This window comes from Caretta caretta, chromosome 18, assembly GCF_965140235.1.
Source record: "Caretta caretta isolate rCarCar2 chromosome 18, rCarCar1.hap1, whole genome shotgun sequence".
Taxonomy (NCBI): domain Eukaryota; kingdom Metazoa; phylum Chordata; order Testudines; family Cheloniidae; genus Caretta; species Caretta caretta.
In genome coordinates, this window is record NC_134223.1 from 3790935 (window position 1) to 3863023 (window position 72089).

General features: G+C 49.6%; 1 long non-coding RNA gene across 1 annotated transcript; it reads right to left on the reverse strand.

Annotated features, from left to right (window-relative positions):
• Positions 1 to 14378: 14378 nt before the first annotated feature.
• LOC142069545 (uncharacterized) lies at positions 14379 to 49235 on the reverse strand. The gene is made up of 3 exons (XR_012665430.1): positions 49121 to 49235; positions 19615 to 19739; positions 14379 to 17952 (listed from the first exon to the last, which is right to left on the reverse strand). It is a non-coding gene; the product is annotated as an uncharacterized LOC142069545 (long non-coding RNA).
• Between the last annotated feature and the right edge of the window lie 22854 nt (positions 49236 to 72089).

Genomic DNA, 72089 nt, shown 5'->3' on the forward strand with positions numbered 1-72089 from the left:
AAATTAAATCACGTGAAAACCGTGAAACTGAAACTTTTTTGCCCATTTTTCATGTGATGGTAGTTTGTGTTTGGCTTTTACACAGATGCACAAAGAGGAGGGGAGGATATAGGGAGCCTCCTCCATCTTTGTGTCCCTTCTGCAACGAGACCAGTCACAATTCCATCCCGTATTCCTCTTCTCCCCACATTCCCCACAATGCACACCAGCTGGTGTAGCTGGAGGAGCTGCACTGTTTAAGAGCACACTCCCTTGTGCGCTGTGGGATCCAGGAGGCATCGTGTCTCCTGGTGTTTGCATTAGGGTGGTGCAGCTCCCTCCATCCACCGATGTGGGCAATGTGAGCAAAATTGAGTGTGGATAAAACTGGCTACTGCAGTGTATGGATGTAGGAACAGGCATCTCCACTAAGGATACACGGTATCAGCTCAGTATACAGCACTGTGGGACCATTACTGTACACTTTGTCCAGTTTTGGTGTCCACACTTTTAAAAGTTGTATGGAATTCAGAAAATTCCGAGCTGCGGGTCTGATCTGAGGCCAGCTCCTTATGTTTCTCCTTGTAAGACCAACAGGCTGTCATGTGTAGCCAGGGCTCTGAACATCTCGGAAATATTCAGACACTGCCCAGCTCCCAGGAAACCCTATTGGCACTCCCCATTCCCTGCCCAGGAGAAGATGGCTCGACTGCCTCTAGACACTAACCTCCAGGAAGAGACAGAGACTAGAGCCGCCTTCTTGAGAGACCCCACGCTCCCCCACAGACTTCCCCTCCCTCCAGCAGACCATTTGCTCTTCCCTCCCACTATTCTGAGGACAGCAGGAATCTGGATGCCTTTTACCCCTCCTGATGTCTTCAGTGGACTGGCACCTGGCCCCCTCTTCCTGCTGGGCTATTCAGGAGCAACCACAGATGCACGCCTCTCATCCCTCACTATTGGGGGCAGCATTGGTCTCTTTCTCTCACTCATCGAGGTGCATGAAGCTGGCTTTCCCCCATGCCCTGCCATAGCTGCAGGAATCGTACACTTCTGATCACACTATAGCCACTGTCTCTAGCCCTGGGCATGAGACACCCAAAGCACCTGGCCACCCAGATATGCTTGGACACTGATGATTGGGAAGGTCCATCCTTGGCTGCAGCTGCCTGCTGCAGAAAGTCCAGGAGGAGCAGACACCATAGGTGGGAGTGGGTGGGCAGTGGAGACAGCCCTAAACTTGCCCAGAGCTCCATGTGTCACTCTCCATTACAGCAGCTACAAGATAAGACTCCCAGACTCTCCTAAATCCTATTAGAGGCACCTTGGTTAGAACAGACACCACCTTGTGACACACACAGGGCCTGGCTCCCAGGGGACGGTGTTACAGTGAAGGCAGAGTGCAATACCAAACAGCTGAGGCCGGAGCAGAGATGAAGGATTGTCATAACTAATAACTCTGTGGAGGTATAAAATTACGGATGGCTTTGGCCAGAGAAGCGGATGATTAATTGCACAGTGCTGCTTATCTGCTCCTGGAGCCCTTACTGCCCTCTTATTAAAAACATCCCCTGATCCAGCATGTAATCAGTGCCGGGGAGATCAATGCACACAGCGGGATGGGGAGAGACTGCCTGGGTGTTTATCACAGGCTGCATGGTGCAGCTTGCCTCTGCTAGGGCCCCAGATCTGGTTCCTGGGTTTGTGGGGAACACAGAGCTGGTTGGTGGCGACTCCACTGGGAATAATCTCAGACAGTTTCATGCTGCAGCCAAAGCAAATATCCCTTAGACAGCTGTACGGCTCCCATTGATTTAAATTGCAAGAACTGAGACACATAGTGGCAGTCTCTGATGCACTCCGTCTAGCGCAGGGAGAGCTCTTCCCCTAGAAGATGCAAGGTGCAGTACCCAATTTACAAGGGAGTCACATGCGGGATACATATATTTAAAATGCAGCCAGGTGAGGCCCAAGCACTTGGGGGGACGGCCTAGATGGAGGTGCTGGGCCGTTCTCTGCTCTGCAAAGCTGCTATATAAACAGGGGTGCCAACCCTCCAGGATTGTTCTGGAGTCTCCAGGAATTAAAGATTAATCTTTAATGAAAGATTATGTCATGTGATGAAACCTCCAGGAATACATCCAACCAAAATTGGCAACTGTATGTATAAATGCCTTTAAGTCTGGATAAACGGCAGACAAAGAGGGCTTGGGTTTTAGTGGACCGGGAGCCAGGCAATGGCCAGAATAAATACAGGCAGCAGTGGGGGGCCTGTAGAAGAGGTGCTTGTCCTGTGTAGTCTTTGTCTGATGGAATTTAAGGAACTTTGAATGCATCTCCTAAGCTGTGCACCAGAGGAGCTCTGTCCTCGGCAAGGGAAAGCTGGCTGGCTGGGGCCAGCACAAGCCAGCTCTGCTCCGGAGTGCTTTAGGGCCTCTGCAGCTGGGGTGTGCCAGACCTGAGGATTTCCTAGGCTCTGTCTAGGGTTGCCAACTTTCTAATTGCACAAAACTGAACACCGTTGTCCTGCCCCCTTCCCCGAGGTCCCTCCCCTGCCCTGCCGTTCTCTGAGGCCTCCCCCACTCACTCCAGCCCCCCTCCCTCCATCACTCGCTTTCCGCCACACTCACTCACTTTCACTGGGCTGGGGCAGGGGGTTGGGATGTGGGAGGGGATGAGGGCTCCAGCTGGGGGTGCGGGCTCTGGGGCGGGGCAGGGGGTTAGGGTGCGGGAGGGGGTTCTGACCTGGGGCAGGGGGTTCAGGGTGCAGGATCTGGGAGGGAGTTAGGGTGCTGGAGGGGGTTCTGACCTGGGGCAGGGTGTTCGGGGTGTGAGCTCTGGCTGGGCAGCGCTTACCTCAGGCAGCTCCCGGTCAGCGGCACAGCGGGGCTAAGGCAGGCTCCTCTGCCTGCCCTAGCTCCATGCTGCTTCCAGAGGCAGCCGCCATGTCTGGCCCCTAGGTGGAGGTGCAGCCAGACGGCTCTGCGTGGCACACGCTGCCCGTGCCTGCAGGTGCCACCCCCGCAGCTCCTATTGGCCATGGTTCCCAGCCAGTGCTTGGAGCTTTCGTGATCGCTCCTGTGCCTAGGGGCTGCAGGGACATGCCAGCTACTTCCGGGAGCTGCGCAGTTAGCCCTGCTGCGCCGCCAATGGGACTTTTAACGGCCTGGTCAGCAGTGCCGACCGGAGCTGCCAGGGTCCCTTTTTGACTGGGCAGTCTTGCCTGGCAACCTAGCTCTGTCAGAGCAGGGGCTTTGGCTTTTGGGAGCCACACATGCTCCTGAATACTGCCACAAGCCCCTGGAGAAGGCTGGGCACATAGGGCTGGAGCTGCAGTGGGAGTAGCATTACTAGGGCCAGTAGAACATTTTCCATCGACATTATTTTTCGACAGAAAATTGGGTTTTCAGTTAAACATTTTTCATGGACAGTGTCTGATTTCGATGAAAGATGATGACTTTCTGCCTGAAAAGTTTTCAGTTTTTCAATGAAAAGTCAAAAATTTCCCTGGGTAAATGCACATTTTCTGCACAGCTCTAGTGTCTAGACCTACGAATGGGTCCCTCTGAGCGAGTCTGTACCTTGCTGGTGCACAGCTAGTAGGTAGGGGAACACGTCCCTGCTACCCCGAGGGTTCAGGCCAAGAAGCAAGAGGAGGGGAGAGGGTCTGGTCTAGGCTCAGGGAGCTCCCACAGTGTCTGGCTTTCCCTGAGTGGGAGTCTGGGGAAACCGATATTCCCTCAGACGAGACTTACATTTATTTTCAGGGAGATTCAGGGAAAAGCTGACTTTGGCCTTTGGCTGCACCAGCCATTTCAAAGCCCAGAGAGGTGACTCTGTGTAGTTAAGCAGAACTATGGGCTGGACAGTAACCAGGTGTGTTAGAGGGGGCAGCTAGAACCAGCTTTAGGGTTTGGGGGAGATTACATTTTGGGCTCCCACATTTAACTGTTGGGGGGTGGGGGGGGCATTTCCACTGGCCCAGCCCGCTGTAGCTCAATGGCTTGTGTGATTCAGGCCTCGTGGTAGGTACAGCCAGGCACACCTAGTACAGCCCTCGACACCCAGCGCACAGCAAGGCACGCCTACTACACAGCCATTGCACACCTACCACACACAGGGCCACTGCACACCCACCACACACGAAAAACTGCACAGCTAAACCCATGCAAACAGCCAACACACATATCTCCACCACACAGCCATCATACACGCAGCACATGGCCACTGCACACAGCACACACACATGCAGTTGCACACTCAACCCAATGCACCCACCATACCACTACCAGACACCCATCTCCTCTCTCTCTCTTGCTCACACACACACTCACAGATCCCCTTCCTTTCCTCCCAGGGGGTGTGCACGTGTGAGAGAGGAATTCCTCTCCTGAGCTCCTGGCAAGCTCTAAGTGCCTGAAAATTGAAAGGACATGTCCAGAGAGATGCTTCCCGCTGGAGATTAATGCCACTGAAAAATGTAAATACGGGGCGGCTAATGCAGGCCCCTCTGGTGCACATTATGTGAGTGCAGCAAAGCAAGAGGGAGCTCCTGTTCTCAGTTCTGGGGTCCAGCTCTCTGGCTACAGAGACCACAAGCAGGAGGGGCCGGGCTCTAAGCTAGGAGAGTGGGCAGGCCTACCCCCTGTGCAGGAGAGGCTGTGAGCCATGAGCAGGAAAAGGCTGGCAACCTAAGCAGGGGAGCCTAGGAAGGCTGGGTGCCATAAGCCATGGGAGCCCAGCTTAGGCCTAGTGAGGGAGGGAGGCCAGGCGTTGCAGACTAACTGTGTGTGTCTGTTTTGTGGTTCAAACTTCTCGGGGGTGGAGGGCCCTCACTGCTGACCCCTGCTCCTTGCATCTCAGCCACAGGGGAGAGCGTGAGGTCTCTGCTTGGTGCAGGCTGGTGATTGAGCCTGGCTGTTCATAATGCTGTCATGTTCTCATTATGGCCAACATCTAGTGTCCAGAAATTGAGCCAGGCCCAAAAATCATGAGATTGGTTTAAAAAATCTCAAGATTTTTGGAAATAATCAATTGTGGGTTCTTTGCTACCATCTCAAGACTCATGATAAAATTGCAGGAGTCAGTAGCACTGTCAGTTCTGCTGATGGGCAGTTGATTGGTTGATGATGTATGTTGCCCATGCAACCTTGTGCATGTGAATAATTAATTACATGACCACCCAGACTATTTGTGCACAGGCCCCTACAAGGGGACATTCCACAGGCAAACTTAATTCTGATATTTCCAAACTTTGCAATCTTAGTAATGTTCTTTTAAGGTAGTTTGTGTGTGTGTAATAACAACAGTTGACTAAAGGCAGTTCAGCTCCATTTTAAACTGTCTTTAGTTGCTGTTCAAACCCGGCAGGCCTTGTCTATAAAGAACAGCCAAGCTGTGTTTAAGTAATTTGAACTAGTTCCAAGTGAGCGTTAGAAGGTGTTTGGCTAATTCAATTAAAGGCCTAGTGCAGATGGATCTAAGAGAGGGGAAAAGCATGAAAGAAAACAGAGAAAGAGAGATGCAAGTGATCCCAGCTAAGGTGGGGAGCAGTGCTTCTTGGATGCTAAATCCATCACCTAATTGCCCTCTGCTTGGCTGCACTGTGCTTTGAATCAAAGGGACAAAGACTAAGGAGGAGCTGCCCTCTGCCTCCTGCCCCCAGCGCAGCCTTTTGCAGGAGCGGGATTCAGTCGCATCCCCTTGGTGCATGCAGGGAGAGAACTGCTTAACTCGCCTTTGGTCTGAAAGGATTTCCCTCTAATCCGGAGCTCTCCGATCGCAGCTCAGACCACATTGTTGAGAGAGGCTGCGCAGAGGCCTGCTCTAATCCCAGCCCCGCCACCCTCCCCTCAGCAGGGGCACCCGCCCCTTTTCAGGCTCTTCCTTTGGAATTTAAAGGCTTGGAAATGCTTTTAGAGCTCAGTCAAGAGCCACATTCCTCATGGCAGAGCCAGTCCCTAGGGAGCCGGATTTCAACCGACAGGGTGGAATTCTCCTAGAAACACTTCTCCACTGTCACTTGGATACACACCCTGGCACTCACCCCACAGTTCAGTCTGGGGTTGGTCCTGAGGCCATCTGAGAGTTATGCCTCATGTGGGGCCTCAGGCGCCTAAGAAGCTCAAAGCAAGAGACGCTGGTGTGGCCATGCCCACGGCAGGCCCAGGCAGGGTTGTCTCAAGAGGAGGCCCTCTAGAACATGTAGTGTGGTTTCCTTCAAGCAATGTAATGCCCTTGTTCCCTGCATCTGTGCCGGTTGCATGCAGCTTACTTCCAGGATGTACAGGATATTAGAAGTTTTCAGAGTGAAGAGCTCCCCTTTGATTCCATGGGTTGTAAAGTCTTGTTCTTGACAGCCTCTCGCTGGGCTTGCTAGTGATACGGCCAGACCATCTCAGCTCTGCCTTCATGAACAGGAGCTGGGGGTGCAGGCTGAACAGATGGAATTGGCAGGGTTTGATTTCAGGATGGTCAGCTCCAAAGCACAGACCACTTGAGTGATGGATTATCTCCCTTAACTGGCAACAGAAGATCTGTTCTCCTCTGTATGGACTGGCCACTACAGTGGAATGGGGCATGCACTTTCCAGGTGTGTTACACATGCAGTGTCACAACGTGGCACCAACATGTTAATCCAAATTTCACTGCCATCCAGCAGAGAGTACAAAAGCAGACAACAAAGATGGCTGTTGTCTTGTAGCTCCTCATGCCATGAACACCCCACATTCTGCTGCTGAGCAGCCAAATGCCCTGCCAGCCTTTGGATTCAATGGGTCACTTTATGGAGGACTGGCTGGAGAAAACATGGGTTCAAGAAACATCAGCCCCTGTTTCTGCCCCAGGGCTAAGGGCCAGACTATGCCTACCAACTGTCAGCCCTAGCTACCATCACAGACTACGGTCAGGTTAGGTGATAAAACCTCAAACTCTTTTTGGAAAATAAATGTGGAGGTTTTCACAAAGGATCTTGGAACAAGAGGTACAACTCTTTCTGCCTATGCTACTGCCCTGCTTCTGCCACTGCACATCCACCTGGTGCCAGCCCAGCCAACATCCTTGCCAGTGGCTCTCCCACAGCTGCCTGTTCTGCCTCTACCGCTACCCCTGCTAACACTGCTCCTTCCACTCCCCCATGCAATCAGTTGTGATGTTTCCGTGAGTCTAGCTGAGCTCCATTGCCACCAGGTAACAGTCCAGCATGACCAGGGGAGATGGCACCATGCTCCCCTGGGACCAGCTGACTCACTTAGCATTGCAGGCTGGATGGGATGACCGACACGTATACAAATGGCATATCCTATTCTGAAAAAGGGAAAGGGACAGTGATGCGGACAGCTTGGATGATTTCCCGTTGGTTCTACAGTGGCCAGAGGACTTAAAACCTGCAAGATCAGCTTGCAGTGGCCAGTGGGAAAGCCTGCTTCCTCCAGCTGGGTCTATGGCTACGTGAGCACTGTCCAGGTTTCCAGTGCAGGCCCGGCTCATGTGGGTGATAAACTCATGGCCTCCATATTTCCTTGGGATAGTGCTTAGCCACAGAACACACATGCACATCTAATGTTCTGTGACTCCCGTTGTATTGCACAGTGCGTATTCTGTAAGTTCACATGTTTGGGATGTCCCAGTGCAGGGAGGAATCCCACAAGAGATGTGTATTGCACCTTGTAGTGCAGGGGTGGGCAAACTACGGCCCGCGGGCCGGATCTGGCCCCTCAGGACTTTGGATCCAGCCTGCGGGATTGCCCCCTGTGATGCTGCGGGCCCCGCTCCGCTCTCAAAAGCGGCCGGCACCACGTCCCTGGGGCAGTGGGCAGGGGCAGAGGGCTCCGTGCATTGCCCTTGCCTCCAGGCACCCCCCCCCACAGCTCCCATTGGCCGGGAATGGGGAACCGCGGCCAATGGGAGCTTCGGGGAAGATACCAGGAGGCGTGGCAAGGGCAGCGCGGGGAGCCTGCCCTGGCCCCGGTGCGTGCCGCTGCCACCCCGGAGCCGCTTTAGGTAAGCGACGTGGGGCCGGAGCCTGAACCCCTCCTGCACCCTGCCCCCCAACTCCCCGCCCTGAGCCCCCTGTTGCATCCTGCACCCCTCCTGCACCCCAACCCCCTGCCCTGAGCTCCCTCCCACACTCCGCACCCCTCCTGCACCCCAATCCCCTTCCCTGAGCCTTTTCCTGCACACCACACCTCCTCCCACACCCCGCACTCCCTCCCGCACCCCAACCCCCTGCCCCAGCCCTGCATACAATTTCCCCACCCAGATGTGACCCTCGGCCCAAAAAGTTTGCCCACCCCTGTTGTAGTGAATGATGGAGCCACCATTAAACAGCAAAGAGTTCTGGCTAAATCTGGGGCGGGCTCCCTGGCTGCAGGCCAGCAATCCAGATGAGAAGGAATCTGTAGGCTGCTGGCCAGTCTACTTCAGCCCAGGAAGGACCAGTGCCATGCCCAGAGTCTGCTTGGCTCTTCCTTCAGGGCAGTTTTATTCTTCAAACCCAACACTCACAAAATAACAAAGACAAAACGGTTCCCTGGATCAAAGCAGGCCTGCCATAGCTTCTTCCTTCAACTGAGCTCCTCCAGCCCTGTCTTGGAATCACCTCACCCCTTCCCAGCTGCATCTGATCATCACCTCTCCTATCCCAAACACCTGTTTTTTAAAGGGGCTCTGCCTCCCCACTGGCTGGCTAGCTCCAGGCCCTCTGACCTTAAAGGGGCAGACCACCCTGTTACACATCCTTCACAAGCAGAGGAGGCAGATGCAGGCTGAGGCACTCTGAGATTTCCCTCCAAGATCCTGTGGGGTTCTGAGATGGTGCTTCCTGCTGGAGGGAGAGGTGGCTGGGTAATTCATCAGACCCAGGCTTAGAGGCTGCTCTGATTAGAAACCATGAGGAGCTGAGCACAGCTGGCAGACATGCCAATGCAAGAGGACTCTAGGGCGCATCATCTGCATTACTAGAAGCAGGGGCAGGTGAGCAGGGCAGTTGACTCAAATGGTCCAGGGGGCACCATCCTGCTGTGCAGCTTGGCTTTTTCCCCTTTGGCTCCCTACCAGTTGGCTGGCCTTTTTTTTTTTTTTATTTAGTCTTTTTGCTTGGCTGTTCAGAGCACGGAGGAAGAGAGGGGACACTGAAAACACTTTCCACCCTGTCTGGGGAAACGGCTAAGGACCGCCTAGCTGGGAGGCAAACAGTTCCCTTCAGCTGCCCCTGGAGTCTTCAAGTAGCATCTGGTTATATTGAAACACTGGATCGGTTTCCTAGTTCCTTACAATCGGGTTACAATGCCAAGCAATCTCCAAGGCAGTTAACTCCCTCCGTGTGAAACATGAAGGTTGTTTCGCCTTCAAATTTATGAAGGAAAAGGCTCATCCTGTTATGGTTGTTCTTGCCAGAGCAGTGTAATCAGACGTCCTTGCTCCCACGCAGACATGTTTGCTAAACCGGGGAATCTTCCCTGCAGAGTTTGGCATGAATTGTTCTGGTCTGTGAAACAGGAAGTGCAGATCAAAGTCCCACTTGCTCTTCAGCACCTTCTGTCATCTTCTCCTGGTTTATTCCCAAATCTGAGAGCATTCGAAGCACTGGGGAGAGTGCTTTCATTTCTAGGAGACATCTGTCAGTCCCAGCAGCAGTCACACAGATTAAAGACATAGACACCAATACACACACGTACGCCCATAGACGGGTGGCTAAACATTTGCTATAGCTGTGCATGTTAGGAGGAAAACTGCTTCCAGGTCCATTCCTGGTAGTTTGGGCACATGAAAGGCATGGGGAGCCATGGTAAAGAGGGCATTCTCCTTACTGGTCCCTGATGGCTTGAGGGTTTTTTTTGTGTGGTCAGCTTGCAGGTACTCTACAAAGAAGAACCTGCCATGGGATGAAAACAGTGTGTTGCCAACACCACTGCTAGCACTTTGTCTGCCTGCATCTGTGCATGCTCTGGCCACACAGGCATCCTGACCCTGGAGGCTTCTACCCCTGTTTTGGTCTTGACTTGCTGGGAAGGTGGCCTGCATGCCCCTGCTGATGAAAGCTAGGCAGGAGGATTCATCTGGTGTGAGAGGTGCCTGTTGGTGGAGACCTTCAGGAAGTGGGTAAGGGAGCTGCAGGAAGTGGTGGCTCATCTGCACAGCATCCAGGAACACAAGGGCTCATCAACAGGATGCACATTGAGACAAATGGGATGGAGGACGCTAGTCAACTACAGATGACTACAGCAGGACCAGAGGAGAACTGGCTTCTCTATGGGGAGGAGACTAGCTGCTGGCCACTTTGGGCAGTAGATGGTGCTCCTCGTCCCATCTAGAGCCCCCGTCCATTGAGGTAAAGAACTGGTATGCTGTACTGGCAGGAGGAGGTGGGAAACAGACCCCAATGGGAAGAGGATCCACCTGCCACCAAAGCTGGGAGGCTCCTGGTCACCAACCCCAAGAGGAGAGGATGTAGGGTTCTGGTGGCTGGGGACTCCCTTCTGAGAAGGCATCTGTCTGCTGACCTCCATCCCAGGAGGTGCGCAGCCTGCCTTGAGCCCATGTCCAAAACATTATGAAAAGCTTCCCAAGGTTCATCTCTCCCTCTGACCACTACCCCATGTGGGCTCTAGTGGTACTGCCAGGTATGACCCCAAGCAGATTGGCAGTGACTACTGGCTCTGGGGGCAGAGGGGAAGGAGGCCCCCTGTAAGACCAGGAGGGGGGGCGCTGTTGCCGAGGCTTCCGTTGCACCCCCTGATGAGGCCCAGCCACCAAAGCTGGCTGGGGAAGTTGTGGCAGCAGCAAGGGGCAGTACCGCCCCCCCTTCTGGAGCCTCCCCCGTGGGGTCCTAGGATGGAGCCCCCCCACCCTCTTGTCATCTGTGCCCCCTGTTGGCACCCAGGCGAGTGTTACCTTGGTCGCTGGTGGGGATGACTCCAGGATAGCAGGTGGGGATTTCTGCTCCATCTTTGAGGAGATGGAGGCCCTGGGTCTGACCCCGGTCACCTGGGGTGAGGACAACCCCCTGCCAGCAGGCCTCGATCTGGGTGGTGGTTACTTCACACCGCTCCCTCCTCCCCCTCTCCCCTTCCTTTGCCCACTGCCCCCATTCTGACTCCTGGGGTGCCCCCGGCCTCATCCACCTGCCCGGCTGTGGATGGCACCTTGCTCATGGCTGCCAAGCCCACTGCACCGGCCGGGCCCTAAGCCACTGGGAGCGCCCCCTATTGATGCGGGGCAGCTGTCTCTCTGTCCGTTTGGGGGCCCTACTATTGACATCCCGTTCCCTGATGCTGTGACTGCAGTCGCTCAGTCTGTTATGACACCCGAGCCCGGCATCACCGAGGACCCCCTTCTTGTTCCTGTTCTCTTGACCCCGTGCCCGGTCAAGAGGTGCCTCACCCTGGTGGCTTGGCTGCTGGGGCTCCTGGACCCGACCCAGACCCCGGCCCCATCCCCGATTCCAGTTCTGCCCCTGATCCCAGTTCTGTTCCCGTCCCCAACAACACCCCTACTTCATCTCCTCGCACCTTCCATGTTGTTGCCACCCCCGGGGTCATTTAGTTCCCCTGTTCACTAGATGATCCTCGGGAGGCGGCTTTTGTGTTCTCCCATCCTGACCCCTTAGGGGCTGTTATTTTCCCGCCATTGTCCCCTCCCACACCTCTGCGCTGGGGTCTGAGACGGCCTGGGTGGTGCCGGCAGAATGGACGCTGCACTGGGGGTCTGCCCTCTGCCTGCCCATCTCAGAAGGCCACAGGGCTGTCAAGGGGACCCAACTGGGGCATGCCTGGGGCTCTGCGACTCCAACCCCTGATGCGCTGTGAGATGAGCTGTGCCTTTTACTCCTGGACACTTGTAGTTCTAGGAATAAAGTGCAGCTCACTCTCCAGTGCTGGGGGGAACTTCTATAGCATCCTCCTGGTGCCACGAGGGCCATTTTGAGGGAGTGTAAAGGGACTGGGAAGCAGGGCACTGTCGCCTACTAGCAGGCCCACAGCTTCCATGACTCCCTGATGGCTTTTGGGGTCGGTCATGGATTGCTCTGGAGCCCAATGGCAGCTGTTAGCATCCCTGCCCACAAGGATCCTCCCCAGCCCTCATTGTGGCACTGATCACCTTTGCCACACTAAACACCCGGGGCTGTAGGGTGGGTCTCCGCAGGTGCCAGGTGCTCTCCTTCCTTCAGGAGAGGGGTACTCCTTGGTCTTCCTGCAGGAGACCATTAGGGATCCAGCCACTGAAGCTAGCTGGCAGCTGGAGTGGGGGGACAGGGTGTATTTTAGCCACCTCACAGTTAGTATGACTGGGGTGGCCACTCTGTTCTCCCATGACCTATGGCCTGAGGCGCTGGGGGTTGCCAAGGTTGTGCTGGGTCACCTGCTGCACCTCCAGGCCTGCGTGGAAGGACTGATGTTGAACCTTGTCAATGTCTACACCCCAACATCAGGCCCAGAGTGGGTACGTTTCTTTCAGCAGGCGTCGGCCTTCTTCGGCTCCTTGGATCCTCGCGAGTGCCTGGTCCTGGGCGGGGACTTTAACACCACCCTCGAAAAGTGGAACCAAGTGGTTCCCGGCCACCGCAGGCCTCCTCCAGGAGATTGTGGATCATCACTCCCTGATGAATGTCTGGCATGACCACCACCTGGACGATGAGTCCACTTTCACTTCTGTCCGGGTGGAGGTAGATCTCCCACGCCACTTCTGGTTGGATCGCATCTATTTATCTCATCACCGTCTCTCGTGGGCCCACTCCGCCAGCATCCATCCAGCCCTGTTCTCGGACCACCACCTGGTGGCCATGACGGCCTCACTATGGTCAGAGAGGCTGGGGCCAGCCTATTGGCATTTTAACAATAGCCTGCTGGAGGATATGGGCTTCGTGGCTCCTTCTGGGAGTTTTGGCTGGCCTGGCGAGGGCAGAGGGGTGCCTTTCCCTCAGCACAGTGGTGGTGGGATGTGGGGAAAGTGCGCACCCGGCTCTTCTGCCGTGACTACACCTGGGGTTCCAGCCAGCGGAGGGATGCGGTGATAGAGCAGTTGGAATGGGAGGTCTTGGAACTGGTGAGGCATCTGGCTGTCAGCCCTGAAGATCCATCCCTCTGCAGAGTGTGCCGGGAGAAGCGGGAGGAGCTCCAGGCCCTCAAGGATCATAGGGCCCGGGGCATGTTCGTTTGATCCTGCATTCATCTCCTTTGGGAGATGGATTGCAGCTCCCACTCCTTCTATTCCCTGGAGAAAAAGAGGGGGTCTGAGAAGCATGTCACCTGCCTCTTGGCAGAGAACGGTGCCCCCCTCACAGATCTGGAGGAAATGTGTGGAAGGGCCAGGGCTTTCTACGCCAACCTCTTCTCCCCAGATCCGACCAACGCCAATGCTTGCAGGTTGCTCTGGGATGCATTCCCGATGGTCAGTGCAAGCGACCAGGATGGGCTGGAGCTAGCTCTCATGTTGGAGAAGCAGCCATGGGAGGGATTTACACCTTCTTCAGGAACTAACATTCTGGACTTTGTAACCAACCTACAAAACACCCTCCAAACCCTCTTTAGCCCTTGCTAAAGAAAAACTACATGATGCTCAAAAAGAGCAAAAAGCCTGGTATGATAAACATGCCAGAGAGCGTTCCTTCAAAGTAGGAGACCAGGTCATGGTCTTAAAGGCGCTCCAGGCCCATAAAATGGAAGCATCGTGGGAAGGGCCATTCATGGTCCAGGAGCACCTGGGAGCTGTTAATTATCTCATAGCATTCCCCACCTCCAACTGAAAGCTTAAAGTGTACCATATTAATTCTCTAAAGCCCTTTTATTCCAGAGAGTTAAAGGTTCGTCAGTTTACAGCCCAGGGAGGAGAAACCGCTGAGTGGCCTGAAGGTGTCTACTACGAAGGGAAAAGTGCTGGTGGTGTGGAAGAGGTGAACCTCTCCGTGACCCTTGGGCGTATGCAGCGACAACAGATCCAGGAGCTGTGCGCTAGCTACGCGCCGACGTTCTCAGCCACCCCAGGACTGACTGAATGGGCATACCACTCCATTGACACAGGTAATGCTCACCCAATTAAAGTTCAACCTTACCGGGTGTCTCCTCAAGCTAAAACTGCTATAGAACGGGAGATCCAGGATATGTTACAGATGGGTGTAATCCGCCTCTCTGGAAGTGCATGGGCATCTCCAGTGGTTCTAGTTCCCAAACCAGATGGAGAGATACATTTTTGCTTGGACTACCGTAAGCTAAATGCTGTAACTCGCCCAGACAGCTATCCAATGCCACGCACAGATGAACTATTAGAGAAACTGGGACGGGCCCAGTTCATCTCTACCTTGGACTTAACCAAGGGGTACCGGCAGGTACCGCTAGATGAATCCGCCAAGGAAAGGTCAGCCTTCACCACACATGTCGGGCTGTATGAATTTAATGTACTCCCTTTCGGGCTGCAGAATGCACCCACCACCTTCCAAAGACTTGTAGATGGTCTCCTAGCGGGATTAGGAGAATATGCAGTCGCCTACCTTGACGATGTGGCCATATTTTCGGATTCCTGGGCAGAACATCTGCAAAAAGTCTTTGAGCGCATAAGGGAGGCAGGACTAACTGTTAAGGCTAAGAAGTGTCAAATAGGCCTAAACAGAGTGACTTACCTTGGACACCAGGTGGGTCAAAGAACTATCAACCCCCTACAGGCCAAAGTGGATGCTATCCAAAAGTGGCCTGTCCCAAGGTCAAAGAGACAGGTTCAATCCTTCTTAGGCTTGGCCGGTTATTACAGGTGATTTGTACCTCAATCTAGCCAAATTGCCGCCCCACTTACAGACCTAACCAAAAAGAAACAGCCAAATGCCGTTCAGTGGACCGAAGAGTGTGAGAAGGCTTTTAACCAGCTTAAAGCTACACTCATGTCTGACCCTGTACTAAGGGCCCCAGACTTTGACAAACCGTTCCTAGTAACCACAGATGCGTGCGAGCGTGGTGTGGGAGCAGTTTTAATGCAGGAAGGACCGGATCAAAAATTCCACCCTGTAGTGTTTCTCAGCAAAAACTGTCTGAGAGGGAAAGCAACTGGTCAGTCAGTGAAAAAGAATGTTACCCCATTGTTTACGCTCTGGAAAAGCTAAGCCCATATGTTTGGGGACAGCGTTTCCACCTGCAAATCGACCATGCTGCGCTACGGTGGCTTCATACCGCCACGGGAAATAACAAAAAATTTATTCGGTGGAGTTTAGCTCTCCAAGATTTTGATTTCGACATACAACACATCTCAGGAGCTTCTAACAAAGTGGCTGTTGCACTCTCCCATGAAAGTGTCCCAGAATCAACTGGTTAAAATCGTCCTTGAGATGTGGAAAATATTGTTAGTCTTTATGTACTTGGTAGTATATTTAGAGATGCATGTGTCTTATTAACTCTGTTTTTTCCTAGAGTTCCAGGAAGAAATCCCAGCCAGCGTTTCACCCTAGCTGTGATTTGGGGGGGGCGTGTCATAAATATAAAGGGAAGGGTAAACCCCTTTAAAATCCCTCCTGGCCAGAGGAAAAATCCTTTCACCTGTAAAGGGTTAAGAAGCTAGGATAATCTCGCTGGCACCGGACCAAAATGACCAATGAGAAGACAAGATACTTTCAAAAGCTGGGAGGAGGGAGAAAAACAAAGGGACTGTGTCTGTCTGTGTGATGCTTTTGCCGGGGACACAACAGGAATGGAGTCTTAGAATTTAATAAGTAATCTAGCTAGATATGCGTTAGATTATGATTTCTTTAAATGGTTGAGAAATTAAGCTGTGCTGAATAGAATGGATACTCCTGTCTGTGTGTCTTTTTGTAACTTAAGGTTTTGCCTCGAGGGATTCTCTATGTTTTGAATCTAATTACCCTGTAAGGTATTTACCATCCTGATTTTACAGAGGTGAATCTTTTTTACTTTTTACTTCTATTAAAATCCTTCTTTTCAGAAACTAAATGCTTTTTCATTGTTCTTAAGATCCAAGGGTTTGGGTCACCTATGCAAATTGGTGAGGATTTTTACCAAACCTTCCCCAGGAAGTGAGGTGCAAGGGTTTGGAGGATTTTTGGGGGGAAAGACGTTTCCAAACAACACTTTCCTAATAAATAAACCCAGATAAACGTTTGGTGGTGGCAGTGGAAGTCCAAGGGCAAAGGGTAAAATAGTTTGTACCTTGGGGAAGTTTTAACCTAAGCTGGTAAAAGTAAGCTTAGGAGGTTTTCATGCAGGTCCCCACATCTGTACCCTAGAGTTCAGAGTGGGGAAGGAACCTTGACAAAGGCTAACGGCATTTTGGGCTGTATAAGTAGGAGCATTGCCAGCAGATTGAGGGACGTGATCATTCCTCTCTATTCGGCATTGGTGAGGCCTTACCTGGAGTACTGTGTACAGTTCTGGGCCCTACACTAAAAGAAGGATGTAGAAAAATTGGAAAGAGTCCAGCGAAGGGCAACAAAAATGATTAGGGTGCTGGAGCAAATGATTTATGAGGAGAGGCTGAGGGAACTGGGATTATTTAGTCTGCAGAAGAGAAGAATGAGGGGGGATTTGATAGCTGCTTTCAACTACCTGAAAGGGGGTTCCAAAGAGGATGGATCTAGACTGTTTTCAGTGGTAGCAGATGACAGAATGAGGAATAATGGTCTCAAATTGCAGTGCGGAAGATTTTGGTTGGATTTTAGGAAAAAACTTTTTCACTAGGAGGGTGGTGAAGCACTGGAATGGGTTACCTAGGGCGGTGGTAGAATCTCCTTCCTTTGAGGTTTTTAAGGTCAGCTTGACAAAGCCCTGGCTGGGATGATTTAGTTGGGGATTGGTCCAGCTTTGAGCAGGGGATTAGACTAGATGACCTCCTGAGATCCCTTCCAACCCTGATATTCTATGTTTACAGGCTTTCTAAATCTCAGCGACTAAGCGTGGCACCAACATAACCCACCTATAAATAGATGCAATCTGGGGAAAGGAAAGGTGGTTGTGATTCTTCAGCAGCATGTGCAGACACTCCCATCCCATGAGCCAGGGCCTGCCCCGCTCTCTTCCTTTTTACTTCTGTGTCTGACAAACCGCCTCCCTTGCTGTGACATGTTGAGCTTCTAAATGCAGGAGAAATGCTGCAGGTAACATTCTTCATCCAGTATATTTGTTTAAAGCAGCTGGGAGGGAATAAGTCTCTGACTAATTCAATACGAATAGGTGAATATTCTAAAGAATGCCATTATGGTGAAGAACAAATATTTAAATATCTGAGAGACATGGAGCTAACATTAAAGTACAAGCAGTATTTCCGGGGGCAGCTCAAGGTGACTTGGCCCCACAAGGCCCATTCTGTTTGCACCAGGGGCTCCCTTAGCAAGGCTCCTGAATAAAATCCAGCATTTCTAGTCCAAAAGGGATGACCTTCTCTTCTCTGTAGGTCTTTATACAGTGGTCATCACCATAGTATCTCAGCGCCCTCCAATAATGCATTAAAGAACATGACTACACATGTAATGAGTTTGTTCTCTCATCCTCTCCCCAAGTGGAGAAGTATGTGGAGTGGAGTGTCTTGTTTTGATAGAGTTGATTTTTTTGCTTTCTGTGTGTGTGTTAACTGTACCTATTGCTATGTGTTTATATTAGAGAAGGCAAGGTCAAAGAAATGTGCCTTGCATTTGGAGTGGCAAGTGACGAGGTTTGTGATAGTCCTTAATTCCTGGGGCAATTCATTCCAGTCTCAAACCACCTCTGGAGAAGGTTCTGTCTCCTGCACTGATGAGCTTTATCCCTAGAGTTCCATTGTGCCAGAGGCCCGAAGTTGTCAGTCATGACAGTATTTGTCTCAGAGTTTTAAATGGTCTTGTAAGTATCCTGGCCCAGGCACTGGAATGCTTTGCAGATAAGGACGGGGCTTCCTGGTTGGACTACATCTCCCATGATGAACCGTGGGCAGGGACTCCCATGATGCAGCCTCTTCCCCTTTCCAGGAGGGGAGATCATGGGAGATGTTGACTGGGAGCCCAACCTGTACAGGAGAATGAGAACATGAGGCACCAGAACTACAACTCCCATAATGCATTTCCAAACCAAAATACAACCACGCTGCATAAATCATGTGTCATTTTTGGGCTGAACGTTTCCAGTTTTCAGCCAATATATTTCAGCATTCAAATTTTCACAGTAAAAATGAAATTTTCCACGGGGGGGGGGGAATATTCTGACCTGCTCTAATAACCTGTCTCAGTCAGGTCCTCAGTGATATTCATAGCGTGGGTTAGCAAAGTAAACAGAGTTGCTCTATGAACTCCTGCATGGTGTATTGTGGGAGAACTTATGGGCACTGTACTTTCTGAGCACATGGACTGAAGTGGTATTAGTCCAGCAACTGTAAATTAAAATGAAATTAAAATTAGCCAGGGTCAAATGTTACACACCCCTGTGTGGAGAATGGGAGGTATGTGTATTATTTTTACAAACATTACATGTTCCTCTGTTATCTGATTGTTATTACACTGTTTGTTACATAGTTCAAAAGGTTAACTCCTACAAGAACTCACTGCAAGTCTCCAGGAAGACAGACATTGCTTTAGATAACTTTAGATAACTGGTACATAACTGACAATACAGGTAGAATCATAGAATATCAGGGTTGGAAGGGACCTCAGGAGGTCATCTAGCCAACCTCCTGCTCAAAAGCAGGACCCATCCCCAATTAAATCATCCCAGCCAGGGCTTTGTCAAGCTGACCTTAAAAACTTTTAAGGAAGGAGATTCCACCACCTCCCTAGGCAACACATTCCAGTGTTTCATCACCCTCCTAGTGAAAAAGTTTTTCCTAATATCCAACCTAAACCTCCCACACTGCAACCTGAGACCATTACTCCTTGTCCTGTCCTCTTCCACCACTGAGAATAGTCTAGAACCATCCTCTCTGGAACCACCTCTCAGGTAGTTGAAAGCAGCTATCAAATCCCCCCTCATTCTTCTCTTCTGTAGACTAAACAATCCCAGTTCCCTCAGCCTCTCCTCATAAGTCATGTGTTCCAGACCCCTAATCATTTTTGTTGCCCTTCGCTTGACTCTTTCCAATTTATCCACATCCTTCTTGTAGTGTGGGGCCCAAAACTGGACACAGTACTCCAGATGAGGCCTCACCAATGTCGAATAGAGGGGGACGATCACGTCCCTCGATCTGCTCGCTATGCCCCTACTTATACATCCCAAAATGCCATTGGCCTTCTTGGCAACAAGGGCACACTGCTGACTCATACCCAGCTTCTCGTCCACTGTCACCCCTAGGTCCTTTTCCGCAGAACTGCTGCCTAGCCATTCGGTCCCTAGTCTGTAGCTGTGCATTGGGTTCTTCCGTCCTAAGTGCAGGACCCTGCACTTATCCTTATTGAATCTCATCAGATTTCTTTTGGCCCAATCCTCCAATTTGTCTAGGTCCCTCTGTATCCTATCCCTGCCCTCCAGCGTATCTACCACTCCTCCCAGTTTAGTATCATCCGCAAATTTGCTGAGAGTGCAATCCACACCATCCTCCAGATCATTTATGAAGATATTGAACAAAACCGGCCCCAGGACCGACCCCTGGGGCACTCCACTTGACACCGGCTGCCAACTAGACATGGAGCCATTGATCACTACCCGTTGAGCCCGACAATCTAGCCAACTTTCTACCCACCTTATAGTGCATTCATCCAGCCCGTACTTCTTTGAGTGGAAGGTGCCAATCTCTGTCTATTTCTGACGATGCTGTGCCTAACATCCCTGGGGTGGAATAGGAGAGAGGTTCTGCAGGGAGGAAACCTGAAAAAAAGAACTCTAGGATAAATAAAAATCTGAGCCGTGAGCTCAGCAGGGGACAGGGTGTGTTTTTAAGTCACTGACATACACGGCTAGACCTTGTGGAATGGGTCTTAAACAGCTGAGCCTGCCTAGGTTTTGAGGGAAATGCTATGCTTTAGATAAGCCATATGTGTGTAGACCTTTTGTTGTTTTAACTCTTCTCTCTGATTGTGATGTCCTTATGGATAAATAAATAACATTTTGTTTTGAAGAAGCTATTTTGAGTGAGTCACTGCATTTACCTACTGGTCACAACTCTCAAAGGGAAGTCTCTTTCAGGTGCCAGACCCAGTTGGACCTGCTGTGGAAATATGGGGGTAAACAGGGTGCTGTATCCTGGGAACCCAACCCATGAGTGGGAGAATCACAGGATTTCACCCTGACAGGAGTGAAGGTGCAGGAGCTGCCATGTGAAAGGCTGCACTTGAGAGAGACAAAAGAGGGCTCAAAAGAGGGGCAGTTAATCCTGGGACTGTGACACCAGATGACTCTCATTTTGGAAAGAGGAGGCTGTTGCAGGGCACGAGATGTGGTGGCAGGCATTTGGGCAGCAGCTAGTTGTTATGAGAAAGCAACAGCATTCATGCAGAAGTGGAGGAGTGGAAGGAGCTGCGGAATTGTGGGAAGGCTTTGGAGAATTAGAATCACTTGAGTGGTGCTAGCCTGCATCTACACTGCAGAGTGGCCATGTTAGCAGCAGACAAGTTGTGCTCACTTCTGTTTTAGCTAAAATCCCTCTTGGGTCAACCAACCTAAGTTGAGAGCACCACTGTGAATCAGAGTGAGGGTTTTTTTGTGTGTGCACAGGACTTGTGTTAGGGGCAACATTTGAGTTATAACTTGAGTTAACTTTGTAGTGAAGAAAACCACTGAGAGTGGAGAGAGGTGTCCCTAGCCTCTGTTTGCCAGAAGCTGGGAATGGGTGACAGAGGATGGATCACTTGATGATCACCTGTTCTGTTCATTCCCTCTGAAGCACTTGGCATTGGCCACTGTCAGAAGACAGGATACTGGGCTGGATGGACCTTTGGTCTGACCCAGTAGGGCCGTTCTAATGTTCTTATGATAATGGGATGCCCCAGGAGGCCAAACTGCAGCAGGAAAGATTTAATATTAATAACTGTGAGGGGAGTGGGAGAGGGAGCTGGTGATGTCTGCTGTGACCCTGGGCTCCAACCCATACAACTGTAGAGAACTGGGAGAAACTCCAGCTGATTGGAGGGTGGGGGAGACTGTGCAGGGCACAGGAGTGTCCAGTTGTGCATGTTGGCAAATACAGCCTGAGCTCCCCATTAGCGCTGTTGGGCTTGCAGCTCCTGGGATCTTCTTAGGAAAAGGCATGGGAGTGGTGGGTGTGAGTCATCTGTCTGGTGCCCAGCAGCAGCTAAGCGAACCAAGAGATGGTTTGGGGACATTAGAAACAGCAGAGAGAGGAATAAATTTATTGTAGCACTGTGAAATCACACAGCTGGTGCTGCCATTGGGTGCCTTGTGCCCAGGTTTGGGCACCTCACGCTACAAAAGACCTAGTGGAGAGAGTTGTCATGAGAATGGTAGCAAAGAATCAGGGATCTGAGCAGAGCTGAGGGTTATTTGGCCACCAGACAAGGAGGATGACAGGACATGATTTAAACAAGGCAGTTGAGATTCTGAACAGTCCAGCAAGCCCAGATGAGTCTCCCAGGCTAGTACTGTTCCTGGGTATGAGAACAAGAGGTCCTACCAGGTTCTTGGAGGGCAGTGAAAGAAGGAAATGCTGCTGCCCACAGCACAATGGTAGCCTGTGGCATCTGTTGCTGCTGGGAGCCATTGAGTTAAATGCAATGGCCAGATTAAAAAGCCCTGTATGATTTGCTGAGACCACTGAAGACAAGTCACTGGTGAACCATGAGTAAGAGGATGATACTTTCACACTCCTAAGCCATCTCTCCCCTGCAGTGCAGTCCACAGCAGAGACATCCTCGACCAAGAGGCCTCCATATCAGAGAGCGGAGCATTTACCACACACCCTGATTCTGTCACATCCTGTAAACGGCTGGGGCAGTACGTAGATGAGGGCCCTGCGGTGTGCTGCAGGTGTTTCTGATACTGGTGGTTTGAGAGGTGGTGCTCTCCCCTGGGAGTCAGTCCTGAACCAGGGCCCCATCAGCTGCCCCCGAAGAAGGGTAAGCAAGTACTGGGCTCAGGTCTTGGCCATTTTTACTGTAGACAATTACATTTGCCCTGTAATGTCCACCTGCACTTTCTGTAGGCTGCCTGTAGAATTCATTGTCCTGTCCTGCTCTAGAGGATGAGGGCTGCTGGGGTCAGGTGTTGGCAGTGATGTGGGGTTCAATAACAGAGCCCTACATACGGAGTTGCTAGAAGCAGTGTGATTCTTCTGATGCCAGCTACACATTACTCCAAGAGAGCAGACCAGTAGTTAGAGACCCTGGGATTTTGGACCTGCTCCACACGGGCACAGTCAGCCGCAGATGGTTACAGGAGCTTTAAGCTGCCGAACAGATAACTGGTCCTGCAGAAATTCCAGGAAGCCTGATCCTCCTGGAACATAGATCCTATTCACATCGTCTGTAACCTGAGAGCAGCTCTCCGGAGCTGGGATTAGCAAAAGTATTTGGCTTCACCTGCCCTGCTCATACAGAGCTGGTGGGCCAGTGCTTAACCCAACTGCCTCTGCCAGTGCCCAGCACAGCGCAGGAAATGTGCTTCAATGCAATAGCTGTCTGCAGGCTCAGCTACGGGCACGTACTAGGGGGCAGGCTCTGCTCCTGTTCCTGAGGCTAACTCCCACTGAAGGCAAGAGAGGGTTTACCAGGAATCAACCCATTGTTTATAACCATGGTATAAAATCTTCCTTCCTCTCTCATCATGGAACATACACATGCTCTTGCAAAGACACACGTGTGCATTCCCACACAGGCCTGCATGCACACATGCCTGCACATACACTCTCTCTCACTTCACTCCCTCACCACGGCCCATCTCCTCCAAAATGCCAACGCAATGACCTGTTCACTTGCTCATCACTGGGGCTCTGCCCAGCCCCTCTGAATGCACCTCACACCCACACCTGCCTCACCTCAGCTTTGGCTCTCTGGACCACAGCAGATGTTGCTGGCTTTTGGAGAGAGGCTTCCTGCCCCTGCTCCAGCTCCCCAGACTCCCCTTAGGGTCTTTGGCTGGCTGCTGTGGTGCACACAGCCAATAGCTGAGACCTCTTAGCAAATCACCCCCACAGAAAACAGCCTGTTTGTGCAGCTCCTTTGCTCATTTCTCCTGCTGCTCACTGGATTCTCCGATTTGAGTCTCACTGGAGTCTCTGCATAATTAACTTGGCTCATCTGATTTGCTCAGTTTGTTGCTCTCGCAGCAGCTTAACCGCCACATATCTAATCTGCTGCGAGGTAATTAACTGTTTATCTCCTAGCTAGTCACTTATTCTCCATCTGATCATCTGCAGTCCTCACTGGCTGATTATCTGCCCTAGTCACCTAAAGAACGATCATTTGCTTAACTAGGTAATTCATTGCTTCCTCACCACCCTATCTGAGCCCATCATCACGCTCCTCAGCTGCCTTGCTCCTGTCCCATATTCACTTCCCATTTGCTTCTTTCCTTACCTCTCCCCTCCACGCCTTTCACTGCCTCATAGAATCATAGAATATCAGGGTTGGAAGGGACCTCAGGAGGTCATCTAGTCCAACCCCCTGCTCAAAGCAGGACCAAGCCCCAACTAAATCATCCCAGCCAGGGCTTTGTCAAGCCTGACCTTAAAAACTTCTAAGGAAGGAGATTCCACCACCTCCCTAGGGAACCCATTCCAGTGCTGCATCACTCTCCTAGTGAAATAGTGTTTCCTAATATCCAATCTAGACCTCCCCCACTGCAACTTGAGACCATTGCACTTTGTTCTGTTATCTGCTACCACTGAGAACAGTCTAGATCCATCCTCTTTGGAACCCCGCTCAGGAAGTTGAAGGCTGCTATCAAATCCCCTCTCACTCTTCTCTTCTGCAGACTAAATAACCCCAGTTCCCTCAGCCTCTCCTTGTAAGTCCTTCTCACCCCCTCCCTCATGCCACCTCAGCCTGTCCATACCTGGCTCTGCATTGTCCTCTGCATTCTCATTTCAGCTGGTAGCATTTCCTTCAACCGTGGCCCTCCCTGTGGCATGTCAAAGCCAATCACACCCTTCCCCCCTCCCATCACATCCCTGGGACCCCACAATTTTCTGCCTCAACCCATTCCCCACCCCTTCTATTGCTCCCTGTGGAACGTTCACTCCACACCATTCAGACCCTTTGCACCTCTCTCCTTGCACTCACTGAAACCAGGACCGCTGCCCCACACTGCCTCTTCACCTGCTCTTCCTTAGGCATTCTGTCCTTGCACACACCCTGCCTTGAGATATCCCCACAGGACCATTGGGGAGGTGTGGGACTTCTCCTGTCCTGGTGCTTCCAGTCTCCATTCCTTCTCCTCCTTTGAGCACCACACCATCCAAAACTTCTCTTCTCTGCCTCCACACAGCCATCAGCACTGTCCCCTGGACTCACCCATCTCTGAAGACCTAAGATCATAGAAACATAGGAACTGCCAGACTGGATCAGACCCAAGGTCCATCTAGTCCAGGACCCTGGCTCTGATATTGGCCAGCACCAGATGCTTCAGAGGAAGGTGCAAGAACTTTATGGTTAGTCGATCCCCCAGGGATAGTTTCCTCCTGACCCCATTAGCCAGAGGTCAGCTCACACCCTAAAGCAGGAGGGTTTAGATCCCTGCCAAAACTCTTGGTTATTTTAAATATTTATTAATATAAATCTGGATATTCATAAAATCATAGAAATGTAGGATTGGAAAGACCTCGATAGGTCGTCTATTCCAGTCCCCTGCCCTGAGTCAGGACTAAATATTATCTAAACCATCCCAAGAATAGGTTTGCCTAACCTATTCTTAAAAACCTTCAATACCAGAGATTCCATTTGTTCCAGTGCTTAACTACCCTACTAGTTCAGAAATGTTTCCTAATATCTAACCTAAATCTCCCTTGCTGCAATTTAAGACCATTATTACTTGTCCCATCCTTATTGGTTAAAGAGAACAGTTTATCACCCTCCTCTTTATAACAATTTTTTGTCAAACAAAGGGAACCGGACGGGGACACTGAGCAGAGAACCTCGGACAGGGCCCACCGCTCCTCAAAAGCATCAAGGGAGTCGGTGGATGCCACCCAGAGGAACTCCGCCTAGATACGTGAACGGACCGAGGATCGGAAAATGGCCCCACAGTCACAGGAAACTCTATCGGCCAACCTCCTCTCTCTGGTTTTATCAGCAGGATAGTGTTAGAAGGGAGCCTTATTTCCTGTAGAGGGAAGAAAGTTTGCTATAGATTAATTAGAGCACCTGAAGCCAGTCACCTGATAAAACCCCCCTGCTTCAATCAGACAAGGAGATGAGTTGCAGCAGAGTGGATTGGTGTTGGAGCAAAGAGCAGTTTGGAGGGAAGCCGAGAAGAGTTTGAAGAAGTGCTGTGGTGGGCTAAGAAGACCAAGACCCTAGGTAAAGGGACACCTGGTTTGTGCGGGGGGGCAGGAAGCCCCACAAGCTGAAGGGCAGGAGAGGGAAGTAGCCCAGGGGAAGGAACTGCTCGTTCAAACGGTTTACTGCTATCCCTAGGGCCCCTGGGCTGGGACCTGGAGTAGAGGGTGGGCCCGGGCCCCCCTCTACTCCCCTCCTCTAGGACACTAGTGGGGCAGTTAAGACCCCAGTTCAGGGGTGAGAAACGGTGCCCTGAACCATCCCCAAGAAGACAAAGCGCGAGACCCATCAAAGTAGTGCCGACAATTTGCCATGGTACCCAAAAATACTCTTCCCCTTCCTTGACAGGTGGACCTCATCTCTGCTCAGCAGTTCTTCTTGGAATAGCATCCCATGGTTGAGGAAGCCCAAAGCCCTTCCTGTGACACCATCCACACAGCCATGTATTTACCTCCAGGATGCCTCTGGGCCACTACCCTTGATCGGAAGGATCGATGAGAACACCACTCCCTAAGCCCTATAGTCACTTCTGATCTGCTCAAGGTCATACCTTGCAGTATCATTTTGCCCACATGGATGAGCAGCATGGGGTAGTTGTCAGAGGACATGGTGATCCTAGGCAATCCTTCTATAAATGTCCCAGATATGGGCCCTTGGCAGGCAGCACATCTCCTGGTGTGCCAGGCTAGGCCAGGACAGAAAATGGATGCCTCTATCCCCCTTAAAATGGAGTCACTGGCTACTAACAACCTTTGTTTCCTTTTGGGAGTGGTGGCCATAATCCTCCCAGCCTTGGGGGTATATGGCTTCTGCTCCTCCACCTTTTGGAGAGATTCTTCATCCCTTATTACCAGGGCAGCAGATTAGTTTTTTTTTATTTCTATGGATGCTGGGTTGGGAGCAGAGATGGATCACTATCTGCTGCCAAGAGTAACCAGCAGTCAGCTTCCTCCCTGTGCAGGAACGGTTTACTCCTCCCCTGGTGGTGCTACTCCCATGCGCTCAAGCTGGATTACTTCCTCAGCCTTGGAGGTCTCCATATGCAGGTTTTCAGTGAATTCCTTGTGTGCACAGAGGCTCCTCAGATCCACCTCCTCCCCTGCTTCCTGAGAGAATCTACCAGCAGGCACCTCTTACACTGGCTTTCTATGATGGGGAAATGCAGGCCACAGTCTCTGCAAATCCACACCAGGACCTGGGTAGAGGCATCCATGGTCTGGTTCTCTGTCTGGACACAGGTGCAAGCGGAGGAGCCAGAACAGTGTTGGCATTAGCAATGAGGCCTGTCTGAACCATGATGATTTTATTCTTTCTCCCTCCTACAAACTCCATCTCAAACTCCCCTGTTTGCGGCCACCTGCTTGCTACCTCCCCTTGGTTGCTTAACGTTTGGCTTTTAAGCCTTTCTGTCCTATGTCAGCCCTGCCTTCTCAACACACAGGGGAAGGGTGATTACAAGGATGATTAAGGGTGATCAAAAATCAAGGGATCAAAGGACAGGAGGTTAGAGCCTTGATAGTACACTCTCAAGTAGCAGGCCTCTGGCCCCCACTCTCACATAGTCCCTAAACACACAGTCCCCAACAGACCAGACTGTAAACTTTCAGCAAGGCAAAAGGAAAAAAACAAAACCAAAAAACCACAAACAAGCATGCTCACTCACCCCAAGAATTTGTGCTCACTCCAAGAATTTGTGCTCACTCCTTCTTCACCCTAGAGACTAACAAATGTATTAGAGCATAAGCTTTCGTGGGCCACAGCCCACTTCATTGGATGCAGAGAATGGAACATATAGTAAGAAGATATATCTATATATATACATGTAAGCAGAGTCAGGATGAGCTCCACCCTGACATCTGGTGGTGAGGTGTGGCAAGTTGTGGAAAAGAACTTCAGGGGCTGACCTCATTTGCATAGGCACACCCACCCTGCCTAGAATGAGGCCATAGCTGCCCAAATGGTCACTTTGGCTGCTGTGGGATCCCCAGTGTCTTTATTATTGGGGCAGGAAGAATAAATTGTTATTAGCCTGATTATGGGAATCAAGGACAGTGGAACTGCACTTGGCCTTTTGTTATGATGGAGGGACTCGCCATCAACTAAGTAGCACTCGCTAGGCAAGGGACATGCTTTCCAAAACGCTGTGAACAGGTATTAATACTTGGTGGTATGGGCCCCCTGGTGAGGGCCTTACATGCTAATTGTACTGCCTCCTCTCTCCAGTGTGGTATATCAGAGCTAATTTTGATTCTATTAGGAGTCTAGTTACAGGTTGCTGAGCTGGATTCACTTTAGGCTAATGGTGCACCAGCACTGAGGCTCCCTTACTACAAGCTGAAATCATAAAAGAGCTGAAATCACTGAGTGTTGTGTTAAGTAGTGGGGGAGCCTGAAGCTATATGGTAGAGCAGTTTGCGGGGTGGCGAGCAGAGTGGCTGGTGGAGCGGAGCCCCATGGAGAGGTGGGGCCATCAGTGTTAGACCATGTAAGATGCCCCTTAACCCCCCCCCCCCTCAATCTCCGCCCAGGTTGGGAGGTAAAACTCTGCAGATAAACTTTTGAACTCTGGGGCTGCCCTGACCAAGGACAGAGACTTTTGGGTCATAGGACTTTTGGGACTTTGGGTGATTTTGGGTTGCTGGACTCAAGAACCAAAGGGAAAGGATGTGCCCCAAATTTGCTTGGGGTGAGTTTTGCTCATGGGTTGTGTTATGAATCCTGTTGGTGGTGTTTCCCCAACATAATGCCACATTGTTTCTCTCTGTTATTAAAAGGCTTTTTGCTACACTCAGACTAGGTGCTTGCGAGAGGGGAAGTATTGCCTCTGGGAGGTGCCCAGCGGGGGTGGTATATATTTGTCCCAGGTCACTGGGTGGGGGCTCGAGCCGGTTTGCATTGTGTTATTGGAATGGATCCCCTAGATACTGAACCTGGCCCTTGTTGCTGCCAACTCAGAAGGGTTACATACATACAGAGAAGGTGGAAGTTGCCATACAAACTGTGAGAGGCTAATTAATGAAGATGAGCTATAGCTATAGGGATGTAGCTATATATGTATATAGCTATAGCTCATCTTCATTAATTAGCCTCTCACAGTTTGTATGGCAACTTCCACCTTCTCTGTATGTGTGTGTGTATATATGTGTGTGTGTGTATATATCTATATCTCTATATAGATATATCTTCTTACAATATGTTCCATTCTGTGCATCTGATGAAGGGAGCTGTAGTCCACGAAAGCTTAAGCTCTAATACATTTGTTAGTCTCTAGGGTGCCACAAGTCCTCCTGCTCTTTTTTCAACCTTTAGTTACTGTTGTAACTATTCATGCCATTTCTGCTCCCAATTTCTGCTCTCAAGTGGCTTGAGGGGAGAAGCTGGCACATGCCCCTGGCTTTATCCTTGCCCCACCCAGCTATTAGTAACATGCAGGGAGCTGGCACATTCACCCTCGAGCCTGCTTGGATCCCTTCATCTAGTTGCAGATGTTTTTGCTGCACAGAATTTCCCTATCACTCTGACTTCTCCTCCGTGCGTCAAAATTGAGGGTCTTGTCACTGCCTTCAAAGTACAGCATGTCTCCGTCCCTGCAGTTCACCAGCCCTTGTCTCATTTCACATCATCCCTTCTGCTCCACCAACTACACCAGCCTTGTCTAAACACTTTTCAGCTTGTCACACAGATGGTTCCATGCCTTCTCCTATGCTGCCCCCAATGAATGGGATTTTCCTCTCTGAGCTCATCTGTAAGACCACTGCCTTCTCCATGCCAAAGACCCTCCTTTCTTGGAGACTCATCTCTGTAGAATGCTGATGCGGGACCGGTTTCAGAGGAACAGCCGTGTTAGTCTGTATTCGCAAAAAGAAAAGGAGTACTTGTGGCACCTTAGAGACTAACCAATTTATTTGAGCATGAGCTTTCGTGAGCTACATCCCTATGCACACCCTTCTGTCTGTCTGTCTATCTACCCAACACATTGTGGGCACTACTGGAAATAAACAACAATCCCCATTTTATATATAGCCATACATCTACTTACATGGAGAAGAGAGTTCTTATAGCAGAGGTTCCTTAATCTAGCAGACAAAGGCAGAACAAGATCCAGTGGCTAGAATATGAAGTGTAACAAATTCTAATGAGAAATCAGGGGTCCATTTTTAGCAGAGAGGGTGATTAACCACTGGAACAATTTATGTAGGGACGTGGTAGATAATCCATCACTTGGAATCTTTAAATCAAGACTGGATGTCTCTTTCTAAAAGATCTGCTCCAGCTCAATCAGAAGTTACAGGCTGATGCAGGAATCCCTGGGTGAAATTCTCTGGCCTGTATTAAGCAGGAGGCCAGAGTAGATTACCACAATGATCCTTTCTGGCCTTAAAATTGATGACTCTGTATAAATACATGTACACAAGCAAATACACAGAGAGAATCCAAGATGGTGTGGTACAAAGGTTGCATAAGCAAAATCTTTATCCCACCACTACATAACTTCTGAAAATGCCACAATTCCAGAGAAAGTAGTTTTAGAATTGCTTTCCAGTTTAAAAACAATGGCATTGGGACGTTTTCCTGTCCCTCTGTCTGCAAAGCTGGGCTCCCTTTGCTACATAGAGGCCACAGAAAGAGAGAGCAATAAAACAATTAACATTTTAGAAACCTCTGAAAGAGAATGCAAGTAGCTTTGTCATGCAGAATAATGCTGTCATTTTAAGAGCCACTATCCTGGGAGCTTCTTGCTCTAGAGACAAATGCTGGGTGATCCCCCAGCAGGTAAGCTGGGAATCTCCCTTCCCATTGGTACAAAGTCCCTGTTTCTAACCCTAAAGGATAATGAGATCTGACCTCTGACCTTAAATCTGTCAGAAGTCCAGACTGGGTCTTGCCCATCCTGGGCTTGAGGCCAGTGATATTCTGGGGAGAAATGACTTTGCACACATCCAAGGAGCTTGGAGGAAATTTTGTTACAAGTCCTAATAGTCTTTGACCTGATCTAATAGCTCTAGCTGTGGGCATCTGCTATATTGCTTTTACCTTCTCAGGGTCAGGTCACGGCCCTTGGGAGGTCAGCCAGTGTCCCAGATGTGGTGCTGCAGTCATCTGCAATTTTATCTTTTAGATTTACTTCCCTGGTTCTTTCTAGCTGACAGATGAGGCTGTGGTCATGATCTTCCCTGACTTTTGCCATGCTGTCCCCGTGTCTGTACACCAGAATGTCACCAGTTGTGACACTGATTTCTGTGAGTCCGGTTTGTACATCTTGCTGTGGCTGCTGGTATTCTTCTGCAGCAGGTTTGGTCCCAAAGGGCATCTTCAGCCATCTGTATCTACCTGCTGATATCCTAAATGTGGCGAGGTGGCAGCTTTACTTATCCAGTAGCACCTTCCAATTATCATCTTTGGCATCAAATGCTGGGAATGTTTGTGTTTTTGCCAAATCAGATCATATTTCTTCAATTGTAGGAATTTGGTTGTGGGCTCTTTTAAGTGGTTTGTTTAAGTTGCTTGGGTCTATGCAAATTCTCAGTGGCTGCCTCGCTGCTCATCCAACTTATGGGCTCTGTGAATTTAGCAATGAGGCCTAGTTTTTCCATTGGCTTTATTGCCCCCATTAGTTTTTGTCTTAATGCAATGGGTATTTCTGCAATGCTTGTGCGGTCCTGGCTGAATCGTTTTATCTGTTTCCAGGTGTAACATGCCTGGAAGACATCCCAGTCCTTCCAAAACATCCTGGTAATTTTTAGCAACTTTTCTGCAGGGATGTCACAGGATATTGTCTGATAGGGATATGGTTTTGTTTTTGCCTTTTTGTTTATTGTGTGACTCATTTGTCCCAGATTTAGAGTCATTAGGTTCATGAATTTACCTTATGTTTTAGCTGAAAGAGCGGCTTCTCTATTGTCTGTACTACCTGAAATTTCAACCTTTATACTTTCACTTGGTATTCTGCTTGTCATTTACATTGCTTTAGTGGTATCATGATTGTATCATCATATAAGTTTAATTTGGCTTTGCTCGGTTGCAATTTCACTTTCTTCTCTTGCATAATGTTGAGGAAATGTTTGTAGCTTAACATATTCACTGCCTACTTGGAATCCTATTTGTTCTCAGGTGCTGTCTTGTCTTTGCAGGGACTACTTGTCTGAGCTTTACAATTCATTTATTTTTGCTATTTTGCACTGCATTAATCTCATATATGTGCTAGCTTCCTCAGTAGGAAGCATTTGTTATTTTGTTTCTCTTGTCTGGAAGCTTTGGCATAACGATTTATCTTGCCACAGTTATACAGTGACTCCATACACAGGGCATTTTCCATTATCATGTTTTTTCCACCCAGTACCCACAGGCCTTCCTTTGCATTTTGTTTGTTGCCTCTGCTTTATATTTGTGCACTGGCTTTTGCACACACTTTGGTGTATTTTTTCCCTGAATTTTCATGCTTTCTCTGTACTCTGTGGTGTATTATCTCTGTGCCTGCTTCGCTTATGCTCTGCATTTGGATGTGATTTTGTTCACTAGCTTTGGGAGAACATTCTCATTCCAGATCCTGCATCTTTCATCCCTATTACTAATCACAAATTAGTTCATCTTTTAAGTTTTGATAATTGCCCTGAGTCAACCATTTTACGCAGTTTGGCACTAGACTGATCTGTTGATTCTCCAGATTCTTGATCACACTTGTTGAAACAATACTTTTCATATATGACATTTTTGTGGGTTGAAAATGCTTTTGTAGCGCTTCTAGGATTTTACATGGGTCCTCCCAGTTGGCTGCCAACACATCCAGATGCTGTTGGAGCATGTGGAAATCTTTGCCCATTACAGCGAATAGGGTGGCTGCTCTTATTTTGTTTTCCTTTTTATCCTGCCCTGTTGCAATTTTGTAGTTTTCCCAGTGTGATCTAAAGAATGTCCAGTTGCTGAACACATCCCTCTTCACGTCCATCTGCTCAGGAATCTGGTATGCCACCAGGATTAAGATGAGGCTCCTTGTGTGGCTGTTGTTGTTGTGGTTGGTTTTTTGTTGTTGCAATATTCGTAGTTTCTGCGTTCACGCATCTGGAAGAGCCAACTCCCTGCTGACACCACGTTCAATATTCAAGCATGAAAAGAGAGAGCGCAGGCAGTGCAATACCAGGCGGGATCCATCCCTCCACATGTCTTGTCCTCTCTCCTCAAGCACTCTGGAAAGTAGCACTCTCTAAGATCCTGTACTAACCATATAATAACACCCCTTCAGGGAACCTGTTTGTCCTAACAGCAGGGTGCACAGCTCCTGTGCGAAGGGGTCAGAAAGCAGCTGACTGAGAAAGCTTTGGAGGTAGCTAAAGCAATGGCAGCTGGAACAAGAGACACACATCAGCCACACTATCAGAGGCTCATTCACCTGCACATCTACCAATGTGATATATCATAGAATCATAGAATATCAGGGTTGGAAGGGACCTCAGGAGGTCATCTAGTCCAACCTCCTGCTCAAAGCAGGACCGATCCCCAATTAAATCATCCCAGCCTGGGCTTTGTCAAGCCTGACCTTAAAAACTTCTAAGGAAGGAGATTCCACCACCTCCCTAGGTAACGCATTCCAGTGTTTCACCACCCTCCAAGTGAAAAAGGTTTTCCTAATATCCAACCTAAATCTCCCCCACTGCAACTTGAGACCATTACTCCTTGTTCTGTCATCTGCTACCACTGAGAACAGTCTGGAACCATCCTCTTTAGAACCCCCTTTCAGGTAGTTGAAAGCAGCTATCAAATCCCCCCTCATTCTTCTCTTCTGTAGACTAAACATCCCCAGTTCCCCCAGCCTCTCCTCATAACTCATGTGTTCCAGACCCCTAATAATTTTTGTTGCCCTCCACTGGACTCTTTCCAATTTGTCCACATCCTTCTTGTAGTGTGGGTCCCAAAACTGGACACAGTACTCCAGATGAGGCTTCACCAGTTTCGAATAGAGGGGAACGATCACGTCCCTTGATCTGCTGGCAATGCCCCTACTTATACAGTCCAAAATGCCATTGGCCTTCTTGGCAAAAAGGGCACACTGTTGACTCATATCCAGCTTCTCGTCCACTGTAACCCCTAGGTCCTTTTCTGCAGAACTGCTGCCGAACCATTCGGTCCCTAGTCTGTAGGGGTGCATTGGATTCTTCCATCCTAAGTGCAGGACTCTGCACTTGTCCTTGTTGAATCTCATCAGATTTCTTTTGGCCCAATCCTCCAATTTGGCTAGGTCCCTCTGTATCCTATCTCTACCCTCCAGCGTATCTACCTCTCCTCCCAGTTTAGTGTCATCTGCAAACTTGCTGAGGGTGCAATCCACACCATCCTCCAGATCATTTATGAAGATATTGAACAAAACCGGCCCCAGGACCGACCCTTGGTGCACTCCACTTGATACCGGCTGCCAACTAGACATGGAGCCATTGATCACTACCCGTTGAGCCCGACAATCTAGCCAGCTTTCTATCCACCTTATAGTCCATTCATCCAGCCCATACTTCTTTAACTTGCTGACAAGAATACTGTGGGAGACCGTGTCAAAAGCTTTGCTAAAGTCAAGGAACAACATGTCCACTGCTTTCCCTTCATCCACAGAGCCAGTTAACTCGTCATAGAAGGCAATTAGATTAGTCAGGCATGACTTGCCCTTGGTGAATCCATGCTGACTGTTCCTGATCACTTTCCTCTCCTCTAAATGCTTCAGAAGTGATTCCTTGAGGACCTGCTCCATGATTTTTCCAGGGACTGAGGTGAGGCTGACTGGCCTGTAGTTCCCAGGGTCCTCCTTCTTCCCGTTTTTAAAGATGGGCACTACATTAGCCTTTTTCCAGTCATCCGGGACCTCCCCCGATCACCATGAGTTTTCAAAGATAATGGCCAATGGCTCTGCAATCACATCCGCCAACTCCTTTAGCACTCTCGGATGCAACTCGTCCGGCCCCATGGACTTGTGCACGTCCAGCTTTTCTAAATAGTCCCTAACCACCTCTTTCTGCACAGAGGGCTGGCCATCTATTCCCCATGTTGTGATGCCCAGCGCAGCAGTCTGGAAGCTGACCTTGTTCGTGAAGACAGAGGCAAGAAAAGCATTGAGTACATTAGCTTTTTCCACATCCTCTGTCACTAGGTTGCCTCCCTCATTCAGTAAGGGGCCCACACTTTCCTTGACTTTCTTCTTGTTGCTAACATACCTGAAGAAACCCTTCTTGTTACTCTTAACATCTCTTGCTAGCTGCAACTCCAAGTGTGATTTGGCCTTCCTGATTTCACTCCTGCATGCCCGAGCAATACTTTTATACTCATCCCTGGTCATTTGTCCAATCTTCCACTTCTTGTAAGCTTCTTTTTTTGTATTTAAGATCAGCAAGGATTTCACTGTTAAGCCAAGCTGGTCGCCTGCCATATTTACTATTCTTTCTACACATCGGGATGGTTTGTCCCTGTAACCTCAATAAGGATTCTTTAAAATACAGCCAGCTCTCCTGGACTCCTTTCCCCCTCATGTTATTCTCCCAGGGGATCTTGCCCATCAGTTCCCTGAGGGAGTCAAAGTCTGCTTTTCTGAAGTCCAGGGTCCGTATTCTGCTGCTTTCCTTTCTTCCTTGTGTCAGGATCCTGAACTCAACCATCTCATGGTCACTGCCTCCCAGGTTCCCATCCACTTTTGCTTCCCCTACTAATCCTTCCCGGTTTGTGAGCAGCAGGTCAAGAAGAGCTCCCCCCCTAGTTGGTTCCTCCAGCACTTGCACCAGGAAATTGTCCCCTACATTTTCCAAAAACTTCCTGGATTGTCTATGCACCGCTGTATTGCTCTCCCAGCAGATATCAGGGTGATTGAAGTCTCCCATGAGAACCAGGGCGTGCGATCTAGTAACTTCTGCGAGTTGCCGGAAGAAAGCCTCGTCCACCTCATCCCCCTGGTCCGGTGGTCTATAGCAGACTCCCATCATGACATCACCCTTGTTGCTCACACTTCTAAACTTATCCAGAGACTCTCAGGTTTTTCTGCAGTTTCATACTTGAGCTCTGAGCAGTCATACTGCTCCCTTACATACAGTGCTACTCCCCCACCTTTTCTGCCCTGCCTGTCCTTCCTGAACAGCTTATATCCATCCCTGACAGTACTCCAGTCATGTGAGTTATCCCACCAAGTATCTGTTATTCCAATCACATCATAATTCCTTGACTTTGCCATCATGTGCCAGCAATGCCCCTCTGCCATGTACATTGGCCAAACTGGACAGTTTCTACGTAAAAGAATAAATGGACACAAATCAGACGTCAAGAATTATAACATTGAAAATCCAGTTGGAGAACACTTCAATCTCTTTGGTCACTCGATTACAGACCTAAAAGTTGCAATTCTTCAACAAAAAAACTTCAAAAACAGACTCCAACGAGAGACTGGTGAATTGGAATTAATTTGCAAACTGGATACAATTAACTTAAGCTTGAATAAAGACTGGGAGTGGATGGGTCATTACACAAAGTAAAACTATTTCCCCTTGTTTATCCCGCCTCCCCCCCCCCCCCCCACTGTTCCTCACACGTTCTTGTCACCTGCTGGAAATGGCCCACCTTGATTATCACTAAAAAAGGTCCCCCCCCCCCCCGCGCGCTGGTAATAGCTCACCTTACCTGATCACTCTTGTTACAGGGTCTATGGTAACACCCATTGTTTCATGTTCTGTGTATAGAACATCTCCCCACTCTATTTTCCACTACATGCATCCGATGAAGTGAGCTGTAGCTCACAAAAGCCTATGCTTAAATAAATTTGTTAGTCTCTAAGGTGCCACAAGTCCTCCTTTTCTTTTTGCAGATACAGACTAACATGGTGAAATCTTAGCGGATCTTAAACATAAAAAAGAAGCTTACAAGAAGTGGAAGGTTGGACATATGACCAGGGAAGAGTATAAAAATATTGCTCGGGCATGTAGGAATGTTATCAGGAGGGCCAAATCGCACCTGGAGCTGCAGCTAGCCAGAGATGTCAAGAGTAACATGAAGGGTTTCTTCAGGTATGTTGGCAACAAGAAGAAAGCCAAGGAAAGTGTGGGCCCCTTACTGAATGAGGGAGGCAAACTAGTGACAGAGGATGTGGAAAAAGCTAATGTACTCAATGCTTTTTTTGCCTCTGTTTTCACTAACAAGGTCAGCTCCCAGACTGCTACGCTGGGCATCACAAAATGGGGAAGAGATGGCCAGCCCTCTGTGGAGAAAGAGGTGGTTAGGGACTATTTAGAAAAGCTGGACGTGCACAAGTCCATGGGGCCGGACGAGTTGCATCCGAGAGTGCTGAAGGAATTGGCGGTTGTGATTGCAGAGCCATTGGCCATTATCTTTGAAAACTCGTGGCGAACCGGGGAAGTCCCGGATGACTGGAAAAAGGCTAATGTAGTGCCCATCTTTAAAAAAGGGAAGAAGGAGGATCCTGGGAACTACAGGCCAGTTAGCCTCATTTCAGTCCCTGGAAAAATCATGGAGCAGGTCCTCAAAGAATCAATCCTGAAGCACTTGCATGAGAGGAAAGTGATCAGGAACAGCCAGCATGGATTCACCAAGGGAAGGTCATGCCTGACTAATCTAATCGCCTTCTATGATGAGATTACTGGTTCTGTGGATGAAGGGAAAGCAGTGGATGTATTGTTTCTTGACTTTAGCAAAGCTTTTGACACGGTCTCCCACAGTATTCTTGTCAGCAAGTTAAGGAAGTATGGGCTGGATGAATGCACTACAAGGTGGGTAGAAAGCTGGCTAGATTGTCGGGCTCAACGGGTAGTGATCAATGGCTCCATATCTAGTTGGCAGCCGGTATCAAGTGGAGTACCCCAAGGGTCGGTCCTGGGGCCGGTTTTGTTCAATATCTTCATAAATGATCTGGAGGATGGTGTGGATTGCACTCTCAGCAAATTTGCGGATGATACTAAACTGGGAGGAGTGGTAGATACGCTGGAGGGGAAGGATAGGATACAGAAGGACCTAGACAAATTGGAGGATTGGGCCAAAAGAAATCTGATGAGGTTCAATAAGGATAAGTGCAGGGTCCTGCACTTAGGACGGAAGAACCCAATGCACAGCTACAGACTAGGGACTGAATGGCTAGGCAGCAGTTCTGTGGAAAAGGACCTAGGGGTGACAGTGGACGAGAAGCTGGATATGAGTCAGCAGTGTGCCCTTGTTGCCAAGAAGGCCAATGGCATTTTGGGATGTATAAGTAGGGGCAGAGCGAGCAGATCGAGGGACGTGATCGTTCCCCTCTATTCGACATTGGTGAGGCCTCATCTGGAGTACTGTGTCCAGTTTTGGGCCCCACACTTCAAGAAGGATGTGGATAAATTGGAGAGAGTCCAGCGAAGGGCAACAAAAATGATTAGGGGACTGGAACACATGAGTTATGAGGAGAGGCTGAGGGAGCTGGGATTGTTTAGCCTGCAGAAGAGAAGAATGAGGGGGGATTTGATAGCTGCTTTCAACTACCTGAAAGGGGGTTCCAAAGAGGATGGCTCTAGACTGTTCTCAATGGTAGCAGATGACAGAACGAGGAGTAATGGTCTCAAGTTGCAGTGGGGGAGGTTTAGATTGGATATTAGGAAAAACTTTTTCACTAAGAGGGTGGTGAAACACTGGAATGCGTTACCTAGGGAGGTGGTAGAATCTCCTTCCTTAGAGGTTTTTAAGGTCAGGCTTGACAAAGCCCTGGCTGGGATGATTTAACTGGGAATTGGTCCTGCTTTGAGCAGGGGGTTGGACTAGATGACCTTCTGGGGTCCCTTCCAACCCTGATATTCTATGATTCTATGATTCTATGGCTGCTACTCTGAAACAGCTGGGCTTGTGCCCGATGGCCAGTGCCTCAGAGAGCTGCCAATCAAAGAGCCAGGGTGTCCTGGTTCCGGCCCATGATGGGGAGCCCTGAGTGTGGGGCATCTTCAGAGGAGGGATTTTTACAGATCCAGCCAGAAAAAGGGAATGCGAGCAAGGCAGCCGCTACATCCGTTAGCATGTGAGGGGATTCCAGAGTGACGGGAATACTGAGCTCTGTGTGATGGATTTGCAGTGACTTGTAATGGTTGATTAATATGAAATGCACTCGATGTTTGTCTGATTACAGGAAAGGTGTTTATTGTATGAACACATAGAGTTAATTCATACAGGGGGCTGTCGCAGCAGGCAGGACAGAGTACAATGGCTTCCAATGACCATCCATCTGCCAACACTTAAGAGACAATGCCTGGACAATTGGCTTCGATGTTTCAACCTCTGACCCCTGGTGAGCCCACCAAACTAGTGTGTCAAGAGGGCCCAAGCCTGTGAACTCCAGAGAACAAAGAGCCCTTCTGGATTTAAAAGGACACAATCTCTCAAGCCAGGGGAGAGACAGTTACGGGGCACAGGCTGACTCAGGTCCCCTGAGGTTAGGGGGGTTTTGTCAGATAGACTTGCCTAGGCCTTTAGGTAAGATAGATATGGGTAGACCTGTTGTTTTGAGATACTTTTTTCTTAAATGCTTTGTTCCTATGGTTAAATAAACAACACTTCTGCTTTGAATAGTCTGGTTTGGATGACTATATTCCACTAGTTAAAGCTCCTAAAGGGAAGAGCCATACGTACTGGCCCAGTTGGACCTGCAGGGTAAGCATGGTGGGTACACAGTGTATTGTAACTGGTCTGACAGTGGGGGAATTGCAGGATTACACCTCAGAGAGGTGAAGACATGAGGCCTGAGACCTGCGGGAGGAGTGGGGGGGGGTGGGTGCACTTGGAGATACCAGAGAGGGTCCAGAGGTATAGCGAGCCCTAAAGAGTGACAATGAGCCACAGATAAGAAAAAAACCCTGGAGTTAGGAGGCAATGGAGGACCTGTGTACCTGTTACTAAAAAGCAGATAAGGAAATACTTGGAAAAAAATCCATGTAAATGGCTGGGTCTGGGTGAAATACTGTGGGCTCGAAGATGATGGGAATTAGCTGGTTAATGTAGTGAACATCATCAAATCAGCATCCTCATCAAACATGCATAGTCTACTGGGGCCCATTGCACCAACCAGAGTGACAATAGTTGATGGTGCCGCACCAAACATTGTGTAATGAAGTTCCCAGATCTGGCTCAATCTTGCAAATCCACACATCTCTGGAGCGGCCCTGACCCAGGTAGGGTCAGGCATGCACCCCTTCATGCATTGATGGAGAGTTTCAGAAAGGGTGACCAGACAGCAAATGTGAAAAATCGGGACAGGGGGTGGAGGGTAATAGGAGCTTATATAAGAAAAAGACCCAAAAATCGGGACTGTCCCTATAAAATCGAGATATTTGGTCACCCTAGTTTCAGAGCACAGTGAGCTGGGGTGTTTTTGTCCATCTTGGTGAATGGCCAAAGGGCATGTAATGTCATTTTTGAATAGAGTGAGCGATTGAAGGAAGGCCAGATCTCTGTGAGATTGTGACATTTTGCATAAAATAAAACACCTTATGCTCAGGATTTGGTGCTGACAGCACATGTGGAATACCTCTGCTCCAACTCATCTATAAGAGGCTCCAGATTTCTGATCCATATAGCAATACAGGAGTACACAGGTTTGATAGATCCTGAATTTTGTTTCAGCACAAAGATGGTTTTGCATCCATAAGCACGACATAGACTTTATACAGGAGGTAGTGAGACCTATTTGTTGAAAAAGTCCCATTTGCTGTAACTGTTTCAAGTCTGCTTGCAGCCTAGGTAGATCAACTTGTCAACATTCTCCATGGTACTCAATCCCACCTGCACTGGGAGTTCTGGTGGCCCAGCTTCAAGCTTCTGGACCTTGGTCTTCTGCCATGAGACATTCAGTTCCATAGTGCAGGCCATGTCTTGGAGATCTTGCAGTGTGGGACTGAAATTGTCTGACTTCCCCACAAGCAAGGCAGCATCATTGGCATAGTCTTGGTCAGTAAACACTTCACTGCAATCAGGTTTTCACTGTTGGGCAGTCAACACTGGACCCTATCCTAACCACCTGGCTTCTGGGTGAGCTGCACTGAGAATTTAACTACCTGCTACATCAGGAATATATCAACATCAAATCAGATCTGGATTCAGACCATAGATCAGCACTTTGGCTCCCACTGACAGGAGTTGGTGTTCCAGATGTTCTGCTAAATCTGTTGTGCAATTTTTACACCAGTACTGGTGTGAGAGTGTGCATTGGTTCGTGACTTTTGCTGCATTGCAACACAACCTCAGGTGTGTGGCTAGAATGAATTCTCATCCTGGCACTATTGTGTCAAGCTATTGCTTTGACATGAAGACTTCCCACTCCACATACCAGAATGTACTGAACCATTGCAGATCATTTTTCAAAATTTATTAGAAACTTGAGAATTGCCAGAAGGCAGAAAAAGGACAGGTAGCAACATCTTCAATGAAAGCAGGCAAGCTCCTTGCCTGAGGAAGCAGATATCTCCTTCCAGCCATCTCCCCCAGGGTAACCCTACTTGTACTTGATTGAATCTCAGCCTGGATTGCTGCTCCCCAACCCTGGTCTCAATTCTGGCAATGCACTGGGTAAGCAGCTCATCTGCAGCTACGGGGTCGGATGCAACAGATATGAAGGGCTGGGTGTCTCCATAGCTCATAACTGCCTCACTGTCTCACAGACTCAAAGAAAATCTGAGGAGAAACTAGCAAAAGACACAAAAACTAAACAGCAAAAAATATTTTTTAAGTTCATAAGAAGCAGGAAGCATGTCAAACAATCAGTGGGGCCGCTGGACAACCGAGGAGCTAAGGAAGACAAGGCCATTGAGGAGAAGCTAAATGAATTATTTGCATCAGTCTTCACTGCAGAGGATGTGAGGGAGAGTTCCACACCTGAATTATTCTTTTTAAGTGAAAAATATGAGGAACTGTCACAGATTGAGGTGTGAATAGAGGAGGTTTTGGAACAAACTGATAAATTAAACAGTAATAAGTCACCAGAACCAGATGGCATTCATCCAAGAGCTCTGTAGGAACTCAAATATGAAACTGCAGAACTACTAACTGTGGTATGTAACCTATCACTTAAACCAGATCTTGTGTCAGATGAATAAGGGATAGCTAATGTGACACAGATTTTTTTTAAAAAGCTCCAAATGTGATCCTGGCAATTACAGGCCAGCAAGCCTAACTTCAATACCAGGCAAATTGGTTGAAATGATAGTAAAAACCAGAATGATAAGACACATAGATGAACACGATTTGTTGGTAGAACAGTCAACATGGCTTTTGTAAAGGGAAATCATGCCTCACCAATCTATTAGAATTCTTTGAGGGACTCAACAAACATGTGGACAAGAGTGTCCCAGTGGATACAGTGTACTTGGACTTTCAGAAAACCATTGACAAGATCCCTCACCAAAGGCTCTTAAGCAAAGTAAGCAGTCATGGGATAAGAGGGAAGGTCCTTTCATGGACTGAGAACTGGTTAAAAGTCAGGAACAAAGGATAGGAATAAATGGTCAGTTTTCAGACCGGAGAGAGATAAATAGCAGGGTCCCCCAAAGAGCTGTACTAGGACCAGTGCTGTTCAACATATTCATAAATGAGCTGGGAAAAAAAGTAAACAGTGAGGTGGCAAAATTTGCAGATGCTACAAAATTACTCAAGACAGTTAAATCCAAATCAGACTGTGAAGAGTTACAAAGGGATCTCACAAAACTGGGTGACTGGGCAACAAAATGGGACATGAAATTCAATGCTGGTAAATGCAAAGTAATGCACACTGGAAAACATAATCCCAAATATACATACAAAATGATGGGGTCTAAATTAGCTATTACCACTCAAGAAAGAGATCTTGGAGTAATTGTGGATAGCTCTCTGAAAACATCTGCTTAACATCCAGCGGCAGTCAAAAACGGTAACAGTATGTTAGGAACCATTAGTTCCAGGTGAGCCTTGAGTGGGCCTGACTGTTATAAAAAGCCAGTCAGCTGTGAACCAGCTGAGCGGTGAACAGTGGAGAGGCTAACAGAGGGAGTGTGCCGGGGAGTTCGCCTGGGGAGAGCCCACTGAGGCTTTCATCTTGCAGGCTTCTCTGAGTAAGTTACTACAACACCTGAGGAAGCTCTTAGAAGGAAAGTAATATGGATGGTGAGTGTTCAGCTGTTGTTACCTGCACAGGATGTGCCATGTTTGTCTTTCTTACACAGGACAGAAGCAACTTTGTCTGTACAAAGTGCAAGCTGGTCTCCATATTGGAAGAGAAGGTTCAAGGTCTGGAGAAAGAAGTATCAACCCTGCGTTGCATAAAAGAGAAACTGAAGATTTCCTGGACAGACGTCAGGATATGCTTCTACGGACACAATGTTCTGAAGATTCAGAGCAGGCTGCGCAGCGGGGACAGGAGGACGGTGAAGAAATTTGGCAGCATGTGACCTCCAGAAGAAGAAAGGGGAGCATCCATGTACCAGCAACGCAGATACAGGTAAGTAATTGTTTTCATGTTCTCTCCACAGGTACTAATGCAGAGAGTGGACCAGATGATACATCTGAGGGAAGGGAACAGAAGGAGACTCTGCCAATTGGAAGGCATGAGATGCACTGTCCTAGGGATGGGGTTTCCATGACCACCACTCCCAAGAGAAGAAGGCAGGTGGTGGTGGTCGGGGACTCTCTCCTCAGGGGGACGGAGTCATTTATCTGCCGCCCTGACCGGGAAAACCGAGAAGTCTGCTGCTTGAAAGGAGCTAGGATTCATGATGTGACGGAGAGACTGCCGAGACTCATCAAGTCCTCAGATCACTACTCCTTCCTGCTTCTCCACGTGGGCACCAATGATACTGCCAAGAATGACCTTGAGCGGATCACTGTGGACTACGTGGCTCTGGGAAGAAGGATAAAGGAGTTTGAGGCGCAAGTTGTGTTCTCATCCATCCTCCCCGTGGAAGGAAAAGGCCTGGGTAGAGATTGTCGAATTGTGAAAGTCAACGAATGGCTACGCAAGTGGTGTCGGAGAGAAGGCTTTGGATTCTTTGACCATGGGATAGTGTTCCAAGAAGGAGGAGTGCTAGGCAAAGACAGGCTCCACCTAACAAAGAGAGGGAAGAGCATCTTCGCAAGCAGGCTGGCTAACCTAGTGAGGAGGGCTTTAAACTAGGTTTACCAGGGGAAGGAGACCAAGCCCTGAGTTAAGTGGGGAAGTGGGATACCGGGAGAAAGCACGAGCAGGAGAGTGCAAGAGGGGAGGGCTCCTGCCTCATACTGAGAAAGCGGGATGATCAGCGAGTTATCTTAAGTGCCTATACACAAATGCAAGAACACTGGGAAACAAGTAGGGAGAACTGGAAATCCTGGCACAGTCAAGGAATTATGATGTGATTGGAATAACAGAGACCGGGTGGGATAACTCACATGACTGGAGTACTGTCATGGATGGATAGAAACTGTTCAGGAAGGACAGGCAGAGCAGAAAAGGTGTGGGAGTTGCATTATATGTAAGGGAGCAGTATGACTGCTCAGAGCTCTGGTATGAAACTGCAGAAAAACCTGAGACCCTCTGGATTAAGTTTAGAAGTGTGAGCAACAAGAGTGATGTTGTGGTGGGAGTCTCTATAGACCACCACAACCCAGCTAGTTAAAAATGTTAAAGAAGTATGGGCTGGATGAATGGACTATAAGGTGGATAGAAAGCTGTCTAGATTGTCGGGCTCAATGGGTAGTGATCAATGGCTCCATGTCTAGTTGGCAGCTAGTATCAAGCGGAGCGCCCCAAGGGTCGGTCCTCGGGCCGGTTTTGTTCAATATCTTCATTAATGATGGTGCAGACTGCACCCTCAGCAAGTTTGCAGATGTCACTAAACTGGGAGGAGTGGTAGATACGCGGGAGGGTAGGGATAGGATACAAAGGGCCCTAGACAAATTAGAGGATCGGGCCAAAAGAAATCTGATGAGGTTCAACAAGGACAAGTGCAGAGTCCTGCACTTAGGACGGAAGAACCCAATGCACCGCTACAGACTAGGGACCGAATGGCTAGGCAGCAGTTCTGCAGAAAAGGACCTAGGGGTTACAGTGGACAAGAACCTGGATATGAGTCAACAGTGTGCCCTTGTTGCCAAGAAGGCCAATGACATTTTGGGCTGTATAAGTAGGGGCATTGCCAGCAGATCGAGGGACGTGATCGTTCCCCTCTATTCGACATTGGCGAGGCTTCATCTGGAGTACGATATTAGGAAAAACTTTTTCACTAGGAGGGTGGTGAAGCACTGGAATGTGTTACATAAGGAGGTGATGGAATCTCCTTCCTTTGAGGTTTTTAAGGTCAGGCTTGACAAAGCCCTGGCTGGGATGATTTAGCTGGCAATTGGTCCTGCTTTGAGCAGGGGATTGGACTAGACAACCTCCTGAGGTCCCTTCCAACCCTGATATTCTATGATTCTATGATTAGGAAAGGGATAGATAATAAGACAGAAAACGTCATAATGCCACTATATAAATCCATGGCATGCCCACAGCTGGAACATGGCATGCAGTTTTTGTCATCCCATCTTAGCAAAGTTATATTAGAAATGGAAAAAGTACAGAGAAGGGCAACAAAAATGATTAGGTGTCTGAAACAGCTTCCTCATGAGAAAAGATTAAAAAGACTGGGACTTTTCATTTTGGGAAAGAGGTGACTAAGAGGTGATATGATAGAGGTCTATAAATCATGAATGGTGTGGAGAAAGTGAATAAGGAAGTGTTATTTACCCTTCCATATAACATAAGACCCAATAAAATTAAAAGGCAGCAGGTTTAAAATGAATAAAAGGAAGTACTTCTTTACACAATGTCCAGACACCCATTGTCAGGGGATGGTGTGATGGCCAAAACTATAACGGGATTCAGAAAAGAATTAGGTTCATGGATGACAGGTCTATCAATGGCTGTTAGCTAAGATGATCAGGGACTTCACTTGACCCCGTGCTCTGGATGTCCCTAAGCCTCTGACGGCCAGATGCTATGACTGGATGACAGGATGGATCACTCAATGATTGACCTGTTCTGTTCATTCCCTCTGAAGCACCTGACACTGGCCACTGTCAGAAGACAGGTTACTGGGCTAGATGGACCACTGGTCTGACCCAGCAAGGCCATTCTTATGCCCTGTCTCCCCTACTGTCCTCACACTGAACAGGTGAGGTGACAGGACAGGCTCCCGTGTCCTGTGACATCTTGCATGGGAGAGTTCTCAGGGCAGATGAGCACTAATCCAGCACTGCTCTCTGCAAGGACAGAACAGAACCATTCAGCTCCATCCATCCGTCCGTCCATCCACCCACCCACCCACAGCAGGGACATCCGCCAGGGGTCTCATAGCCTCTTTACCATGTGAGTACAATGTAGTCGGTACACAGGACAGTAACATCAGCAACAGCCTTGCTGTGTGACGATACCAAAGTGCAATTGCCTCTCCCCCTCCGAGGGCAGGCATAGACAGTTACCGAGGCATAACTGTACAGTTCTTCCTGCATTCTGGTTGACTGGAGGGGTCTGGTTTGCATGAATTCTCTAGTGTTTTCTTGACAACCATACAATATGTGAATCCCTGTACTCTGATTGGCCAACAACCATAATGCGACTAGTGCCAGGATTATCACTGCAGGATTTTCAATAGTCAGGATGCAAATCTTTCTACACTGATTGGCTACCATAATCTTTCTGCTCTGATTTGCTCCTGTACTCAGAATTTTCAAGCTGTTTGTTGTCAACAAAGAGGCTACCCCAGGGTCTCCCACCAACCCTTTGCCCTCACCAGCTGAGGAGAGAGCATCTCCTGTCACAGCCAGGGGGCTGTGGCCCTGACTGAACTTCCACAACTGTGCTGCCCCCTCTAGGAGGTTCTGGACTGGCCAGGCCTGCTCCTGGCAGCAGCCACTCCATTGGGAGGGCTTGGGTCCCTGCTGGGCTGGGACAGTGGGGTCCTGTGCGGACTGGGACTGACACCTTGTTTGGCCCCAATGTGGTAACTAATGCTGGCTTTCTTGCGCCAGGCAGCCCCCTGGTGTGGATGCACTAGAGCAGGGCGGCTCCTGCTGGCCTGACACCGCTTCACACCCCGCTTGATACTGGGGAAGGAGACGAGAGGAGGGTGCATGAGGGAGGGTCTGGGGACTGAGTGGGGGAAGGGAAAAGAGAGAAGGGGATGAAGGTAGGGAGAGGAGGAGAGGGAAGGGAGGAGTGAAGAATGGGAAGGAGGAGGGGGAGGGGATAAAACTGCTCTCTTCCTGACACTAAGAGCTCTGTGGGTAAATCCCACCTGGAGGAGAAGTGCTGGAGGCCAGTGCACTTTGCAGACAGTTCACACAGGATCCCAGGGCCCGGAGCCTTGTGTTGGGGAAGACAAAGCAACCCCAACCTCTATCCCAGTCACATGCCTGCCACCCACTGCTCCCTCAGTAACTGCCATGTGCCACGCCATGGGAACCCGGGGGCTGCTGAATGCCCTCTGCGAGCTTCCTTGGATCTGGGAGATAATCTCTGGTGTGTCCTTGGTGCGGGAGGGGGACAGGCTATGTCTCTACCTGCCGCAGCTAAATTGGGGCGGGTGCGGTTCCACTGCCATGAAGCAAGCAGAGAATGTGTCATTGTTTGCTGAGGGCGTTAGCCTGTCACCAGTATAATCCCCAAGTTCAACAGCTCCCTGCATGCAGGCCCAGGAGCTCCCATCCCACCCACGCCGACTTTCCCAGGACCCTCCTTCTCTGTCTCTCTCCTGCCCATTCTCAGCTTGTGATGCATCTGCTGCTCCATGAGGTGAACTGGAAAGTTAGACATCAAATTAGGGCTGATAGTGACCGTGAACGCTGCCTCGCTGGCCTCTGCCCTGGGGCTGATGCTCATAGGTAAAGGCCAGGTGAGTTTTCTCCAAGGGATTAGGGCAGGGGGTACCTGCTGTAGCCCAGTCCACGTTGGCTATGATCTATGAATGGGCTCTCGGCGTGTCTGCTCATTTTTCTTCAGTAACTCAGGACATCTCTGGGCACATACTGTCTATTCCCAATATTGCTGGTGGCAATCACTGCACAGACTAATTGCTGTTTCACTTGGAAAGCTCCAGACATTGCCCCGCAGTGTTAACATTACAGCCCCACACAGGGCAACACTGCACTGGGCGGAGCAAACAGGGCCTCTTGAAAAGAACAGGGGAGTTTTCCATTCTCCCGGGGACACCAGGCAGAGGCCAGTGCTCAGACACTATGGTGATGGGCATGTCCCAAAGGCACAGTGCAGATGGGGAGTGGAGCCAGTGGCAGACAGAGGGGGCAGTTGGGAGGTACTTGAGCTAGGAGTAGCGGCTGGTGCAGTTTGGGAAGTCGGCAAAGCACAGCCAGGTGCTGGGCAGCGGTTTGGGTGCTGTGAGCAGAGGGTTGACCTGAGTGGGAGGTTTGTAGGCCATGGTGACTCGGCTGGTGGCACGTGAGCATCCCACTGCAGACCGACTCTTTAGGTAGTGAGAGAGGCTGGGCAGCTCTCTCACCCCCAGGGGGCTAGGGACAGGCCAGACAGGTCCTGTAGCCGGAGGGCTGGCTGCAACTGTCTTCACATGTGGGGGCCCCAGACACAGCACTGCGAAGGAAATGAGCAGAGAACAAGCACATGGGATCCCACGGAGGCACATGCAAAGAAAAGAACAATCCAGTGTTCACACATAGGCTGGGGTGCTGACTAGGCCGTCATATCACAGAGACAGGCCTGGGGGGGCCAGACTGGGTGGCAACTGCATGTGAGACAACAATGGGACACCACTGCAAAACAGGCAGCTGACTGGCTGAGTTGTATTAACAACACCATCTGCTGCCATTTGCCATTCACCTTGGCTGTGAAACTGATTATTCTGGTGGTACTCGATTATTCGATGCAAGGAGGCTACCTCCTACGTGGATTTCCATGGTGGTGATGGTTGGTCTGTGAGAAGAACACTGACATGGCTGCACCATCAGGTCTCTTGCCTGGTCCCTAGAATCATCTTTGATTTTATCTCCTTTCCCTTCCCTCATATGATCAGTCCCTTTATGAACATAAGAATGGCCATACTGGATCAGACCCAAATGTCCATCTAGCCCAATATCCTGTCTTCCGAGAGTCGCCAATGCCAGGTGCCCCAGAGAGAATTAACAGAACAGGTAATCATCGAGTGATCCATCCCCTGTCGCCCATTCCCAGCTTCTGGCAAACACAGGCTAGGAACACCATTTCTGCCCATCCTGGCTAATAACCATTGATGCACTTATCCTCCATGAACTCATCTAGTTCTTTTTTGAACCCTGTTATAGTCTTGGCCTTCAAAACATCCTCGGACAAGGAGTTCCACAGGTTGACTGTGCGTTGTGTGAAGAAATACTTCCTTTTGTTTGTTTTTGATAGCAAGTGGGAATTGCCCAACTTGATTAATTAATTATTATTTGTAAAGGACCCAATCAAATGTTGGGTCCTCACTGTGCTGGGCACTGTACAGATACACATGAAAGAACAATCCATGCCCCACAATGCTTCTAGAACATCATTCTCTCTTGGCATTTGACAAGCAGCAGAGCACCTTGTTCTGGCTGGAAGGCGGCTTGGCACCTCTGGGCGCCTCCATCCCAGGAGCCTGACCCTTTTCACAGGTGAACGAATTGAGCCTTTGAACGAGAGCCAGGCTGCTACTGCAAATAAAGCACCACAAACAGTCGTGGTTTGGAATGCGTTTGCTCGCACACATGCTCCAGAGAATGAGTGTTACTTGACAGATGCTCACAAATCCACACGGTACATTCTCTCTCTGAAAGCAGATCTCAAAATATGTAACTTACCAAGAACAGGCGGAGTTTGGATTTTGGCTTGGAGATGTCTTCCAGAAAAATTCCATTTGAGATCAATGCAGTTGGGTAGGAGTCAAAGTCACTCATCCGGGACCAGATGCGACACTATCTGATTGGAGAACAATTCAGAAAAGGCCAGAATTTTCCATTACTTGGGACACTTTGTGATGAGACGTGGCAAATATAATCAAAGGAATTGTGAAATGTTTGCCAAGTTCCACTGCCAGCCTATGAGGAAGGCAGTGGTGGGGAAAAGGCAGCACTGAGAGGATAAGGCCCAAAATTTCCCACAGTTACTACTAATTTTGGGTGCTGCCCCCTCTGGGTGCTGGTCTGTCTGTCCCAGTTCCAGCCTTGTCCTATCTGGGCACTGGTCTGTCTGTCCAGCTCCTCTCTTTAGCCAGCCTCTTCTTCCTCCCCGCACCCCCCCACCACCTTGGATATGACACCTCAGCAATCCCCCTCAAGCTAAGCCCCTAGCTAACCATGCTCCCAACACCCCATCCCCTCGTGCAATAACCAGCACTGTGTGCTGACCAGCTCTCACTCATTGCCCCCCAGCACCCTTGCCCCATGGCAATAATTGCAGATGACACCTTCCTACTTTCTTCTCAATCACACTAACTTTTGAAGTTTCCTTCCTTTCTTGATAGATTTGACTTTGACCGCCCCCCCCCCCCCAGTCCAAACTGTTGCCCCAGGAGCAGGGGAAGGAGGCCAATTAGATAAACAGGAACTAATTAGGTCCAGAGCCATCTCTGGAGGGGTCCATCTTCTCCAGCTGCTTCCAGACAGGAGGTCACTCACTGCAGGGTCATCTCCACTGGGCTGGGTCAACAAACTTCTCCCCAGACAGAGGCAATAAGCAGAGTCCCATGTGCGGTCTCTGCCAAGCCCATCCCACCCCCAGAGCTCAGGGCACCCCACAGCCCTGGGGTGAGGGGAGCTGGGCTCTGTGTAACCCCAGGGGTATCAATGCTGGTACTGGGGGGAGGGGGGACTAACCTGGGATCCTGGGGGCTGTGGGGCTGCCCTCTCCCTGTGCACAGCAGCCATGGGCACAAAGGGGCATTTCCACCGAAGGCCCCAGGGGCTGGCTCTCAAGCCCACAGCGCTGCTGTCAGGGCTGTACAGTATCCAGCCCTGCCCCACGGGGGACGTGTGACCTTGTGACTCTGCACAAATCCCAAATTAATTAATCCCAGGGACGCTGGGGCAGCATGAACAGCCTGTTTGATCTGATCCCTGCCGTTTTTTCCTGGGGACTCAGAGGGATTAGTGCAGGCGAGAACAGTGAAACACAACAAGGGGCTCAGCTTTCAGCACCGCCTCCCAGCCAGCACGCTCCTGTTCTTATGAGCAGCATTAGCAGCACTAATCCATAATGTCTCCTAGTGCGATCAGTGCGAGACTCACTCTCACGCCTGCTCGTGTGCACGGACACCCCTCCACACCCACCTGTACGCCCCCGTGTAACCCAGCACTCTGACACCCACACCTGTATGCGCTCACACACGAGTGCACTGAGACCTCCCCCACATACACTCACACCCCATGCCCACCCGCTCGGGCTGCCACCCCCCCCCACCTGTGTACACTCACACCCCATGCCCACCCGCTCGGGCTGCCACCCCCCCCCACCTGTGTACACTCACACCCCATGCCCACCCGCTCGGGCTGCCACCCCCCCCCACCTGTGTACACTCACACCCCATGCCCACCCGCTCGGGCTGCCACCCCCCCACCTGTGTACACTCACACCCCATGCCCACCCGCTCGGGCTGCCACCCCCCCCACCTGTGTACACTCACACCCCATGCCCACCCGCTTGGGCTGCCACCCCCCCCACCTGTGTACACTCACACCCCTGCGTGTACGGACACCCCCCTCACACCTGCCTGGACTCACACACCACACATGCCCATGTGCACTCACGCCCCCCCACACGCCGTGAGCTGACCACCCCATGCTTGTCTGCGTACACTAACATCCCACACATATCCACATGCTCTGTGCGTGCACTCACCCCTCACATTCACACCCCAGACCCGCCTGCATGTGCTGCCCCCCTCCACCCACCCCCGTACATTCACAGCCCTGCGTGCACTCATGCCCCACATACTGTCAGCACCATACATTCACAAAGCCCCACACCTGAACAGACAGCCCAGCACATACCTGCATGTACTCACCCTACGTGTGCCCATTGCCATTCACCTCTGATCCCACACATACCTGGGTGCTATTGCACATGCCAAAGACATCTTTGGGGCATCTCCAAGGGGAAAGCTGTGGGTTCTGAGTAATTCTCACTTCCTGGCCATTGTTCACACTTAAATTGACCTCCCACAATTGCAGAAAGCATTGGCTTGGCTGGCTATGTTGGTCCCCAGTGAGAACCAGCCTGGGGGACTGGTCTTACCCCAACCAAGCTGTGCGCCTTTGAGTTATTAACACTCAAACACTTCCTGATGGGAACTCGATCAGGTCCCGGGTAGGGACTGGCAATTGGAGATCCCTCCCCAGCCCCCAGATAGGCTTCCATTAGGGATGGGTAGGCTTTGCATCCTTGTCATTGTAAAAAGCCTCCAGAATGTAAACTGATTGGGAGTATCCCCAGTCCGCGCCTAGGTCCCTCAGGTTACTACTGCACTCACTGTTTGTTGGCATTGCTCTCACTTCCGTCGGGGTAACGGAGAGCAGAGTGAGCCGCGATGACCCTACAGCATTGGTGACTTTGTCCCATTCGTGGTGATTCCTGTGAGTGGCCCTTTCCTTCCCTGCATGCTAGAGGCCCCACCCCAGCTACCACCTGCACATGTAGCCCTGCTGCCAGAGAAGAGGTTAGGACAGAATCCAGTCCCACTCAGATTCCTGCTTGTGGCTTCTCCAACTTCCTGGGCCCTGCTGCTTCCCCCAGCTGGGAGTGTGGGAGGGAGTCCTGTGTGGCACGGTTCTCCACCATGAGAGTTTCCCTTTTCCCACCAGCACAGGGTGGAGAAGCAGCACTCCCCACTTCCAGGCCATTTCTTCTTCTTCTAGCATTCACAGTGTTTGCCGAGCCACCCCATAGCAACGAAGGGCCCAAAGGCCACCATGAAATCTAGTCAGCTGATGCTCGTTGACAACACATGCCATTGATGGACGGAGACCACACTGACACAGTGGGTCATCGCCCAGATCCCATGTGTAGAGGTTGGCTGCGCATATTCCTTGGCCAGTTCAGAGCCTTTTCAGAAGAGTCCAAGGATGATGAGGCAGGTAAAATCCTGGCAGTTGAATAGTGGAATCACCGACAAGGAAACCATTCCAAACATCGTCAGCCAACCACTCATCGCTGCTGACAGATTACAATCGGGCAGTTGAGACTACAGTGGACTCCTTGACACAAGTCATGCTCTGGGGTGACTGAAAATGTCCATGTGCCATGGGAGACCTGGATGGGCATGTAGCTTTTACACCAGTCTGGCTGCAGACTCTCTGAAATGAATGTGTGGAGGGGCTGTGTTGCTCAGAACCGGTAGCCATGGGATAGGAGTGGGACACAGGGTGCCAATTCGACATCATCCAATTTAGTGTGAGGTGAATGATGCCACAGAGGGGCACAGTATTCCACAGAGGAATAGCACAGTGCCAGAGACCAGGTACGAAGTGTCTGTGTGTCTGTACCCCATGTCGAACCGGTTAATTTGCTGATTCGATTATGCCTGGTCCTGACTTTGGCAGCAGTCTTTTTAAGATGGTTATGGAAAATCAAAGAGCAGTCCAGTGTGACACAAAGGTAGATGAGTTTGCCTCATGTTTCAGTCGTTTTCCTTTGAGGAAGATGTCTTACTCACATTCAGCACTTGCATTATGGAGGTTGAAGACACTTGAAACTGTCTTGGCCACACTTAGTTGGAGGTGCCAACTGCTACAGTAGGCTGCCATCTTGTCCAGGTTGGCATTCAAGATGTTTTCCAATTCAGTGAAAGACTACGACTGTGTATCACAGCAGATGCCATCTGCATAAACTTGCGTGACTGAGTCTGTGGCAGGTCATTTGTGTAGAGATTGAAGAGGGTGGGCGCAAGCATGGAGCCTCGGGAGAAGCCCTTGAATTGTCTTCTCCATACACTTGTGGTTCTGTCTCGCATGTGTGCAGGAAACCACTGAAGTAGAAGTTCAACAATGTTCACCACCCATGCTAGGTGAGCTCTTGACAGTTTTACCAGAAACGTACTGGTAAACAGTTTTACTTCCATGCCACCAATGAAAAACATCTATGGCCAGTAGGGTTAAGGAGAATATGAAGGAAATTTTTAAAAACATCAGGAACAAAATAAAATTAAATTAAATTAAAAAAAACCCTATCGATATAGATCCAATACTTGACTAGGATGATATAATAATGTTATGATACAGAAAAGGCAGAAGAATTCAATAAATATTTCTGTTCTGTATTTGGAAAGAAGCAGGATGAGGTAGGAACATCTTAGTGATCATGAAACAGAAGGGAGGATGTTAAGCAGCAACTATTAAACGTTTTTCAGCCTGCAGGACCTGATAAGTTGCACCCAAGAGTATTAAAAGAATTGGCTGAGCTCTCTGGATGATTAAAGTTGCTTTTTAAACACTTTTTAGTGCATTGGGGAAGTTTCAAAGGACTGAACAAAGCTAATGTCATGCTAATATTTAAAAGAGGAAATGGGATGACCTGGGTAACTAGAGGCCAATTAGCCAGACATTAATCATGGGCAAAATCAGGGAAAGGCTGACATAGGATGCAATTAGTAAATAATTAAATGATGGTAGCATAAATAAGGCTAATAAACATGATTTTATGGAAAATAGGTATTCTCAAACAAACCTGCAACAGGGTTTGAAGAGATCACAAGTTTGGTTGATAAAGGCAGCTAAGTATAGATTTCTGTAAAGCATTTGACTTAGTCTTGTATGACACTATGATAAAAAATTCAACATAGTCAACAAAGACAACATTAAATTGATTGAAACTAATTAACTGATAGGTCGCAAAAAGCAAATGTAAATGGGGAATTGTCACCCGATGGGGGTTTTTCAATATAATTATCAATGATCTGAAAGAGTCATAGAATCATAGAATATCAGGGTTGGAAGGGACCTCAGGAGGTCATCTAGTCCAACCCCCTGCTCAAAGCAGGACCAATCCCCAACTAAATCAAATGTAAAATGATTACTGGTAAAGTTTGCAGACAACACAAACTCTGGTGGAGTGGTAGGATGGGGACAGATCTGTGCCTAGATGTTACTGCAATACAAATAAATAAATAAATACATACATAAATAAATAAATAAATAAATAATAAAAGTTCTACAGACTGATCTGGATCACTTGGTAAGCTGGGCTTATTTGAACATGTGTTTTAATACAAACAAATGCAAGGTCATATATCTTGGAATAAAGAACTTAGGTCACATTTGCAGGATGGGGACTGTATCCTGGAAAATAGTGACACTTAAAAGGATTTAGGCATCAGGGGACATAACCAACTGAACATGAGCTCCCCAGGTGACACTGTAGCTAAGAGGGAAATGTGATCCTCAGATGTGTAAGCAGGGGAATCTCATATAGGAGTAGGGAGGGAGTATTACCTCTGTATATGGCATTGGTGAGATCATTACTGGAAACTGTCTCTAGTTCTGGTGTCCGTACTTCAAAACAAATGTTGAAAAACTGGAAAGGGTTCAGAAAAGAGCTACAAGAATGCAGTGAGGTCTGGAACACCTGCTTTACAACCAGAGAGGCCCAAGACGCTCAATGTATTTAATTTATCCAAGACGTGACTTAATCACGGTCTGGGAGCGTTACGCTTATAAGAAGCACATGGAATCTTTTTCAGGGGAAAAGGCAATAAGCTGCATTTATTGCAAATACAACAATTAGCATATGCATTCAATCACACACACACACACACACACACACACTCTCCTGCCAGTCGATGTTATAGTTACTAATCCAGAGTCCAGATCAATCTAGGGAACAGCTAGGTGGATCATGGGTGGAGAGGAGCCGGGTTCTGTCGGTCATGACACGATGTTCCGGGGAAGTCTTGGCAGGATGAACCCAAAGTTTCATGACAAGGCCCCCTGTTGATCTAGTGATTTTCCTTCCTTGGGACCAATGAGTTCTGCACTGTCATGCTGTAATCAATCATCATTTGATGAGTGCTTGTTTTCTTACATTGTTTTTCTTATTTTTTATTTTGTTTTTTATTAGTTTCTTAGGGAGTTACCCCATGCTGGTTTTGATCACAGTTATCTTGTCCCCATTGATAGGTGCCTGTCTCATTTTTAGAGTCGTCAGTCTGCCCTCCTCTGACATCTCAATAGGGGCATGTTGCAATCTCCTGGTGCCTCCAGTCTGTCCTCAATTCCTCCCTAGAACATTTGGTCTGGAGATGGCCTTTACACTTATCTTTGGACACACACATTCCTTATTCACACACAAATCAGGTTTGATTTACACAGATCATTTGAACAGGAACATCAATTTGCAGTGCAGAAGAAAACAGTCATATTTCTTTACTTATTTCAAAATACTAAACCTATAACAAAGTAGTGCCCTAAAGATCTGTCACTGCCTTGAAATCAGCTTCAGACACAAGATTCTGGCTGATGCATCTTTACCAATGGCACACTAGGCCATTCCTGTTTGCTTTCAGAAAGGGTGGCTGGCAGGATATAATCAAATCATACATCAATACATTTAATGCATGCTACACAAAATTCTTTATCCTTCATTCTAAATTATACAAAATACGAACATAAAATCCTACAAGCACTAACATGGGGCAGAGATTTCTGAGAGAAGATGGCTCTTTAATCTATCAGAAAAAGGCAGGAAAGATTCAGCAGCGGGAAGCTGAAGCTAGACAAATCCAGACTAGAAATAAGGTGTACATTTCTAAGAGGGGGTTAATTAACCATTGGAACAACTTACCTAGGGATTAAACAACTTCATAGATTTTAAGGCCAGAAGGAACCATTGTGATCATCTGATCTGACCTGCATACCCCAGGCCCGTAGGACTGCCCTGAATTAACTCCTGCTTCAAGCCCAATAGTTGTGATTGATCTAGAACATAGAACATCCAATGCCAATTTAAACATTCCCAGTGAGGAAGAATCCACCACTGGCTTGGTAAACTGCTCCAATGGTTAATTATTCTCACTGTCAAAAAATTGTACTTGCAATGCAGTAGCTTCTCCATAATTGGGCGTCTTTAAATCAGTGCTGGGGGTCTTTCTAATAGATCTGCTGTTGCTCAAACAGAAATGACAGGCGGGATGCAGCACTCACGGGGTGAGAGTCTCTGGCCTGCTAAAATCAAGAAGTAGGTCACCAGCAGCAGCACACTGTAGAGCCCAGTCTACTCCAGGCAGCGGGGCTCTGCCTCCCTTCAAGTGATTTTCATGTTTGTCAGTAACATGTTGTATGTGAAAGGATACGAAAGGGCCTGGGTACGCTCAAGTTTAATGCAGGGTTAAATTAACATTGGAGTGCATGGTCTACAAAGAGCTGCAAACCTTCCTTGGGAGCTCTTGTCCCAGCCCTAGTTGTGATGTGGGAATGTCAAGGCAACATATAGGTCCCGCTAGCCTTAGATATGGTGAGCAGTTAGAAGGGGGCTGATTCAGCTGTTACACTGTGGGAGACCCTGGGAAACCAGTCAGGTGGAATCTATTTTATTCAGCCTTGTGCTCTGCTGGCTTCACTTGTGGAACATGTAAATCCTGCTGCATTTGTGGCCATGCTAGTCCTGTGAGCGCAAGGCCAGCAGGGGCTGGAATCGCTGGGAGCTCCACCAACTTTGGGGAGGGCTGAAGAGTGTGTATTAGAGCAGCTACAAGCTCCAGGATTTTTCCTGGCATGGCATAAACCACCCTTCCATAAGGCCTAAGCATGGCTGGGTTCACATCCAACAGAGGCTGAGCTATTGCAGCTGACTGAAACATAGCCCTTCCTGGGAACCAGATCACGTTGGTGGTGCCCTGGGTGTTGGAAGCTCCACCCGGAGTGTCAGCAGAGCTGCTAATGCTCAAAGAGTCACCAGAGAATTCTCCTCAACAGTTGTAGAGTCATGAGCATGACAAACAGTGTGTGTTCCCCACTAAAAGAAAGCCAAGGAAATTCCTCCAGAAAAATTGTAGCCAACAGAGCTTGGGATCGGGATGGAATTGGTGTGATTCCAGCAGCAGATTTTTATACTAATGCAAAATCTTCAGCTCTCCTCTCTTCCCTGCCCACTGGAAGATACAGCATGGTGTATATGTAATGTCGTGTGTGTGATCAGAGCTAAAACCCTCATAGTCTTTATGTCTATACCTTCTTCTGTGGACTACACAACATGGTGCAAACAGTGAACCCAAGATTCTAAATAAATCATATCCTCTTCACATTTACCATTCCTTGTGTGTGCTCCCACCCCCAGCTTCAAATCGGCATTGGACAATGTTAATAAAACAATAGCTACTGGCTACAGAAATGTAAAAACACTCTTTAATATGAAGGGGTCATTCAGAGGTCGAAGCAAAGACAAAAGTTGATGGGATGCTACTCACCATGTACTTACCGTGCCCTTTCCTGGGGACTTCTCTTTTGCCCCCTTCCTCTGCCCTTTGTGGAAGCTGGCCCCCATTCCCATTCCCTGCTAGCTTCTCTGACCTCCTGCCCCCTGTCATGGTGGCTGCCTCCCCACTATCCCTTTTCACTCCCAGGCTGGCTGACTTGGAGCCATGGGGATGCAATGAGGAGTCATGGGTTGGAATTAAGAAAGAGGACGTGTAGATTTGGAAAAAAATCAGGGAAAGCTCTACTGGTGAGGAGTTGGTAGAGGTGGAGAGGGCTCCCAAGGGAAGGGATGAATGCCCCATCACTGGAGTCATTTAAAACCAGACTGTGAGAGGTAACAGGCTAGACTCTAGGACTAGGCCTGCACTGGCCAAGGGTAAAGGACTAGATGACCTAATAGGTCCTTCCCATCTCTAGCTTCTAGGGAAACCAGGCACATGAGAGATGCACAAGTCGGTTGCTTCTGTTAAACTGAACAGCAGTGAGATAACCAGCTATGGGTGCAGTTTTCAAAAGGGCCCAAGGGCTCGAGAAGCCCAAACCCTAGTGAAAGTCAGTGAGGTTTGTGCTCCTGCATCCTACAAGGGCTTCTGACAATTGCACACAATGCTGACGTTACACTCTTTGTCCTTATGCACCAGAATAAACCCACCAGGAGGGTGAATTGGCACCGTTTGTCAAGAGAGTCTGTGCCTGTTTTACTATGAGTTTGCATTGTTAGTGTAACCCTTCTGCCAGGTGAAGTTGGTAGCGATGAGGGCTGGGTTCAATATCAAGGGGTTCCTTTTTAACAATACAACACAGAACCGGCTCGAGCCCCCAGCCACTAACCTGGGAAAATCACACACCACGGGGGTGCATCTACAGGCAATACTTCCCCTCTCGCAAGCACTGAGTATGAGTGTATAAAAGAGGAAAAGTAACCTGGCATTAATTTGGGAAAACACAGCAAATATGATTCAGAAGCACATGAGCATGACCCACCCCCAAGTACATTGGGCAGTGCCTTTGCCTCAGGTTCTCATTGCAAGGTCCAACAAACAAAAGTCCAACAAAAATTCCTTCAACGTGCCACTCCTCTCTCCCTCCACCGCACCCCACTCACAGCTGCTGTCCTTGGTCAGCAAAGACCCCGAGTTCAGAGATGCATTCACGTGAGTTCACTTCCCACTTGGGCAGAGCAACCGAGCAATGCCTCAGGTGCCATTTGGCCATCCACTCGCTCCGCTATCATCCGGATGCTCTGCCGGCCGCTTGCTTGCTCCGTTGGCCGTTCACTCGCCCCACCGCTTCGTCAGCTGCTCACTCCGCTATTGCCTTCTCTACTGCAATCTATGGGATGTCTTGAGGTCCCACCACTTAACACAGCTCTCAGTGATTTCAGCTGTTTAGTGGCGGAGCCTCAGGCTGGGCAATCTCTTTCACCAGAAACACTGTCCCACAGGAGGTCTAATGCTTAGACCTGCTTATCAGTGTCAAAGTTTGACTCAGACTCACAATTTATCAGACCACTCTGTTTTATTAGCAAAGCTGCTCTGCTAATACATTTAGAAGTGAGCCCCCCAAGTGGGGCTTGTGTCTTTTAATTTATACAGGTTTTTGGAGAACAAGTTACAGAGAAGTTACAGACAAAAGAAGAAAAAGATTTTAGTCACCACCCTTCGAGATCCCTGAGACCATTCACGTATCTTCAATTACCTGCCACCCTTAACAATCTCCTTTAACAGCTTCCAGTTAACTAATTGCCCTTCACACCTTCCATTCTGATGCCTGCTTCTTAGACATGCTGGCTCTATCTTAATTGCTTCTCCATTCAAAAGCTAACTGTCCCTAGGTGTGCTCCCTCAGATACTTTGTAACATGCTTTGGCATGCCCTCTCATATACAATGTATCCAGCATGTCCCCTTATACAATGTTATACTTCCACATCAGCGACGTCAGCTCTAGTGATACACCACACAAAAGACTGTCAACTGAGTCTTAATCAGCTCTGTCATTAACCAGTCTAGGGAGGGAGGGTTAAAGGGTGTCTGGAACCTTTAGGCAGAGCCAACACCACCAGGTAGAAACACCTCTCCCCGCTCCCTCTCATCTCCACTGGGCTGTGGCATCCCTATCCCCTGCTTGGCGAGTGCAGTTCACAGCTTGCTATCAAGAGCACATAACAAATTAACTGCACCAGGCTCACCAGAAACATAGAGGAGACCCAGACTCTGGTCTCAGGAGCGAACAGGCCAAAAAGACCAAGAGAGGGGAGAGATGGGGGAAGCAATACAGCCCCCCAACAAAATGAGCACAGAGATAAGTGGGATGTGGCTGATCAGCTCCCTGTGTGGTTGTGGTGTTTTACAAGTTAAACACACGCAGGCCATGTCTACACTACGGGCAGTACAGCAGCCCTGCTACAGTGCTGCAGCTGTCTCCCTGGAGCGTTGTAGTGTAGATGCTTCCTGCAGTGCCTGAAGAGGGGTTTCCATTGCTTTTGGTGACCCACCATATTCCCCGCGGCGTAGCTAGGTTGATGGAAGAATTCTTCTGTTGACCTACCTGCATCTACACGGGGGTAAGGTCAGCTTAACTATGGCACTCAGGGGAGTGAAAAATTCACACCCCTGAGCATCATCGCTACGTCCACCTAACTTTTAAGTGTAAACTAGGCCTAAGCTCCCCATCACCCATTCCCACACCCCGTTGCAATGGCCAGTACCCATGTCAGTGTCCTAATGCCCCACCCTGCAACCCCTTTCCTCCACAGAAATGAGCCAATCACATACCATAACCACATGAACTAGCTAAGCAGATGGTTTAGGTCCTGATCCAACACTTAACCACATGCTTAACATTAAGCCCACGAATAATGCCAGTGGATTGGATTTAGTCACCTCGGTTCCTGTAGAGAGCTCAGAAGAAGTATGTCTTGAGGAGGGATTTAGCTGAGAAGCGGGGTAGGGCTTTACAGAGTGGGGTGCAATTCATCCACAGGGTGCAGCAGTGACGGCAGGGAGAGGAATGGACACATGGCTGGCATCACTGGTGGAGCAGAGGGCTGGGGACAAGGAAGGATAAGGGGCAAGATGGGGTGGGAGTCAGGAAGGAGAGCTGGAACGGAGAGTAGGGAGCCAGTGCAGGGATTGGAGGAGCCAATAAGATGGTCTGAACAACAGACAGGAAAAATGATTTCTGAAGCGTTGCTGCGTATGGACTGGAGGTGGGCAGTGAGTGGGGGGAGGGGCTACAGGGAGCTCTGAGTAATGTTGTGGAGGGTGAAGCAACATGATTTGGATACTGCCTGAAGGCGGGGGCAGAGGGACAACAGAGAGGAGGGTCTCTGCCTAGGGCACCAGTGACTCACTGGCAACCCAACAGCTGATGTGGGCACGGCCAGGGCCAGTGAGTTTGTGTGTGTTCAGAAGTGGCCTGCAGAACAAAGGAGCTGGACAGTCACTGACACATCCAAGTGGTGTTTTGCTTTGTTTCATTTAGAAATTTTGAAAAATTTCTAACGGAAAATTTTCCATTCTAAATTCTGTGCAGGAAAAGGTGGGTGTTTCTCCCAGCTCTTCTGTTGATGGACTGTCCAGAGTGATGGAGAACTGCAGAGCTTTGGGGACGCCGCTGGCAGTTGGGTTGCTGCTTTATGTCCAGAATAAGTTGATTACGCACGTAAACGAGAATCAGTGACATCCCCTCACTGACTTTGTGGGGCCTGGTGTCTATACACAGCAGGGCAATGTCCAGACTAGAAACCAGCTGGGGTTAACCACAACCAGCTTGCCTTGTCTACACTGGGTGCAAAGTCCTGTTTAAAGTGTTCCCCGACACATTTCAAAGCATGGCCCATTTTCCTAGGCCAGACAAGGTCTAGGAGTGAAGGCACTTGAGAAACCAACTCTGCTCAGCTCCTCCCACCCAGCAGAGAGAGAAACAGCTGCAGCTTTCCTAGGAATTTTCCTGGCTACTTAGTGCTGAAGGCTGGCAAGAAAGGGTTAAAGTGTTTTCAGTTAGGCAGCGCACAACAAACAAAAGGGATGTGGTAATCCCGGCTGCCACAGAGTGAAGAGTTCACTTGATATGCTACTTTACACGGATTCTCACAGACTCTGGGATTAAACCGGACACACTCTGAAGTCCAGGTTTTTTAGCGCGGGCTCCAACCCAGCCTGCCACATTCACTTCATATTTGGGAGCATTTTCTCTGAAAATCCTGCTGACAGATGAAGAGCAGGAAGAGAGCCAGTTTCCCATGGAACAATAACTCCATGCAGACTGCGTTGCCCGGTGCCCAACCTGGGCTCGGGTGGGGGCTGGCCAGGATATCGGCTGGAGTAACATCTCTGGGCCCAGGCCAAGGCACAGGTGCTGTCAGCCAGGATGCTCCTCCTGGTCAGTGCAGCAGGGATTCACTTTAGACCCTGGCTCCAAGCCAGGCTTCAGGGCTCAGCATTTCACTGCATTAACAAGTTATGTGCTAAGGAGTTTCATGGAGCTCAGGAAAGAGGTCTGCTGAGTTCACCAAACAAAATTGCAAGGAACATGGGAGGCAACCCAGGCCTGGCCCAGAATGTCGCAGACAAGCCGCCCTACCAGGCAGCATTAAATCCCCAAATTACCCTGGCGCAAGGCTAAAGTTAACGGACTCATGTAACCATCCAGACGCCACAAAATGGATGAGTCCAGCAGCTGAGATGTGCATTGGGACCTGAGTTCTCACTCCCACAACGCACTCACATCACGTTAGCATTGTGGCAGGGCTAGAGGCCAACCAGGCTGGGCCCCAGTGTGCAAGAGGGAAGGATAGTCCTTGCCCCAATCAGCTTGCAATCTATTTCTGATTACTAGCTGGAATGTTAAGTGTAGCATCATTAAGCACTATTGTGACTTGATTATTAATGTTAATTAACACACGCACAGTTCTAGCACACTGTTGTACCCTGGTGCTCTGGAGGTTGAGGGTTAGTTCCCCCACTCCCTGCTCCTTTGTCCCTTCCATGCAGTGAGGTGTCAGGATGACTAGTTACCAGGAGGGCCGTGTCTGAGAAGTGGCTGTTTCAGGAAACTTCTTCCTGAACTGGTGCATCTCACAATGTGGCATGATTTGGGCTCAGCCTGCTACCTGTGGAATGGAGTCAAGTTATCGTGGTCACTCCATGGGGCACATCCTATCCCCGACCTACACACCTTCCAGCCTTGGCTCCATCAGCAGACACAGCCCCATTGTACAGCAAGTGGCAAAGGGAAGGGGAAGCAGCTGAAAGAGCTGGACCAAAGGGAAGCTGGGCATGGGGAGACATGCTGGGGCTTTCAGTGCAGCTTAAATGACTTAGCTGCCCAAGTCTGACTGATGTTCAACAGGATCTGGGCTCCCGCCTTCCCTGGGCTCTTTGGAAAGACCCAGCCAAAGCTGAGGGACATGCAGTGACCTGCAGTTTGAGTGGCAGCCCCTGCAGGATGTTGCGCATGTGATGTGCTCCTGTCTGTGTGCCCTGCACCATCTGCCTCAGTGTACTCTGGGGTCAGGCTCAGGTAAGGCCAGCTGCAGTCGCCTGCTGGAGGGGACAAATCATGAACCGCATTTACTGGGTCCCCGGCAGGGACAAGTATCCATTGTTGCCTGTTGATGATAAAAGGAGGAATTTCTGCCCATTAGTGCATCCAGGAGCAGTGATGACATCAGAGGGACTAGGCACCACCTTAACCACTGGGAAGAGTTGGAGATTCCAAGGCTAGAAGGACCTTTGTGATCATCTAGTCTGATGTCCTGCAGAGCCCAGGCCAGAGCCCCTCCCCCAGTAATCCCTGCTTCCAGCCCAGAACTGCTGGCTGAGCCCTTCACGGTTTTAAAGGCTCCAAGTGAGGGAAACTCCCCCAGGCCCCTAGGCAAGTTGTTCCAGTGGCTGATCACCCTCCCGGTTAAAAATGTGCATCTTGTTTTAAAGGGTTAGAAAACATGCTCTATAGTGATAGGATCAAGGAGCTCCATCTATTCAGCTTAAAGAGAAGGTGAATGAGTGACTTGATCACAGTCTGTCAGTATCTACATGGGGAACAAATATTTAATAACGGGCTCTTCAGTCTAGCAGAGAAAGAACGCTGCCCAACTGCTGGAAGCTGAAGCTAGACAAATTCAGATTGGAAATAAGGCATACATTTGACAGTGAGGGTAATTAGCCATTAGAACAATTTACCCAGGGTCATGGTGGATTCTCCCTCACTGACAATTTTTAAGTCAAGATTGGCCGTTTTTCTAAAAAGATCTGCTCTAGGAATAACTTTGGGGAGATCTTTGGCCTGTGGTATACAGGAGGTCACAATGGTCCCTTCTGGCCTTGGAATCTATTACTCTGTGTCTCTGGGCTGTAACTGCAGTCTCCTCTTGCCCCAGATATTAAAACAGGGTGGATTTTCAGAGGGTTTTCCTGTGTGTCTGAAGAATGTTAAAACCCCCTCCTCGCTAGCTGCACTCAGGGTAGAAAGCATGTACTACCATTTTCCAATCACTTCTACATTTATTGTTAAATTCCTCCCTCCCTCCCCTCAAATCTAAGTCAGCAGTTCTCATTAAGGAATGATTTCCATGCAGATGAGCAGGTTTCTCACTGAAGCTGTTTAGGTGGGAGCCAGGACAAAGTGAGCATGGGAAGAAATGTTTCAGAAATGGAACCTGTGTTTTACACCCTTACAAAGGGCTGAAGGGATTTTACTCAAATTTGCAAAATCAAAACCCAGCTTCTTTCAGGCTGAAAAACCATTTTGTCCCCAAATCAGGTTTGCAAACCACTCTGAATATGAGAAGCTAGGTAGTTCTAATGGAACCAGTTTTGCAACCTTAGCTGTAGCCTTCAATACCGAGTGAACACTGCAATCATAGCAACAACACTACCATCATCACTGATCATTTTGATCTCCAGAGTGGTGCTCGCTGATTCACAGGTGGAATAGGAAGGTCTGGGTTTTATGGGATCTCTTTTTCTCTAGATCTTTGGAGCATGGCACATAGTCTGGCATTGGGTTACTGTGTGGTGCCTCCAGACATCGTATATCCTCACAGTGGTCATAGCCAGAAAAAGAGACATAAGGAGGTGACAAGAATCACGTTTATATAGAAGAAAAGCTCCCTGGTTTTCTCAGGCTGCCTTCACTCACGGGGCACAAAGGAGATCCTGAAGAAGTACCAAGAAATGCTCTTGTTCGTGTTCCCCACACGCAGAACCCTGCAAAAACCATAACATGTCAAGGCCTTTCTTCCAAAGCAAATCCACTCTGCACTGAGCATGCCCAGCACCAGGAATTAATACAGAGAAGACATATGGCCTGTGCTATGCAGGAGGTCAGACTAGACAGTGGTTCCTTCTGGCCCTAAAGATCTGTGAAGCTAGACACTGGCTTCCTCATGGAGCATGGAAAGGCCTGAAACTGACACATGAGAAATACAACCTCCACTCCCAAATAAAATCACTCCCAGGTCCTCCCAGCACCAGCAAGCGGGACCCATGAGACACACAGCCCTCTTGAAACACAAATAGCTCCCCACGCAGCAGAGGAAAGGGGGACTTGGGGTCAAAGAACTATGGCTCAGGAGAGCTAGATTCAGTTCCCTGCTCTTCCCTGGGGAAACTCACACAAGACCAGAGGATTAAATGGTCCTTTTGAAAATCCCACCCTATCGGCTTCCTTAGGTATCTAAATATCTTTAGCCTCTGGCCCTCAGTCTCTCTGGGCCAGATCTCGACAGGTATTTATGTGCCTATTTCCCCCTGAAATCAATGGATGTTAGGCACCTAAATACCTTGTAAAATCAGGGACCCAATGCCTTAGTTCCCAACCTGTAAACAGGGTCATGGTGCTTCTGTCACTCCACCAGGGGAGCTGAGGGTACAGCAGGCAAGTGCCTAGACAGACAAACACTAGGCCCAAACCCAACAAGCTAGTTTAGTGCCTGCTATTGGGGGAAACCAACCAAACTCCCAGCTAGCTTGGTTCAGTTTCCTGTGGAGACAGTTTGGTAGCAGAGGGGCTGCTGCAGGCAGATGCCCAAGGGCCAGGCCTGAGAGCAGAGCAGGTCAGTGATATGCCCCCACCCCACCTGAACTTCAGGCAGGTTCGGCTCTAGAACTAGGTCTGCTTGGGGCTATGCAATATAGCAAGCCTGTGCTGGCCCCCCACATCTCGGCCCCCTAGAACTCAGAGCAAGGCTGGATTAGGTTAGCGCCCAGCAGCGAACTCCATGGCTCAGGCCCATGTCACCTGGGAACAGAACCCAAGAGGCACGACACCCACCATAACCTTCCACAGATCCTGCTCTGCAATGAATGTGAAAAAGGCGACACAGAGCGTTGCCGCTGCTGAGCTCGATGGGATGCAGGAGCGGGGCCCTTCCACCCAGCAGCCACCTCCCCATGCAGTAAGCTCTCCCCACCCAGCAGCCTCCCTCACCGTTTGCTGCTCCTCTCTTCATTCCAGTCAAATATGTCTCTGGTTACTGGGTTACTGAAGCAATGAGTTGTAAAATGCAACAAACCACCTGCCCTGCCCCCCTCCCTTCCTCCCTCTGCCTTGAGCCAGGCCTTCCCCCTTCACGTTTCACTAGTATCACCATTTCCTCCTCCTGTCCTCTGGCAACTTCCCTCTCTTCCCTGAGGCTCCCCTCCCTACCATGTCTTCCCATCCCCCCCTACTCCTCAGGTCTGCTGCTCAGTCATAGAATCATAGAATCATAGAATATCAGGGTTGGAAGGGACCTCTGAAGGTCATCTAGTCCAACCCCCCGCTCGAAGCAGGACCAATTCCCAGTTAAAACATCCCAGCCAGGGCTTTGTCAAGCCTGACCTTAAAAACCTCTAAGGAAGGAGATTCTACCACCTCCCTAGGTAACGCATTCCAGTGTTTCACCACCCTCTTAGTGAAAAAGTTTTTCCTAATATCCAATCTAAACCTCCCCCACTGCAACTTGAGACCATTACTCCTCGTTCTGTCATCTGATACCATTGAGAACAGTCTAGAGCCATCCTCTTTGGAACCCCCTTTCAGGTAGTTGAAAGTAGCTATCAAATCCCCCCTCATTCTTCTCTTCTGCAGGCTAAACAATCCCAGCTCCCTCAGCCTCTCCTCATAACTCATGTGTTCTAGACCCCTAATCATTTTTGTTGCCCTTCGCTGGACTCTCTCCAATTTATCCACATCCTTCTTGTGGTGTGGGGCCCAAAACTGGACACAGTACTCCAGATGAGGCCTCACCAATGTCAAATAGAGGGGGACGATCACGTCCCTCGATCTGCTCGCTATGCCCCTACTTATACATCCCAAAATGCCATTGGCCTTCTTGGCAACGAGGGCACACTGCTGACTCATATCCAGCTTCTCGTCCACTGTCACCCCTAGGTCCTTTTCCGCAAAACTGCTGCCTAGCCATTCGGTCCCTAGTCTGTAGCGGTGCATTGGATTCTTCCATCCTAAGTGCAGGACCCTGCATTTATCCTTATTAAACCTCATCAGATTTCTTTTGGCCCAATCCTCCAATTTGTCTAGGTCCTTCTGTATCCTATCCCTCCCCTCCAGCATATCTACCACTCCTCCCAGTTTAGTATCAACCGCAAATTTGCTGAGAGTGCAATCCACACCATCCTCCAGATCATTTATGAAGATATTGAACAAAACCGGCCCCAGGACCGACCCTTGGGGCACTCCACTTGATACCGGCTGCCAACTAGACATGGAGCCATTGATCACTACCCATTGAGCCCGACAATCTAGCCAGCTTTCTACCCAGCTTATAGTGCATTCATCCAGCCCATACTTCCTTAACTTGCTGACAAGAATACTGTGGGAGACCGTGTCAAAAGCTTTGCTAAAGTCAAGAAACAATACATCCACTGCTTTCCCTTCATCCACAGAACCAGTAATCTCATCATAAAAGGTGATTAGATTAGTCAGGCATGACCTTCCCTTGGTGAATCCATGCTGGCTGTTCCTGATCACTTTCTTCTCATGCAAGTGCATCAGGATTGATTCTTTGAGGACCTGCTCCATGATTTTCCCAGGGACTGAGGTGAGGCTGACTGGCCTGTAGTTCCCAGGATCCTCCTTCTTCCCTTTTTTAAAGATTGGCACTACATTAGCCTTTTTCCAGTCATCCGGGACTTCCCCGGTTCGCCACGAGTTTTCAGTCTCTCCTCCTGTCCCCCATGGCGGTCTCTCTCCTCTTGCCCCACTGCAGAGCTGGGACTTGGAGGGATAAATGGGCAGCAGGGAGGGAAGGAACAATGGGAGGGAGACTCTGGTGACTCCTAGCAAAGCAGGACCCCTTTCAATAGGGCCACCCCTGGGGGCAGCCAGGGAGCACTCCAGGGAGGACTGGAAAAAAGCAGGATTTGAAAGGAACCCACAAGGACACCCAGGGTTTCCCCCGCTCAGAACAGGCCTAAGGGATTGGATCAGCTCCTAGCAGCAGGGCCACAGACAGAGGTAGGGATCAGAAATGCTCCCATGCAGCACTTGTGTGCAATCAGATGCACTGCATGATCCCGGGGTTGCAGACAGCGCCTCTCTGTGTCCATTGAGGCTGCTGCAGGGGAGGGGAGGGGAGCGGGGATTCACTCCCAGCTGGAGCAGATGTTTTTGTATTTTGGACGGGCCTCAGCAGCAGCTCTGCTGGCAGAGACTGTCTGGGAGATGCACTGACTCCCCGTTGGTGGGGAGTGCCAGTCAGCTCCAGGGCCCCGCAGAGCCACTTGAGCTGCTGCATGCCACCCTGCGCTGGCAGGACAGCACCCAGGCTCCACAGCATCAGGTCCCATCCGCAGGCAGGCGAGTGAGTTGGATCCCCCCTCTGGCACCTCATGTCTGTCTGTGTTCACAGCACAGGCCCTTTGCCCAGCTGTCGCGCTGAGACGAGGGGTGGACACAGGGTGAAGGGCAGGGGAATTGGGCCTGGCAGAGGGGAGGCACCCCGCCCACCCAGTTAGAGCATTGCTCACATCATCACCAATGACTGCTGTTCAGGAACAAGGAAACTTTCTATCTCCAGGGCAAAACTCTGTGCAGAGGACGGAGCCCTGTGGAGCCATCTCAAACGTCCCCACCTCTCGCTCCAGCTACCAGGCACGGCTCTGCCTTCGCTGATATGCGCACAGCAGTGTGGACCATGTAAACAAAACCTACCAAAACAAACCACTCCACTGCACAGACAATTCTTCCCTTGGGGAGAGGAGAGAGAACGAACCACCCAGGACAGACACTCATCACAACGCGCCTTGGCTCTGGAGATGAGGATGGGATAAGAACCCGCGCAGAACAGACGAGAGCACTGCTGGGTCCCAGCACCGGGGAACAGAGAGAGCAGCAGCACCCAGCTTCTGACACCCTCTGCTCCGTTTGGGAGGGAGCTGGGAACAGCTGTGGGACAATGGCCTAACAGCTGTGTGCGTTTCACGCTGCGTAATGCACCAGAACCAGGGCAGCCCTACTGACTCCAAGGGGCTGTTGTCATGTTTGCTACTATGGTAACAGTTCAAAGAGAGAGAGATCCACCCAGAGGGAGAGACAAGACCTGGTGCTGGCCGATGGCTGGCCCCGGCAAGGGGAGAAGGGGTACAAGGTGCAGAGGGACTGGGCGTGTCTGCCACCCTCATGCACCCTATGTGCAAGGAATGCTCTCGGCCAGTGCTGTTCTCTGCAGTAGCCACCATGACCCCTGAGCGGGTGGGAAGAGCCTGGCCAGTGGAACTGAGCCAATGCAGCAGAGAGCCTACAGACGGAGGATATTCTTCCTGTGGCCGCCTGCGCTCTCTGGAGGGAGTCCTGCTGAACTAACTCATCTGTGCTGCATGGCCCCTCCACAGCGACCTAGCTGGCTGCAGCTCCATGTGTGGCATGTAGCAAATTATTTAATGAGTTATTTTGCATATTTGTAAATGATTTGCATAGAGCCATAAATGCACTTTAGGGCTTTGTGGCAGGTGAAAGGAGTTGGCCCGACTGCTCCAGGGAATGAAGTGCTCTAGTTAGCCACAGGGCATCAGCAGCACAGCATGGGGGACATCCCCCCACTGGGCCCCATACACGGTCCTTCTGGGCAACAGGAGCACAACTCCCCTCCTCCCAAAGTGGCCATTATGCCCTTGCCACCCCCCATTCCCGTATTCTGAGTCAGCCAGTGCCCATCTGCCACAAGTGTTACCACCTGGCAGGTATTTGACCAGCCTGGCTGGGTTTTTTTATGGCTTTGCCAGTTGCCAGAAAAATAATTTAATCTGCTGGGATTTTTTTTACATGGGTCTAAAGATTTGCATTATCACCGCAGTGTGCTGGGATAGCTAATGGTAAAGGTTTCTGTGTCCAGCTAAAGACGCTGCAGGGTTCCCACTTCCACAGTTTAAGCAATAACAGAGCAAAACTGTTGAAAATACAGCAGCTGCCTGGTCACCAACACGCAAGTGCACCGTGCGAGTGTGTAAGAGGGTTTGAGTCAAGCAAGAGCAAGGAGACGTGCGAGGCACATTAAATAATGGAAGATGAGGGCGATCGGGCGAGTGATCCTACTACACCCCCGAAAAAAGGCTTGCATCTGAAATTGCACATTCAGTGACAGCTGGCTAAACAAAACAGATTACAAACACTGGCTGGCAAAATGTGCTGACAAAACAAATGCCCGTTTGTTATCAATCTTATCTGCATGGTTTTCTCTCTAGATACTATAAGTGGCTGTTGAAGCGGTGGGAGTGGGGGGTGTTGTGGTGGGCTTGCCTTATAGGGAGGGAGGTGCTGGGTTTTTTTGCATTTCAAAGGTGGTAATGCTACCTTCCACCTCTGTCCCTGCTGCTCCCACAGAGCTCTTGGATGGGAAGCGAGGGATGGCCTGAATACAGAATCATAGAATATCAGGGTTGGAAGGGACCTCAGGAGGTCATCTAGTCCAACCCCCTGCTCAAAGCAGGACCTAATCCGCAACTAAATCATCCCAGCCAAGGCTTTGTCAAGCCTGACCTTAAAAACCTCTAAGGAAGGAGATTCCACCACCTCCCTAGGTAACCCATTCCAGTGCTTCACCACCCTCCTAGTGAAAAAGTTTTTCCTAATATCCAACCTAAACCTCCCCCACTGCAACTTGAGACCATTACTCCTTGTTCTGTCATCAGCTACCACTGAGAACAGTCTAGATCCATCCTCTTTGGAACCCCCTTTCAGGTAGTTGAAAGCAGCTATCAAATCCCCCCTCATTCTTCTCTTCCGTAAACTAAACATCCCCAGTTCCCTCAGCATCTCCTCATAACTCATGTGTTCCAGTCCCCTAATCATTTTTGTTGCCCTCCGCTGGACTCTTTCCAATTTTTCCACATCCTTCTTGTAGTGTGGGACCCAAAACTGGACACAGTACTCTGGATGAGGCCTCACCAATGTCGAATAGAGGGGAACGATCACGTCCCTCGATCTGCTGGCGATGCTCCTACTTATACAGCCCAAAATGCCGTTAGCCATCTTGGCAACAAGGGCACACTGTTGACTCATATCCAGCTACTCGTCCACTGTAACCCCTAGGTCCTTTTCCGCAGAACTGCTGCCTAGCCATTCGGTCCCTAGTCTGTAGCAGTGCATGGGATTCTTCCGTCCTAAGTGCAGGACTCTGTACTTGTCCTTGTTGAAGCTCATCAGATTTCTTTTGGCCCAATCCTCTAATTTGTCTAGGGCCCTGTGTCCTAAAGACCCTTTCTCAGTAGTTGCTGCTCCCTTCCCCTCCCTCACGAAACACCTGGAAGTTCCCCTCCCCACTCAGGCCTGGGGCATCATTCCCCATAGTGGGCAGGAGCAGTGGGGACAGCAGGACGCACAGGAGCCCTGGAGACTTCTTGAGAGCAGTGGCAGTAGCCATGGGAGGAAGGGGAACCATGAAGCTGAGAAAAGGTGGAGGGGCTTATTCCCTCATGCCTAGGGATCATGCCCCAGCTCACTGCCCCAGGTCTGGGGGAGGAGAGGAGAGGTGAAGTGGAGCTGAAGACCCTAGGGAAGCGCCTCCAGAGTTTCAAGTGTTTCCCCTGCCTATATTTGGGCTTTCCATTTAGTCAATCCCACACTGCTGGGGGTGGGAGTTGGCTGGGCTGGACCAGCAGGAGGGGAAGGGCAGGGATCCCTTTCTGAAAGGGGACTCAGCAGCAATATGGATGGGAGTGCAGCATCTCCCCTTAGTGGCCCTCTGTAGCCAGAATGTGGGGGTTGGAGCACCGATAGGTGTAGGAGGATCTGGAGGGCTGGAGCATCAGGCTGTCAGGGGGTTAGGAGCCGGGAACACAGCGTTAGGGGGTAGCAGCTGGCTCAGGGACTGGGGTCCTCTCCAACTGGGCACAGCTCACTGGAGCTACTGCAGCTCCCCCCCCC